At 32.2% G+C, this 72089-nt stretch overlaps 2 protein-coding genes across 2 annotated transcripts; both read left to right on the top strand.

Annotated features, from left to right (window-relative positions):
• Positions 1-27791: 27791 nt before the first annotated feature.
• On the top strand, positions 27792-31898 carry LOC107418843 (cytochrome P450 CYP736A12). Its single transcript, XM_016027527.4, has 2 exons — positions 27792-28643; positions 30959-31898. The coding sequence occupies exons 1-2, from the start codon at positions 27948-27950 to the stop codon at positions 31775-31777; spliced, it is 1515 nt and encodes a 504-aa protein (XP_015883013.2). The 5' UTR covers positions 27792-27947; the 3' UTR covers positions 31778-31898.
• A 22420-nt stretch (positions 31899-54318) lies between these two features.
• LOC107418826 (cytochrome P450 CYP736A12) lies at positions 54319-57730 on the top strand. Its single transcript, XM_016027513.4, has 2 exons — positions 54319-55170; positions 56773-57730. Exons 1-2 carry the CDS (start codon positions 54394-54396, stop codon positions 57598-57600), a joined length of 1605 nt encoding a protein of 534 aa, XP_015882999.2. The 5' UTR covers positions 54319-54393; the 3' UTR covers positions 57601-57730.
• The last annotated feature ends 14359 nt before the right edge of the window (positions 57731-72089 follow it).

Here is a 72089-nt window from a genome sequence, read left to right as displayed (position 1 = left end):
AATTTGGCTAGTAGGCTTGAACCCTGCTGTGCCCGACCCCTAATAGGGCAGACATTCCCTGCTTAAAGGAGTTATCAAGTTGGGGTCGGGATAAAACATTAAATCCTAAATCAGGATTGAGGAGTGAAATCTCTACCATGGTATTATATATATATATATATATTTAAGTTATATCTAACAAGTTAATTGAAAAAATAAAGTTATATATATATATATATATGTATATATAAATTATATATAGATATATATCTTAACGAAAAAATTATTTGCTAATGTATTATACTTTTGAAATTATTATTTTTGATTATTTTTTTATTATACTGTTAAAACTTAAATTTTTCAAAAACCACCCAAACACGATTTCTCTTCTTCTCTGCAAGCCCTAATTGCACTATGATGGCAGACCACCACTCGACACCTCTAGTCCACCTTGTCTAGATCAGTTATCAATAACCATTGACTAACATCATCATGACCAGTCAATCTGCACGTTCACCACCTCTCTCCCTGTGAGCCAACTGTTCAATCACCCCATCCATTCAAGCACAAGCTAGATCTATACATATCTTGGTCTATCCATCTCTCTCGTTGTCCTTTTGTCTCTCTCCCTCTCTCATGCTATTCTACTGAGTATTTTGTAACAATTGAAAGATTGAAAGTGTGTATTTGTTGAGATAAATTATGAATTTTGTGAATCCAAAATTTTGGATATTTGTAATCTTTTTTACTAATTTTGAATTTTTTTTTATATTTACTTTTCCTTCCCATCATTTCTCTATGTTCGTGTCACTCAATCTTCTTTTTCTTTCTTTTTCATATTATATATATATATATATATATATATATGTATATGTGATATATTTGCTTATATTCGATTTGCAGGAGTAATGTGTAAGATGAAGAAAACATGGTAGCTATATAATTTTTTCTTTTTTTTTTTAAAAAAAAATCAACGAGGATGTGGGGCAGGGAATTATGGTCTCCATCCCTAATCAAGGAATCGTTGTCCTTGGACCAACTCCTTGTAAATAAGGATTTATATGGGGTTGGGTTATGCAACTTCTTATGGGGATAGGCATGGGATTTAAAAAATCAATCCCAGCTCACCAATTGACATTCTCAGCAGTATCATACCGGTTCATTCCTAATCGTCATAATCCACCCCAGTATTCATTGATCTTACCCTTTCTTACTTTTCATTTTTTAAGGCTTATAAGTTTTATAATATGCCATTCTTAGAGCCCAATGTCCTCTCCGACCAGGTGAAAGCTTTAATACCATTTGTAACACCCTATTCTTTTGCTCTACCGATAATGTCCCCCATTTATCTACTATACTATAGATGGTATGGGTTTAGATTTCTTAAGAGGTCACCTATTTTAGGATTGTTCCCATTGAAGCATCACTATGTGAAAATTGAGATCTAGCGACACTAACTTAGCGATGCTACGAAACAAACGCGTTTGAAAAAATAAAACTGAGACGCAGAGGCTAATGAGTCCTTAAAATTTCATAAATATACGATGCATTAAAAAAAGTCAAAGTCAAATGGTCGCTAAAAACAACAATACGCGACGTTCCCTTTAAGCGTTGCTGAATATGTGGCTGAACAGAGTCACCTTCAATACTGTGCGTATATTTTTTTTAAATTGTATTGTTTAAATGCTAGACTCATGTAAAATGATTAACCAACCATTTATCTATGTTTACATAATAACAAAATTTAATTATACGAATACTAAAAAAATAGATGAAAATAGGCGATCTTTAAGCAATATAACTGAGATTTGTAACACCCCGTCCCGAAGTACACCGGAATTTTCTCAAATTTGATCAAGGGTGACCGTTGACCGTTGACTTTGACCATTAACCAAGGGATCAAAAGTTGACTTTTTGTTCTGGTTGGAATTCTAGGTTGACTGAGGTACCGTTACGAAGTACACGTTGGCACGAGTTCGTAGACTAGTAGTACGTTGAAAACGGAGCTACGGTTTGAAAGTTATGAGCAAAACAAGTTGAGATCCAAACTGTCCAAGGGGTGCCGGAGTTGACTTTTTATTTATGGAGAAATGAGCTTTGACTCATACATGGTTGTAAAGTGCTCATCGATACGAGTCCGTAGACTAGCGGCACGTCCGATTTGGACATGTGGTTTGAAAGTTATGGACCTGTAGAGTTTTTCAAACACCGTATTATTTTAATATTATTTTTGAACGTGTAACGATGTGCCACGTGTGACTTAATGAAGGTAACCATGTGTCACCATGTTTAGAAGTCACATGTCAACCATGTTTAATATCAAATTATTATTTTATTGTTATTTTATATAATAATATTATTTTTTAATATTATTTAATCATTTAATTTTATTTTCTTTCTCTTTCTTTTTCTTTTCTTTTTTTTCTTTTTTTTTTCTTTTCCCCCACGTGGGAAAAAAGGCCACGAGGGCCATTCTTCTTCTCCTTCTTTCTTCTTCTTCTTCCTTCTCCTTCTTCCTTTCCTTTCCTTTCTCCCTCTCGGCCTCACCGTGTTTTTCTTTCTCCGACCACCCATTGCCTACACGCACCGGCCAGTGCTGAGCAGAGAGAGGAGGAGAGCTCGGCCACCAATTTTCACGGTCACCGGCCGCCGGACGCGCCCCGATTGGGCCGGAGAAGCCGCCGGCCGGAAAAATTTTCTCTCTCCTCTTTTCTTGTGTTTTCCGGCCAGCCCAGTCCAAATTAAACCTCCTCTCCCCCTATTTTGGGTCCTCTGAGTCCAAATATGGCCTTCAATCTCAAAAATTCGAAGCGGTTTGCGAGATACGAAGGAATCAAAACCGGCCGAAGCTTTCCGGCCACCTCCGGTGGAATTGGGGTCGATGGAGACCGGATTTGTAATCCTCGTCGCTCAAGCTTCGATTCGGTATATTATTTGACTATTTTGGATAACGTTTGTGTTTGACCCTCCGGGTACCGGGTATTATTTATCCGATTAAAATATTAATTTATTTGACTGTATGTGAATTGTGTTCTAGGAGCACGGGTGAGTCGTGGAATTGATCCCATGGTGGATCGTGGTTTAATTGCGTGCTCCAGGTGAGTGACCCACCTCCAAATTAATTTCGGGAATTAAATTTGTGATTGTTATGTGTGGTTTGAATATTTGGAATTTAAATTCTATGTGCCAAATATTTAATTGATTTATTGTGGAATTATTGGTGAATTTATTTTGATTAAAGAAAATATGCATTATATAAATTTATGCAAATGTGAAAATTATTTTATGGTATTGAGGATTGTGAAATTCTTGTGGTTTTAACATTAATCGGGCATGATTTGATTTTCAAATATTTCAAGGAAAATATTTGTTTATGTTGGCGACTTCAATTTTTGTAAGTATGCCCATGGGATATTTTGTGATTTAATTATTATATTCTAAGAATTATTTATGCTATTGGAAAAATTGAAATATTTAAATTGGTGGATTTGGGAGTTGGTGGAGTTGAATTTTCATGGAATTTATGGCGTTGATTATAAAGAAATTGTGGAGAATTTCCGGGTTCAATTGGATGGAGTAAACCCGTTATGTTATGGAAAATTTGAGATTTTGATATAAATTAAATATGTGGATTTTATGATTTTTAGATGCACCGTGCACGTACTGGTGTTCTGTTTATATGTGATTAGCGCGCAGGTGGGTGTGAGTAGCGCGCAGGTGATATTATGAGGTTGTCCTGTGGTTGCCATCGGATGAGGGTAGGCCGCCCCTCCATGGCCGGGACACCAGTTAGCAGCGACGCAGTGGGACGCCACGCGACCGTATGCCGATTTCTTTCTATAACCTCCTGTCTGGCGGTACCTTGGGACGCTGGGTACTGTTGGCGCCATTGGTATATAGTGGGTGCATCAAGTGATTCTCAAAACTGTGATTTTAAAATAAATATTTTGAAATTGTATTGGAATTAAAAATATAATTATTACTGTTTCTGGTATTTATTTGATGTTTTGGTTTTCGGGGAATACGAATAAAGGGTTTTGTGAAAAGGTTTTAAAAGGGGAACTTTTCTAACCGAGAGAATTGTAAGGGTTTTGAGAGAAATTATTATTTCCAATTAATTATTATTTATCTACTTTATTACCGTGGTATTATATTGTATAGTAGTTAGGGTCACTCACTGAGATGATTAGCATCTCATATTTTCAAATTTCGTTCCTCTAGGTACCAGCTTGTCGGTGTTCATCCGGAGCGGATTTGATCTTCATCGCTGTCTTGGTTCGTGAAGTACCCTGTTCTTCTTTTATTGCAGTTGTAATACTTTTTTTTTTCCTCTTGTTGTATTCTATACTTAGTAGTACTTCATAAAGTTCTGTATACTGTATGGGACACTTATGTATTTATTATGCACTGGATTACTGTTATTATTTTGAAGTGCTGAAATTTATGGAATCAACTTGTAGTATCGTGGGAGGAATAAGGGGATGTTTATAGAAGTGTGTTTTCAGTGCAGGAATTTGTGGTAAGTTCATCCCTTAGGGGAGGTTCTGCCGGATTTTCCATTGGAGGGTCCGGTAGGGTTTCCTTGGGATCAGGGCTTGTCTAGTGTTCCGATGAGGAATTTTGGACGGGTCCTGACAGATTGTTGTTCAATTATTTAATTTTTCATGTACAGTTTATTTTCTATTAATTAAACATGCACATCTCTTATATTTTTTATTTCTTTTTTTAAGATAAAGTTGTAACACCCCGTACCAAAAAATATACATGATTAAACAAGTTTGACCAAGTGAACAATATATGGTTCAAGTTGACTTTTTCAATAGCCAATATTTTTGGTTTGACTAAGGCACCATTGAGTAGATCTCGTCGATACCAGTTCATAGACTGGTGGCACGCCAAATTCTGAATTACGGATAAAAAGTTATGGCTCTGAGAAGTTTTAAACATAAGTTTTAAATCAGTATCCAAGTTAGTCTCCAGTTTTTGTTTGTTAGCAACCCAAGGCTTTATATAACCCTAGGTAAGCGTGTTAAATAGGAAATAAAGCCCAAAATAGCCATTTCTTCCCCAAAACTCGAGAAATTCTCTCCTCAGATCCGTGGATCCGAACTGGATCGTTTTGACCTGTTTACCGTCGAACCAGATCACCGCCCTTTTGCCCATTTCCATCCAACCACCACTTACACGTGCCAGCCAACTAGAAAGATCACTTGAAGGCGAGCTCAGCCGTGAAATTTCAAGGCAAGAAGTGGTCGGACGCGCCCAGATCGGGCTAGCGAAGTCCACGGCAGCCGGTGAGGTGGGTTGTTGGATTTTCTCATTTTTTGGCCATTTCAAGGCAACCCATACACCTTTTCTACTATTTTTGACCCTGAGCTCATTTTTGTAGTTATTTTGTCCAGATTCCTCACCGTTTGAAAGATTCGACAATGGGAAGTTCGGCCGATGCTTCAACAGTATTTTTCGGATACCGGAGGAAACTTTGGACCAAGATGAGCATACTGATGAGTTCCTTGTTTCTTAAGCTTTCCGTCAATATAAATTTTGTGAATTTTGGAGGTCGTTTGATAATTTTTCCATTTTTGGATCAATTAGTTAATTTTTGGATAAGTTGGGGACTGTGTTTGGACAAAATTGGTCAAATTAGTTAAAATTGGAGTTGAGTTAGTAAAATTGGATATTATTAGAACCCATTAGGTGGTTCGATTTTGAAAAATTAGGCTTTGGGTGAAAATCCCCAATTTTGGGTATCGGATCCTAAGAACACGCGGTATAATTGCACTGTCTGATGTCCAATTTATGCAATTTTGTAGTACTGTAAATCATTTTGAGACATTTGGATTATACAAGTGTCTTTGGTTTAGTTGTTTGGAGCCTGAAGAATATTTTATTATATTACAGGCACTTGAGTTGAACCTGGAGGCAATCCTGTAGAGAAGCAGGCATGAGCATCTACAGTACTGTGAGTGGTTATTAGTTTTAAAAAGGTTTTAGGTATATAGTATAATATATATATATATATATATATATGTGGTTTGAGTATTTTACTTATACCTATCGTTTAATTTGAATGTTCATTCTATGGATATACGAAGATCTGCTTTTACATATATGTGTTATCATTTTATATGACTTTTGTCAATATTTTAAACGTTTGGCAATTCTAATGAGTTCATGAATGAACTTGTGGTATTTAAATATTTTAGTATTTTGGATTGAGGTTTTAAATCACTCTGGAAATTAATCGATTTGAGAAAGCATATTAAAAATTATATGATTTTAAGCATGTTCAAATATTTTATAAATTTGTAGATGCTTAAAATCGATTTGTAGTGAATATATTTCACTGTGGTATTTTCTTATTTTAGTAAGAAATCATGATTTGAAATTTTTTTGAAATATTTAGACAAGCAGTTAAGCGTGAATGTTAAATTATGATTTATGATACGGTAGGATACTGTATCGGTTATTTTAAATTGATGTATCGTATAGTACCAGAGTTTGGTTCAGTATTATATTACAGCGCGCTGGGTTTACCACGGTGCCGTGAGGTTGGTTTCATTTAACGGTTATCTATTATTACCACGGACTGTGAGGTCGTGTTTATCCGACGGTTTATTATTATTACCACGGTGCCGTGAGGTTGGTATCATCCAACAGTTTATTATCGCCAAGAATCGTGAGGTTGGGTACATCCCGACGGTTAATTATTATTTCCACGACACCGTTTATATATTGAAATTCGTGAGATGGGTGTATCTCACGGTTTGCAGATTGGTATATCGTATGGTACATTGTATATGTTTGTATATATTGTTGATTTACAAATATTGTGGTGATTTCTGCATTTTTATATTTATTTAGTGGAACTGTATTTATTGTAGTTTATGCTCAAATGTTTATATCTTGATTTGAGACATTTCATAATATTACAATGATCGTTCATTCATACTTTTGAGCATCGGTTTTTATGATATTAATTGGGGTACAAGTTTGGGTTTTGTAAAATGATTTTTAAACGGGAAACTTTTCAAACGAGTGGAATGAAAGGTCTTGAGAGAAATATTTTTCAAAAATAAATCATTATTTTTCTTTTATACTATGCCACTCACTGAAATTTCTTTATCTTACGTTTTATTGTTTTAAATTCGTTCCCCTAGGCCCAGGCAGCTAGTAGCAGTTTACCTCGTGCACAGCCTATCGTTTTGTTCCTTCCACGACAACAGCCGTATTTATCTTTTCTTTACCTATTGTTATCTTTGGGACTTATTTATTACTTATTTGTACTCATAGACTTTGTTAACACTTTTAGAATGCTCTGATTTTAAATATGGAACTCAATAGAGACCATGGTACTCATGTGTGTAGTTATGGCCGTAGTACAGTAGGTCAGTTGTGGACTTATATATATATATATATATATATATTGAGGTATTAATGTTAATGCTGGTGTTAGATTATCTACATTTTTAAGGTGAGATTCCATTCGATATTTTCTAGGGATTGTCCAATAGGATCTTACTAGGCAGGATCACCTGGGAGGTCTTGGAAGGGTTCCCGAGGCGGGTCCTGTCAAAGTAAAATAAGCGACGTAACGGATTATTTCCACATTGCCTGTTACCTTTTTTTTTTTTTTTTTTCTTTTAATGAATGTGATTTTCTTTCAATTTCAAATAACCAGTGAAAATATTTAAGAAATATAACTAAGGTGATTTTTTTTTTTTTTTTTTTGGTTAAGATTAGGGGAACAGACGACACAACTGCTTCATTCCACGTCGCTTGTTCCTTTTTTTTTTTTTTTAATCAATCTAATTTTCTTTCAACTTCAAATAACTAGTGAAAATATTTAAGCAATATAACTAAGGTGGTTTTTTGCTTTTTTATTTATTTATTTTTTTTATTAAAAGATATGGAGAATAGGTGACGCAATTGCTTCATTCTGGGTCACTTGTTCTTTTTTTTTTTTTTTAATCAATTTGATTTTCTTTCAATTTCAAATAATCAGTGAAAATATTTAAACAATATAATTGAGGTGGTTTTTTTTTTGTTTTTTGTTTTTTTTTTTTTAAGATAAAGGGAACAGGTGATGCAACTGCTTCATTCCGCATCGCTTGTCCCCCCCCCCCCCCCCCCCCCTCCCCTTTTTTTTTTTTTTTTAAATCAACCTAATTTTTTTTTAGCTTCAAATAATCAGTGAAAATATTTAAGCAATACAACAAGGTGGTTGTACAATTATTTTGTTTTAAAAAAGAATCGCCAAATAGAGGAAAAGGTGACATTTTTCAACAACTGCATCGCCTTTTTTTTTCAATTATTTTATTTACACATGTCCAAACCCATAAAAAAAAAAAATCAGATAGGGCCATAATAAGAATTGAACCCAAGATCTCTTATACTTTTAAGGAATCACCACACCATCAGGCCAAATGACTTGAATGTAATAACACAATAAAAACTAGCAAATATAGTTTTAGACAACGCATTCTTTTAACAAAGAGTCGCCAAATAGATGAAAAGGCGACCCATTTTTCAACAACTGCGTGGTCTTTTCATTTTATTTATTTATTTTTATTTAAACATGTACAAACCCATAAAACAAAAAATAAAATCAGATAGGACAATGCCAAGAATTTATCCCATAACCCAAAGCCTCTTACACTCTTAAAGAATCACCACACCACTAGACCAAATGACTTAGACATAATAATACAACAAGAACTAGCTAATATAGTTTTGGGCGACCTATTCTTTTAACAAAGAGTTGCCAAATAGATAAAAAAGCGACGCATTTTTCAACAACTGGGTTGCCTTTTCTTTTCTTTTTTTCAATTTTTTTATTAACACATGTACAAACCCATAAAAGCCATGCCAAGAATTGAACCTAAGATCTTCTACACTTTCAAGAAATCACCACACCACCAGACTAAATGACTTAGATGTAATAATACAATACAAACTAGCTAATATAGTTTTAAGTGACGCATTGTTTTAACGAAGAATCATCATATAGACGATAAGGCGATGCATTTGTTGACAACTATGTCGCCTTTTTGCCCAACCAATTTTTAACTTCTTTTGAATTGGAAAGTTGTTTTTAGTAATTTTTTTAATTTTGTAAATATGCTTCTTTTTTTTTAAATTTATAGATGAGCAATCAACAAAATTAATTATAGATTAAAAAAAACTAATAAAACATGGAATAGGCGATGCATTTTAATGGAATTGCATCGCCTGTTCCTTCAATTTTTTAAATTTTTTCTTAAGAAAAAACAATTTACTAGATTTTAAATTTTTAAAAACAAGTAAGCTATCATTGACCACAAACACATGAAAGTTAAGCTCATTTAACATGCTTATATAGGTAAATTGGTCAATAAATGCTTGTTGAATTAGAATTCTATATTCGGTACCCTATCTCAAATTAGGTTCTGAGATATTTTGTGTCTCGTCTATATACATATATGTGAATAATTGAGAAGAGCATTGACAAAACTATTTTCTATTTTTAGATCAATGGAATTTATGTTCATTGGATTGCTACATGAATATATTTGTACAATTAAAAAACTATTTAAAGATTATAAAGAAAATATAAAAAATGGAACAAGTGACGCTTTTCGACTATAATGCATCGCTTGATCCCACAAAACAGGCGATCCTTCCTAAAGAGAATGCGTCGTCTGTTCACTCAATTAAAAAAAGCAAAAATTTTAAAAGACATACAAATTTTATAAAGAAAAAAGGTGTACTTAAAAAATAGAAAAATAAACAGTAATTTTTGATATTTTGCTTTGCATTTTTAAGAAATCTTTTCCGTTTTTATTTGTAGATAAAAAATAAAAAATTAATCAAAGAAAAAAAATACGAAATTGAGAGAAAAGGCGCGTTTTCGCTATTTTTTGAAAATTTTTGTCACATTTTAAAATTTTTACGCACGCCTTTGAATCCTTTTTTTTTTTTAAAACTACATCAAGTGCACTACCTAATAGATATTAGATTTGGAAGCAATCTAAGAGAGACTTGAAGAGTGGGATATTTCGGATTTCATTTTTCATTTGCCTATGTTACAGTCGGTTAGGAAGCTGAATTTCTCTGTGTCGCTCTCATGATTCTCTGGGTTTTTTCTTTCTTTGTCTCCATCATTTAAGTGAGTTTATTTTTTCTTTGTGGTTGGGTTGGGCTTTTTTTTATATATATATATATTTTAACTGCAGGTTAGGTTCGTCGGGTTTTATTAGTCTTGCTTTTGTAGAAATTTTATTTATGATATTGCTTGACATTGTTTTGCTAAGTTCAACAAGTATTTTATGTTGAAGATCAACTTAATTTGGGATGGTCTGTTGTTTTAACTTCACCACAACATCGTACTTTTGTTGAAGAAGATGTTCTTAGAGATACTACGATGGCTCACAATTGATTTGTTATATAGTTGCTAAATATCGATGAAAATGATAATGAGGATGAATGTGAGAGTGGCTATGTTTGTAATGACTGTAAAATGATATGGATAAACAATATCTTTTAAATAAATTGGTATGTATATTTATTAACTTATGTTTTAAGTAATATTTATGATATTTAATTATTTTTTTGATCCGCTTCATTATGTGTTTTCCACTTTTAATTAGAAGAAGTGTGCCTTGCCAAATCTTAAGAACAATGATAATATTCTTTAAATTTTTATTTACTAAATTACAAATTTAATAATAATTAATATTTTATTTATTTTGCATAAGTGTTAATAACTTTTTTAATTTTTCCATATGCAGTATGAGGGTGTAATATCATCAATAAGAGGACGTTAACTTCCATCTCAATGAGTATACATTCATGGAAGTTTAATTAATATTAAATTTGTTATGAAAAAATACAATAGTTTACAAATTATGTAAAAATATGTCAATGAAATAATATTTAATTTATTTGATAATTAATTTGTTATAAAAAAATATTTATTTTAAATTTTTGTATTCTAATTATTTTGGATGAAGCTAGTTTTAGTTTTTTTTTTTTGTATTTTAATTATTTTCATATTTTTACTATTTTAATCACTTTTCACAAAATTAAAAAAAAAGTAAAATTAAAAAAAAAGGGACGACGCATTAACACATAACAGCATTGCCTAACATATTTGGAGACCTTTAATTGCCTATTTTTAGCTATGCTTTAAAATAAGTCGCTAATAGCTTTTTTAGCGACTTTCCCGAACAGCGTCGCTAAATAATGCGTCACTATAAGTGGACCATCAAATCTGACATATTGCTAAGAGTGTTACTAAAAATGAGTCGCTAAATAGAAGATTCATTAGCTACGCTGTACAAAACAGTCGCTAATATATTTCTAGCAACATTGTGATGAAGCATCGCTAAATAAAAGCATTGCTATAAGTGGATTGAAAAAATGCATTGCTAAAAGTCAATATGCGTTGCTAAAAACTCAAAGATAGATAACTCTCATACTGCGTCGCTTGTTGTGTTATAGTTTTAGCAACAGGATATTACACGACGCCGTGCAATACATTTTGTTTATTTTATAAGACACATTTATTGTATCATTTATCAATGCGTTTCTAGTAGTTCATGCTTAACTCTAGAGTTCCATCCTGAAGACAAACTGTAACACCCCGTCCCAAATCGCACCGGAATCCGTGCACGTTGACCGAGGTTGACTGTTGACCGTTGACCAAAGGGGTCAAAAGTTGACTTTTTGACTCGGTGGGAATTTTGAGTTGACTAGGGTACCGTGGCGAAGTGCACGATGCCAGGAGTTCGTAGACTGGTAGCATGTCGAAAACGGAGCTACGGTTTGGAAGTTATGGACGAAACAAGTTGCGGTCCAAACTGTCCAAGGAGTGTCGAGGTTGACTTTTTGTTTATGGGGAATTGAGCTTTGACTCATGCATGGTTGTGAAGTGCTCATCAATACGAGTTCACAGACTAGCGGCACGCTCAAAACGGACATCCGGTTAAAAAGTTATGGACGTTTGAAGTTTACCGGATATCGTATTATTTTAATATTTTTTTGGGTCGGTGAACAGTGAAATGCCACGTGTCAACTTCTGATTGGTCCACGTGGCATGAACAGTGTCACACAAGGGTTTTTATTTGTTAAAATTCCCGGGGAAGAGAGAGAAAGAGAGAGAGGAGAGAGAAAGAGAGAGAGAGAGCCACCGCCGGCCACCGGAGTTTTCCACTGTTCCGGCCGATTTACTGTACACGCGCCGGACAGAAAGCTTGCCCACCTCATTTCCGGCAAAACCTCCAAGTTTCACGGTGAACGGCCGCCGGACGCGCCCGGATCGGACGTCCGAAGTTTGGCGGCGATTTTTCCCCTCCACCGCCGGCCACCGCGAATCGGCACTGTTCCGGCCATTTTCCGGCCACACGCTCCTGACAGCCTTTATCCTCTCCTCAAGTCCGGCCTACCCACCAAAAATCACGGCCATCGGACCACCGACGCGCCGGGATCGGAGCGTTTTCCGGCGAGGGGTCGAAAATCTTCAAACGGTGATTTCTCCGCCGGCCGACCTCCGTTTTGCTCACCGTCGGTCCCGTTGGATTGCTCTCCTCACGATCTACAAATCTGCAAAATTTCACAGCAAACGGCCACCGTCGGAAAATACTGTTCCGGTGACGGTTGCCGGTGACGTGGCGGCCCGCCGGAAATTACTGTTCCGGCGAGTACCCGAAAATTCCGGCCAGCTCCAGTCCGCAGTGTTCGACCTCCTGAACCCAAATCCGACTTCCGTTTCCGCCAATTCGCGACGGTTTGGGAGAATTGCGGAGCCGAAACTCGAAAAGCTTTCCGGCGAGATTCCGACCCCGTCGGGTTCGATCACCGGAAAGTAAGACCGAATCCGTGATCCTCATCACACGAGCTTCAATTCGGTATATAATTCGTAACCCTTAGATGTCGCTTGGTGTTCGCTCCCCGGGTATCCATTTGGGAATTACCCGAATAAAATATTAATATTTTTGGTTTGTGCACTGTGGTTGTTTAGGTGCACGCGCGAGTAGTGGAGTGGATCCCGAGGAGGATCTTAGTTGATTTGCGCTCTCCAGGTGAGTGACCCACCTTCAAAAAATATTTTGGGCAATTAATTAAATTTAATTGGTATTTAATTTAGTATTTAATTACGCTCATGTGGTGTGGTTTAATTATGGTTTTAATGCGGTTTAATTTAATTTATTTGTTATGCATGAGCAAGGTATGTTTCGGTATTAATTTTACGTGATTTCAAATGTGATTTCTCGGGCATAATTGGGTTAAATATTTTGTGAAAATATTTGGTTAAATTTTATAAATTATGCCCGCGGTATTTTTATGGTTGCATTTTGTATTTCGAGAAAATTGTGGTTTGTTGTTATCGCTGTTTCGTACCGGGTGATTGGATAAAATTTGTGGGATGGTGTTTTGTGAAATTTTGGTATACTTCCCACGGTGGTTTTTGGAAAAACGGTACGGTTGGTTGTTTATGTTTATTTTTAGACGCACTCATACAGTATTGGTGTTCTGGTGTATGGTGTATGGACACGTGGTTTAGCACGCGGTTATTATATGGTTTAGCGTGCGGTTATTACTTCACCCGTGAGTTGCCATTGGACCGTGGGCAGGCAAGGTTATTGTTGCGCACAGCCGCCCCCCTCCTTGGCCGGGTGATGGTTTTTAGCAGTCGGTACTGTCGGGACGCCGAAGTGACCACTGCAGGTTTCTCTCTTTAACCTCCCGCCAGTCGGTGCTCGGGACGCTGGGTATCGGAGGGCATCACCGGTATATGGTGTGGTGCGTCAGGTGTAATTGTCGGTGTAATTGCAAATAATGGTTTAAACCCCAAAGGTGTTCAAAATTTATTTATTATAATTTATTATATTTTTATTATATATTTGGGGTATGTATTTATTTAATTGTTGTTGTTAAATTATTTAATCCCTTGGTTTTTGGGAGGTATGCACATTGAGTTTTGCGAAAAGGTTTTAAAAAGGGAACATTTCAAACGGAGCGATTGGTGAGAGTTTTGAGGGAAATCATTATTTTCCAAAGGTTATTATTATTTATTATTAATTGTTGGTATTTGTTCCACTCCTTAATTGTTATTATTTTATTATTATTATCAAAAGGTGTTCAGTAGTTCGGGTTACTCACGGAGATGATTAGCATCTCACACTCTTAAATTCCGTTCCCTTAGGTGCAAGTGGTGGTAGACGTTCTTCCGGAGCGAACCAAGTTTTCCGCTGCTGTTGTGTTTCGAGAAGTTTCTTTGTACTCTTTCATTTCAGTGTATTATATCTTTTCAGCCTTGTTGTATTTCTGTTGTTTAGCACTTCTTAAAGCTCTGTATACTATTGGAATACTTCTGTTTTATTTATGCACTGGACTGTTGTTGCTTTGAGAAGTGCTGGAATTTGTGGAATCAGTTTGTAGTTTGTGGGAGGAATAAGGGGATGTTTTTAGAAGTGTGTTTTCAGTGCAGGTAAATTGTGGTAAGTAAATCCCTTAGGGGAGGCTCTGTCGGATTTTCCTTTGGAGGGTCCGGTAGGGTTTCCCTGGGATCAGGGCTGTCTAGGGTTTCGGGGAAGGAATTCTGGACGGGTCCTGACACAAACATTCTAACAAGGTCTCAGTTGTTAAGAAATTGTCTATTTTATATGTAAACCATCATTACTCATCACATCAGTAATGTGAGATTGTACACCAGGTGGCTTTCACGAGTAAGGTAGTCTATTAATGCCTCGCACCCGCCCCACTTACTCTCGCTACACTTCTAGTTGTCACAGTATGTCCTAATGTATTGATAATTGATTTTCCCTTTTTTTTTGCCTCATATCCTTTAGGGCTCACAGATCTTATATCATTACTTAAAATTATGTAATATTAAAAAATTAAGTAAAAGATAAAAATTTCACAAATAAATAATAATAATAATAATAATAAAGAAAGTTAACATAAACATGTGCACTGCATAATCAACCAAAAAAAAGAAAAAGGAAAAAAGAAAGAAGCAATGCATTGAAAAAGAAAAATGGGCTTTTTTTTTTTTTTAAATAACAAAGCACAGACATTTGTCAAAAGAAAGAAGAAGAAGAAGAAGAAGAAGAAGCAAGAAAAGAGAAGTGCACATTGAAAAAGAACAATTTTTGTGGAAAATATTTTTGTTTTTTTTTTTAAGCATTGTGGCCAAAAAATTAAAAAGGAAAAAGGAAAGAAACACGCAGATGTGAAAGAAAGGAGGGAAAAAAGCCAAGAACAAATAAACAAACAAAAAAATAAAAAAGAGAAAAAGAAACGAAAGGTGTGAAAGCCATATCCGGCAATAACCCACCAATTTTTGTGGAAAATATTTTTCTTCTCTAAGCATTGTAGCCAAAAAAATTAAAAAGGAAAAAGAAAAGAAATATGCAGGTGTCAGGTAAACAAGCCAAAAGCAAACAAACAAACAAACGAAAAACCAAAAAACAAAAGGCGTGAAAGCCTCGTCCAGCGATAAGTCGCCTCCCTCGTGAATTTATATAATCCAATCTAATGCACTGATGACTTAATGATGGGGCCCGCAATTTTTAGCATGTCTCATGTCTTGGTAAATGTGTTAGCTCAAATCAAATACTGTATAATACAGCTAATACAATATTATACAATTTTATACGTACCGTCAAATGGTATTATACAATTTAATACATGATATCAAATGTACCCAAAGGGTTTACATTCCTCTCATACAAATTTTGGTTTTGTTTTTCCTTTTTTTTTTTTTTTTTTGAAACAAAAATTCCAAAATCTTTTTTAAATAGAACTATTATAACAATTAGTTTTTAAAATAGGAGATTAATCAACCAGGCCCTTCTACTAACCAAAATTGACACACCATCAAAAATAAAAATTGATTAGCAAGCTGAGAAGCAAGTAAAACTATCAATTGATACATAAAGTTTTGTTAACCATCCACTAAATTTTTAGTTTTTTTTTTTTTTTTTTTTTAAATAAAAACTCAAAAATCTTTTTAAAATAGAACTAACCAGCCAGGCCATTCTACTAAAACCAAGGTTGACACACGATATATAAAAAGGTTTTTTAACCTCATCCACTAAATGACAATCCACCCCTAAATAGATGTAATCATCATGAAGGAGTCACACAAGCTCACTTGAATAAGATATCAATTCCCCTCCCTAAATTCTGTTTTTGATACAAAAGTTCGAAGCTCCTTATCTGCCAATAATTCTGTTGCTAACACATATTTGATAAAATGGCTTTGCAAGAGCTCCTTTGAAAATTCTTTATCTATCCCGAATTACATAATTCCTACCCCAATAACTTCTTTTTGAATAGCCAAAGCTCAATAGTGTGGGCTGCCAAACGCACCGAAGGCACATACGACTGTGCACAGGCCCACTTGTAGTGCTTTATTCAAGGCACAATCACGATGGGGGAAGGGGTGGGTCCAGCCTGGTTAGCCAATTTATACACCGTTTTTTTTAAAGCACTTCTTCGTTTTTGTTTTTCTTTAGCTTTTTATTTTTTTGGGCATATTTTTTACTTCAAAAAATTCACTCAAATAATATTAAATTTTAATTTTCAATTTCAACATTTTTTAATTTACTAAGAATCATTTAAAATTCATTTAAAATATTAAAGATAATGTAATTATTTTTGAAAAATGAATTCTAATATTAAAAATAATGACAATTTAATTGTTATAAACAAAAATCAAATATTAATATTTTTTATTTTTTTAATATTAAAATTTGTTTATTATATAAATTTTTATAGTGTAACTTTTTTTTTTTATGAATAATAAGCCAAAAACAACTTTTTTACAAAAATTTATAGTACAATATAATCCTAAACCAAATAATGCGTAATATCAAAACAATACAATTTATTATAATACAATTCAGTTAAGTATAATGCAAATAAATTACCATCTATAGTCCTGCATACCAAATGTGTACTTTGAAATGCATGCTATATCACCTAAACAATTTACGAGACAAAATACCACAATATGGGCCCAATAGTGCGACTGTCAAACTTGCTGTTAACATGCTTTTACTTCTACTCCCTTAGACAATCTCCGATTTTCAATTCTAATATTACGTTTGGATTTATGCAAATAAAGTGGAAAGGAAATGGAAAAAATTGATTTTTATTTTATTATATCTTTTTTTCTTTATAAATTGATAAAAAAACATATAAAAAAGAAAAAAAGGCATTGAATGTTTTCTTTAATATTTTCAAATTACCCTTGTTGTTATTATTTGAAAATATTTATTACCTTTCATATAATTTTTTTCTTTCCATTTATTAATCATTCAAACAACAATTTTTAATAAATACTTTCATTTTTTTCCTCATTAAGCTTATCAATTTTTTTTTTTTTTTTTTTGCTCCTTTTAATTCAAACATAGTGTATATCTTATTTTAACTTTTGCCCCAACACGATTAAACCTTTCCCTATTTGTATTAACCTTTTTGGAATAACTAATTCATTCGATGATGGATTTTCACCAATATCAATTATGTCTAACTATCACTTCCTTTATCTTTCCCCCCTCTCTCTCTCTCTCTATATATATGTATATATACATATATCTATTTTTTTATTTTGCTCCTTTTAATTCAAACATAGTGTATATGTTCTTTCAACTTTTGCCCTAACATGATTAAACATTTCCCTATTTATATTAGCTTTTTTAGCTTAACTAATTCATCGATGATGGGTTTTCACCAAAATTAATTATGTCAAACTATCACTTCCTTTATCTTTCCTCTCTCTCTCTCTCTCTATATATATATATATATATATATCTACTTTTTTTTTCTTTTTTTTTTTTTGCTCCTTTTAATTCAAATATAGTGTATATGTTCTTTCAACTTTTGCCCTAACACGGTTAAACCTTTCCCTATTTATGGTAGTATCTGTTTGCCATAGCTTGTTTGACAAAAATCAACAAGCACTTATTGACAAAAAAAAGAAAAAAAAAATTTAATCTATTTTGGAAAAGCCTAAATTTTATATTTTTTTAAAAAAGTTCTTTTTTTAAGCTTATGTGGAAAGTTAATGATCATTTAATACAATTATTTTAGTTTATATGGAAATTCATTGAGTATTTAATACAATTTTTTTATTTACAACCAAATACTTATTAACTTTTTAATAATAGTTATTTTTCAAAAAAATCTATTATATAAAACTCTACAGACTAAAATTCTATTTTCATTAACTATACCAAACGGACCCTTAACCTTTTTAACTTAACTAATTCATCAATGATGGATTTTCACCAAAATTAATTATGTCAAACCAACACTATCACTTCCTTTATCTTTCCTCTCTCTCTCTCTCTCTCTCTCTCTCTCTCTCTCTCTCTCTCTCTCTCTCTCTCTCTCTCTCTCTCTCTCTCTCTCTCTCTCTCTCTCTCTCTCTCTCTCTCTCTCTCTCTATATATATATATATATATATATATATATATAGGAGGAAGCTACGGTGTGGTCCATTTGCATGCTGACCCACACCAAAACGGACATTTTTTAAAAGCCGACGGACCGCACTATAGCCTTTATATATATATATATATATCTATCTCTCTCTTTTTCATTCTTCTCCTATGTTTTTTCTTCTTCTTTTTTTTTTTTCCCAAAAATTACAAACTTAGTCAGATTTGCAAATGAAGGAAAATCAACATCACTGGTAACTTTGATATCATTGATGACACCTGACTATTTGCTTGATTTAAACGGATCAATAAAGACTTGGACTTTTGGTGTGTTTGGTAAGTGGTAGGTTTCTAAATCCAAAGAGATCTACTAGGTCAGATTTGGGTAGCTATTGACAAAAATATTTAGCTATGTTGACAAAAATTTTAGTTTTATGACTAATATTTCGTGCTTGAGATTGAGCTTCTCTTAAAATATATTGAGTGAAACTAAGGTACTGTTCAAGATTACTTTTGAAGCCTAAAAATTCATTATGAAATATCAAAAACTTAACTTAGGTGTTTGATAAAATTAAAAACATCTTAGTCTCCAAGAATCTATATGTGTTAAAAGCTTATTTTGAGACCTAGCAGGAAGGTAGCTTCTTAGATTCTCATTTTATAGCTTATTTTATTGACTATCACTAAAATTCCAATTTTGATCATTATTAATAAGGCTTCATCACCTCAAAAATTAACATGTTATATAAGCAAATATGAACATCCTTAAAAAATTAATTGTCCAATGGTGATGTATAAAATGAATATAAAATTGATGTGTCTAGGCATTATCAAGGTGCATGTCTCTTTTAAAGGCTATATTAAACACTTTAATTGAAAACAAAATATTTCTTAAAAAGTCAATTTAAAAAGAAAATTAATAAAATCGTAATTAATTAATTGACTTTTAAAAAGTACAGAACAATAGGCAAGAATTTTTGACTGGCTTTCGATATATTAGATATCCATGCCACCTGAACATGAACACCAACATTTATTAATTTTTGTTTCACCAACATTTTTTTTTTTTAATAGTTTTTGCGGCATTGCCACACTGCCACTCGAACCTGGACAGGGATGGAACACAAGCATGGTTTGGGCCAGGTCGGCTCCGGCCTCGGCCTCTCCATTCCAATTTTATTCTGTCCAATTTAATTTAACATAATATATATCCAGTATTGACAAACAAACAAGCTCTTGAAATACAATATTTATATGAGTATATATTAGGTAGAGTAGCCTAAAATATGTGTTTACCCCACTTATTTTTTATAATGATTTTATTTTATTATTTCTATAATAATAAATTAGGCATCAATGGAGAATTTAAATGAGCTTTAATAATACTAGATTTTTCTTTTTTAAACAAATTAAGGGCTGATAAAGCTAAGAGCATCTCCAATGATTCTCTGTTTATTTAAAAATTGTTTGCCACATTAGATAAATATATAAGATTTTAAAAAAATATTCTCCAATGGTTCTGTGCATTAGTTCTGTCACGCTGATGTGGCAATAAAAAAAATAGAAACTGTGAAGGATACTATATTCTTCTAGAAGTTCTATTAGACATGCTGAGTCAGTATTTTATTATTTTTATTGATTTTTGTTTAAAAAAAAAAACTCTTATGTAAGTTTTTGATTTTTTTTAATTAGATATAATTTTAAAATAAAAAATTACACGTTAGCATTTAGAAATTTTAAACAGAATCCATTGAAGAGAAATTGTATAAAATATTATCTATTAAATAGAAAAAATGCCAAATAAGTATAAATATTTTCCAAAATCAATACCACATAAATTCTAATAGAAAAAACTATTGGAGATGTTCTAAGAATTTGACTTTTAGAATAAATCAATATTTATGAAGATTTGAAAATGGTGGATAATTGCCATGGTTTGAATTTAACTTTGAAATTGGTTATTTGCCTCAATTCAAGGGAAAAATCATCGAATTGGTTTTACTTGGAAAAAATTTCATAGATTAATGATGGTGTAAATCATGAGATTTGATGTTTAATTAATGGATTTTCCTTATTCAACCAAGCAGTTACAAGGCTATAAACATCAAGATATTGCAACAGGAAGAAAATCTCTTTCAACTCCCAATCAGGCAACACTGTTATTCTCCTACAATGTTTCTTCTTTAATTTCTATCATATTTATTAATCTTTCTAAAAATTTTGTATTATTTTTATTTCACAAATCTATTATCTCTATTTTAGTTGATTAATTTTACCTTAAAGTCCTTTTGTTTCAAAGATATTTAAAAATCTTTAATTTGATTGTTTTCTGTAAATTAATACAATGGTCATGGTTTTTGTTATATTTATTTTGCGTAGTTTTAATTATTTTTATTCCTATATTTTCTTTCTTTCTCTAATCCAATTTATAATGACATGCAGGCTCAAAAAAAGAGAACCAAAATCTATTTGGCGTTTGAGAAAATACCAAACATTTTTTTGGCAAGTCCAATGGGCCAATCAACTAAAAAGCCATGAAGATGATTTTGACTCCAAAGCTACACAGAACTTTAAAAAAATATATACAATACCTGAAGGAATGTATCCAAGATTCGAAGAATATGCAATTAGAGTTACAACACCAACAATGTTAGATCGTCTAAGCTGCACCATCCCCAATGTTGTCAGACAGGCCACACCTACTAAATTGCTGGTTGTGTAGGTCACATTCACCCCGTACTCCAAGCCATATCAACATCTGCTGAATGCTGGCCACCAATAATACATCCACCATGATACTGGCTTCCAACGCTTTATCCATTTAGATGATAACTCATCAAGCTAATTTGTCCAAGTATTAGCCACTGAGTCCATATCTATTGAATTATTGGTCCCTGGGATTGCATTTGCCACGGGACAGACTATCCAAACTGCACCGACTAGAGTATAGGCCATTCAAGTTGCGCCCACTAAGATGAGACCAGTTGAATCATAAGACAACTGGTTCAATCTTATGCTACTCCACCTATCAAAAATCAAATTCAGACTTAGGGTAGTAACTTGTTCACGAAGGCCAGTGTCAAAAGAATTACCTCATTGGAATTTTTGTAGGAAAAAGAAAAGACTTTTGAAGCCAACATGGTCAAGAGAGTGACTAACCTGAGCCACTAAAAGGTTAAAAAAAATAATAATAAAAATAATAATCAATAAATAAATAAATATAACAAAACAATAATAATATTAAATAAAAAAAATCATAAATTTAGTTTTATATTTTTGTTTTGCAGGAAAAATATAAAGCAAGAAGGGCGATATTTACATCACTTATTTTCCATAATAATTTTATTATTATTTATTTTAATAATAATGAAATTAGACATTAATAGAGAATTTGAACAAGGTTAGGTTTTATTTTTTGAAAGAAAATTGAATAAGGCTTTTGATTTTTGGAACAAATCAATATTTATCATAATTTGAACTTGACGGATGACTATTTATGGCTATGGTTTGAATTCAAATTGGAATTGGTAAATTTGTTTCAAATCAAGGGAAAAATCATGGAATTGGCTTCAGTTAGAAAAATTTCCATAGATTAATTATTAAATAAATTATGAAATTTGATGTTTTAATTCATGAATTTTCTTTATTCAACCAAGTAGTAAAAAATCAATAAACATGAAGATGCTGCAACAAGAAAAGATCTCTCTTAATCCCAATTAGTCAACACACTATTATTCTCCTACAATTTATCGTCTTTAATCTCTGTCATGCTCCTTTATTTCTCTTAAAAGTCTGTGTTATCTTTATTTTACAAATCTATTATCCCTTTTTTAGTTGATTAAATTTATTTTAGTCCTTTAATTTCAAAATCATTCAAAAATCTTTAATTTGTTTGTTTTGATTTCTTTAGATTTATTTTGTTAAATTTTTATTATTTTTATTACTATATTTTCTTTCTTTCTCTTATCAAGTTAGATTGTATGCCTGTACACTAACAGAGACATTCAAATCTTTTTGGCGTTTGAAAATATTCAAACAATAAGAAAAAAGACATGTTAAACATATTTTTTAATACATAGATATTATTTGATTTTTGCATTTAATGTTTAATACATAGATATTATTTGATTTTTGCATTTTAAAGAATTTACATGATATATAAGAACAGTTGTTTGTAGGATTTAATTGTAACATCCCGTCCCGAAGGACATTGAAAATTTTTCAAATTTGACCGAGGTTGACCAGATTTGACTATCATTGACCGAGAAGGGGTCAAATATTGACTTTTTGGTTCCGGTAGAATTTCACATTGACTAAGATCCCGTTATGTAGTACACATTGCACGAGTTCATAGACTAGTAGCACGTCAAAAACGGAGCTACGGTTTGAAAGTTATGACCAAAACAAGTTAAGGTCCAAACTGTCCAAGGGCTGTCAGAGTTGACTTTTTGTTTATGCAAAGTTGAGCTTTGACTCATATATGGTTGTGAAGTACTCGTCGATATAAGTTCATAGACTAGCGATACGTCCGATTTGGACATGTGGTTTGAAAGTTATGGATATGCAAAGTTTTTCAAATACCGTAATATTTTTATATATTTTGACTTGAGTGAACAGTATGTGCCACGTGTTGTATTTTTAGCCAGTCCCGTGAGTGAACAGTGTCACCCACAGGTGGTTTTTATTTTGGCCAAAACACGTGAGCCGGGGGGAAGAGAGAGAAAGAGGGGGAGAGAAGCCACCACCACCGGCCACCACCGTTGATTGCCGTCTGATCACTTCTAAGCCACACGCGCCACCTAACTTGAAGTCCACTTGAAAACCGGCTGGCCAGCCAAAAATCACGGCTAACTGACCGCTGACGCGTCCAGATTGAGACTTTTTTTGGTGGCGGTGCCGATTTCTTCAAACCTATCTTTCTCCCTATTCCAGCCTCCGTTTGCCTCATCGCCAATCCCGTTGAGCCATCCATTAATAGTAATGGAACTCTGTGCAAAGTTGCCTCCCATGGTATGATAATTACCATCCTTGATCACTTATACTACCTCAAACATCTGACTGCATTTTTCAACTAAAATGGAATTATAAAAATTATAATGATCAATTATACAATTGTCAATTATAAAGTTATAAATCAATTTTATATTTTTAATATGTTTTCCAATTTTTTCTTTTTTATATTTTACTGCTCTCATAAAGAAATTCAACAGGCAAAATAATTAGTCATACACTTTCCACTTGTCATCAAACACAGTTGCATGTCCCAGGAAAAATAACAAATATCATTCTTTTCTTATTGGTTAACCATAATAAATAAATATATATGTATATATTTTAAAAATGTTTAAGACATATACAAAATATCATGTCTGCCTTATTGAGCTCACTTGTTCTTACCATAGATATACACGCTCTATTGTTTATACAAGAGTTGTTTTGCTTGTCGTCGAAGCTGTGTTGAATGTTTTCTTAGCCCAAAAAAAAAAAAAAAAAAAAAAAAAAAAGAGGGAATAAACTATGAGAAACGAGTAGTGCTTAATGTGGTCTGATACGATCTGTTCCAAAAATATTTTAGAATTCTCGGATATTAGAGCATTTTAAGAGTAGTTTATAAATTTAAGTTATATAAGTTAAACAAATGTTATAAATATAAAGGATGATGCATGAAGTAGATTACCAACTAACTATTTAAATTTAGAAGAATATATTAAAATAATAAAACATAAGAGGAAATGTAAATGTTTAACCATTGAAAATTCTTGTCTTATTAAAACCTTAAACTTCCACTCGTTGAAAAGTTCTTCATTTAAAATATTTTCAAAAAACCTATAATTTGAACCTTAAAGCCTTATTAAAATAAATCAATATTCATAGAAATAGAATAACGTAAATTGTACATTAAAAAAAGTAATGCTGTTTTAATGTTTACATAAAACCGTATATAAATATTCAATCAATACTTATCACATTGAAATGCTTTTGCATATACCAAGTTACCATTACTATAACATACCATATACTTAATACAGCCAAGTGACCTTCGTATCTCAAGGCATCACATGATTGAGGGGGAGGATTGAAAGCTTATCACGATCCTTTAGCGCCTAAAGGTGTCATGGTAGGATCTCATCATTACATTCTACAGTGTAAGATGTGAAAAATATATATCACGGTCAAAACCAAATACACTAATGCACTCCAATATGATCCACATATATATATATATATATATTCCACAACCTCAATTCCCAGTTTCCTCAAACCTTTCCAAATAAGCCAATATTCCACAATTTCATTTTCTTGCTTGCAATATTTACGAACCCTTTTCGTATCCGCCAATCTATTCAATGTGGGAGACTTGCTATTAATGTGGGTATTTTTGTTTCTAGAACAGGGTCTGCAGCTAAAATGATGATATTTGAAAATAAATTTTATTGTATTGACTGGTTGTGATATTAAAAGCTATTTAATTAGAGTGTTTACAAATGTTTACTAAATGAAAATTGAGACAGAAAATTTAAGAGCTAACTATTATAATGGAAAAATAGAATGTTCAACGCTTGATTGAAAGCTCTAGAGATTCAAGATTTTCTCGATTGTCCAAAACATAATTCTGGCCAGAAAGAAGACCCTTTTGTAGGTGACTGGGGATTTACTTGTAGGAAGTAGCTGGTTGATGGGAAACTTCATAGAACTAACTATAGTTTTGATGAAATCTTCATTATTCAAGATTTATCGACAAAATCTTTACTATTCATGAGTTTTATTTTCTAACATAATCTTCACTATTCATGAATAGCACTTTCGCGGATGAATACTAACTTTTAAACAATATATTTTTTAATAATTTTCATTGAGATCATAGGGGTCTTGGTTGTCAAGATGTGGCACTGTCATTGTCCATAAGTCAGTAAGCACAAAGAATCCTTCTGTAACTTAAGCTTTAGTCGAGTTTCGTCTTCAATTTAAGGTTTAGGGTATAAATAGTTACCATTGGTCTAGTCTGAAGGTCATTGAGCTACGTGTCTTTTCTTCATTTTTGATTAATTTGTTTTGTAAGTGGTACAGTGCATTTTGAATGCTTGGTAAACAAAAGGGCTTAGCTGCGTGTCCACAATTGTTACTGTGCTCCTACCCCTTGTCATGCGTTCGTGTCAATTCTAAACAAAAAGCTTGTCTTGCCACGTGCATAACCACCAAAAAAGCTTGTCATCTCCAAGCTTGAGTCAAAGTTGAATTTTTGCCATTTTTGTGGTTATAAGCTCTGCGAGCTAATGTTTTCTATGAATTCGACACGTTGAGGGTTGAGTTCTTTTCCCCTGACCTCAATTTAAGTAATTCGACAAGTTGAGGGTTAAGTTCTTTTTCCCTGCCTCAATTTTAGTAATTCAAGTGCTATTCCTTTAGACTTCCTACGTCATTAATCAATTAGGCCCTTGTTCCTTCCATGACTCAGAAGACTCTAAAGATAGAACAAAATGTGCAAAAAAGTCTTTAATTTTGTTAAAAATCGTTGTTTGGGAATAGTCCCCATGTGCAAATTAAACGCCAAAAGTTTATATTCCATGCATAAAATGAAAAAAATGCTATGAAAGTGTATGATAGCTGACATCTACGTTCAAGTAATTAGTTTTTTATTTTTTCTTTTGAAAATTCAAAACAGAGAACCTAGTCAAGCTTCGTTTTGAATTTGCTTCTTTATGGTTATTAAAAAAAAAAAAAGAGAAAAGAAAAAAAGATTTTCTACTTTTGTGTGTGATACACCCTGCCCCCCACCCCCGTAAAAAAAAAAAAAAAAAAAAAAGAAAAAAATGAAAACAGAAAAAAAAAAGGGGGGGGGGGGGGGGGGTGGAAAAAGGCGTGTTGTGCGTGTGGTTCAACCGTTCAAGTAACAGTTAAGCTTTGTTTTGAATTGGCTACTTTCTATTCTCCAATTAACAAATATCTTGAGGATTTCAGAAAAAAAAAAATATTTATATGTTAAGTTTAATTTCTTTCTATAGTATAAATTTCACAGGTAAATTACAATTTCTTTGTTATATAATTTTAATTTAAACTTGAAAATCTAAAAAGACACCATATTATATGTACATGTGGAAAGAAAGAAAATCAAGTAAGAAAAATTGAAATCTTCTAGAAACATTACTGTATTTAGAAAAACATCACTGTGTATAGTCTTCCAAAAGACAACAAAAAAAAAGCTGTATATAGAAAGCTATCATTTTCTTTTTTTTTTTTTTTTTTTTTTTTAATCGAAAACTTCTAACTCATGTGGACCAGAATTCATATATCAGATTATAAAATGGAACATTACATTTGGACCATATATACAAAAATATCATTTTCTTTTTCCTTTTTTTGTATCATCAAAAACTTCTAACTCATGTGGACCAGAATTCATATATCAGTATATCAATAAGATGAGTACCACATAATAGATTTATAAAATATAAAGTGGGATATTACATTTAAACCATATGAGGTTTGTATTGATTATAATTTAGTTTTTTATGCTTTGAAAACCATAATTAGTATATACGAGGTTTGTATTGATTATAATTTAGCTTTTTATGCTTTGAAAACTATAATTAGTATTTCTTAAAAATTATGAATAATATTATTTCAAAAAATATGCATGAAACAATTCAAAAAATAATAACTTTTGAAATATAAAAAGAGATTGATGATATTTTTAAAACTATATATATTAATTTATATTAAAGTGAAACCTCAAAAAGGTATATGAAATTAATCCATTACAAAAACAAAGGAAGATTTCCCCCCCCCCCCCCCCCCCCCTTATATCTTCAAAAGCTTCAAATTCATGTGGACTAGAATTCATGTATCATATATCAATAAGATGAATACTACATATTAAACCTAAGATTAATACTTGATATTGAACCTATGGATTACAAAAGGGAATATTAAATCTAATCCTTTAAAATTTACATTAATTATAATTTAATATTTTAGATTTTAAAAATTACAACTAGTATTTTAAAAAAGTGTAGATAACATTATTTTAAGTAATATAAATGAAACAACTAAAAATAATTGGGAGTTTGGGATGCAAAATGGTAGAAAAAATAATTTAGCAGGATGTATTATATCAACTTTGATAAAATTTGAAATGCATATATATCAATATGCTTTTTTAAAATTAAAAAAAATATTAAAATATATGGTTTATAAAGTTTAGCAGGATGTATTATATCAACTTTGATAAAATTTGAAATGCATATATGTGAATATGCTTTTTTTAAATTAAAGAAAGTATTAAAATGTATGGTTTATAAAATTAACCAATTACAAAAACACGCGAGAATTTTTTTTCTTTTATTTTACTTGCACGGCAAAATCTACTATGCTCCCCTCAGCACAAGTACAGCCTCTCACAGAGAGCTTCTTTCACACCCTTCGTTTTCTTTCGTTTCATTTTCCTTTCCTACTTGGTCTATAAATATTCACCCTAAATGTAGTACTCCAACCACGTAAACTCATAGTTAAACACGTTACCCAGTAGCAAAACCTACCATGTCTCCTACAATGATTGTCATCCTCTGTGCTTTCCTCGCTTCTCTCTGGTTCATTTCCTTTGTACTCACAAAGGCCGACCAAAAACACACCAAAAATGGCCGGAAACTTCCACCGGGACCCCAACCGCTACCCATCATCGGAAACCTGCATCAACTCGGAAACCTTCCACACCACAACCTTCAAAAACTGGCTCAAAAATACGGACCCATTATGTCATTACGGCTTGGCAGTGTCCCAACCATCGTTGTGTCATCCCCACAAACCGCTAATCTATTCCTTAAGACTCACGACACCAATTTCGCAAGTCGACCGAAGCTTCAAGCTTCCGACTACTTGACGTTTGGAAGAAAAGGGATTGCTTTCGCCGAATATGGTCCATATTGGCGCAACATGAGGAAGCTATGCACTTTACAGCTTCTAAGTGCATCGAAAACTGAGTCATTTTCAGGGTTGAGGAAGGAAGAGCTTGGATCGATGGTGGAGTCGGTGAAGAAGTTGGCGGTAGCCGGTGAGGTTGTCAATGTCAGTCGGAAAGTTGGTGAGCTTGTGGAGGATATAGCCACGGTGATGATATTGGGAAAGAGAAAAGATGATAGGTATGAATTGAAGGGACTTGCAGAGAAGGTTTTGAACTTGATTGGAGCTTTCAATCTTGGTGATTATGTGCCATTTCTTGGGGCCCTTGATCTTCAGGTTTGTCTTTCATTCTTATGATAGCACTTATTATCTTGGACAAACTATTTACCTTTTTTTAATTTTTTTTATTCATTTTTTATACATTATTGGTGCATCAACACTGTAAACTGTTTATCAATAGTTTAGTCAACAAAATTCTGTGGCCGTCAGTGAAATTCAAGACTTAGGTACTAACTAGAAGCCTCCACTCTTCTTCCTTTTTTGTTTTTGTTTTTTAATTTATAACACAAAGAGTGAAGATATTTATCCACATCCAAATTTTAAATCTGACTTTAGAATGTACTGTCAGTGGTATTCATTGATTGGGCAAACCTACAAGTACTTAAAAACCTATAGCCTTCCAAAGTTTAAAAGGGTGCACTAATAATTTAACCAAAAAAAAAAAAAAAGAAAGGGTGTGCTAATATAGTCTAACCCAAAAATAATTATTTTTGTCGGTGCTGTGATGCTAGTTAGACTGCCATTAATTTTTTGCTTCTTCCACACTATTTTATATAATTTATCTAAAATACCCTTCTTCACTCATTAAAAGTTTAGTAGATTATAGCTAATTAACGTTAAATTGTTTAGTACACATCCTTCAAATATCATTATCACTGTATAGATCATATTAACCGTACAATATTAAGTTGTTCAACAAACTATAACTAAATATATACTTTTTAAAAAAAATTAAATTATTTTTTAAATTAGAAAAAATATATTTAATCTATGTGAGTATAATTTACTCATAAATTTCATTAAATTGTCTTAAATATAATTATATTTGATGGAATGTTTAATCAACAAAATTTTCAAACTTAATCATATTTTGTCAATCAAACATTTTCCATCAAACATAATTATATTTAAAACAATTTAATAAAATATATGAATACATTATACTCTACTTGAATAGATTAAATATTTTTACTTTTACTATAAAAAATTTCGTTTTTTGATGTAAGAAATATATTTAATTATAGTTAGTAATAATATTCAGATTATGTCTGTTGAACAATTTAACGTCGCAAACTTTTAATAAAAAAGGTAAATTTAGAAAAACTAGATAAAATGCATTGGAAAAAACAAAGATGACAGTGTAACTAGCAGCATCCTTATTTTTTTTTAATTTTTTTCCCCCCTCAAAACGTGTAATTGGGCTAAACTTTAATGTAGTTAGTCTACTATGGCAATTCAAACAGTTACTAAATGAAATCATCTAACTGTAAATCATTAATGGAGCCAATTTTTTAAGACATGACATGTTAATTAACATGTTCTTGCTTTATATTAGAAGCTTGTTCCCAATATATCATAAATTATTTTACCATTACTTCATATGGAGTATCTTTGCATGGTGAGTATATTAGTTATCTTTTTGTTTCTATTTTTTTTTTATAATAATTATTTATTCTCAACATATATGAAGTAATTTACATATAATTTTTTATGATAATATATAATCTAGTTAACATGAAATCTTTTATACTAATTGTTATCGATTAGTGGTGCAAATTTAGGCTGCCGACAATTTTTTAAATTTAGACTAGGCTCTTTTTAGATGGGAAATAGAATTTGAGACGAGTCAGGTGAGTAATATTTCATATCTAAAGCCCATTACTCGACCTTATGAATATTACGCTGGGCTTCGAGCTAGGGCGTTTGGTTTAAAACTTAAACCCAAATTTGGAGTCCAAATTTTAATTTTTGTTTTTGTTTTTGTTTTTTATTTTTTATTTTATGGTTTTAAAATTTGATTCAAAAGTTTTTATGCTACAAGTACTAAATTTATTAATCAAATTAGATGACTGTTTTATTAAAGGCTGATATATTAATAAATGCCTTAAAATCATTAAAGGTAAATTTAATAAATAATATAAGGTCATTGGATACTAAATATTTGATTAATAAATTTGATGAATATAAAGTTACTCTAAACAAATTATTCTATCTTGTAATAAATAATAAAAAAATAAAATTTAACATATAATAAATATTTATAATATATTAAATAAAAATATAGAAAAAAAATTATATCAGATTAGCTTAGGGTGTTAGGTTTGGTTGGGCTTCAACGGTTGGACATGCAGCTCAACGTGCCGAGCTTTAGGTTGAGTTTGTACAAAAAATCTAAAACCCAAGATCAACTCAGAAAGAACTTGGGCGGGCTCAAGCTTAGGCCATGTCAGGCTTGAGCAAAACAACTTGATCATAATTTTTGCATGTTTCTAGCATAACTTTTTATAATTTGCTTCTCATATATTTTGTTGTTTGTGGAAGTTCCCTTCAGTTTATCAAACATTGAGTGTTAGCTAATTTTTTGACACTAGGGATTCAAAAGGCATACAAAGGAAGTTAGCAACTCCATCCACCAAGTGATAGAGAAGATCCTTACTGAGCATGAACAAGACAACAACAGCCAACAAAGGGACTTTGTTGACATACTACTCCCATTGATGAACCAACCTATAAATCCCCAGGACATGCCCGTTTACCCAATCGATCGAACAAATATCAAAGCGATATTACTCGACTTGATCGTGGCTGCATTTGATACCTCAGCCACCGCCATTGAGTGGACAATGTCGGAACTTATAAGGCACCCAAGGGTAATGAAACTACTTCAAGATGAGCTAGAAAGTGTTGTTGGCATGGATAAAATGGTGGAAGAAAAGGATTTGGGAAAATTGAGTTACTTAGACATGGTAGTGAAGGAGAGCTTTAGGTTGCACCCAGTTGCACCTTTACTAGTACCCCATGAGAGCATAGAGGACACTACCATTGAAGGATACTACATACCCAAGAAATCAAGAATCATAGTGAACACTTGGGCAATAGGACATGACCCAAATGTGTGGTCCAAAAATGTGGAAGAATTTTACCCAGAAAGATTCATGGATAGTAAAATAGACTTAAAAGGGCATGATTTTGAACTTCTTCCATTTGGGTCAGGTCGAAGAATGTGCCCAGGAATGCAATCGGGTTTAATTACTGTCCGATTGGTTTTGGCTCAATTGGTACATTGCTTTAACTGGGAGCTTCCTCATGGCTTGAATCCCAAAGACATTGACATGACAGAGGTGTTCGGATTGACTGTGCCAAGAGCCAATCATTTGGTTCTTAAGCCTACTTATCGATTGCTTTGCTAAACCAAGTCTTTATTACGCTTTTCATAATAAAAATAATTGTAACTTAATATCTTTCTAATTTAGACGGATTGTTTTTAAGAATAAGTTTAAAACATTGCAATTTAGATTTTCTAATTTCATATCTTTGCATTTTAGTCTAATTTGATTTTTTGCTAATGTTGGTCGACTCCATCGTGTGTCACTTATATTAAAATATAATTTGATTAATTGTTGCAATGTAGATTTTCTAATTTGATAAATTTGTATTTTAATACCATTTGATTAAGATTATGCATTAACTTTCATTTGCCAAAATTCGTATTTGACTAAAATATAATAAATTAAAATCTAAGAACCTAAATTGCAATATTTTAAATTTGAAGGTCTAAAATACAAATGTACCTAACTAAAAATTACTAAATTGCAATTAACTCTAATTAAAAAAAAAAAATGTCCTTATGCAATTTGATTTAATTATATGCATTTGGTTTTTCAAATTACCCAAAAAGCAATTAAGAGAATGTTTGACCCTGTTTTTTTTTTTTTTTTTTTTTTTAACCAAAATAAAGAACTTAGATGAATGTGTATTTAATACAAAATTAAGATTGGATTAGATTTGCTCAAGCCTAACATGGCCTAAGCTTGAGCCCGCCCAAATTCTTTTCGAGTTGAGCTTGGGCTTTAGATTTTTTGTACAAACTCAACCCAAAGCTCGGTACATTGAGCTGCATATCCAACCCTTGAAGCCCAACCAAAGCCTAAAACAGTAAGCTAACCCGATATAATTTTATAATTTTTTTATATTTTTATTTATACATTATAAATATTTATTTTATATTAAATTTTATTTATTATTATTTATTACAAGATAGAATAATTTGATTTTATATTCATCAAATTTATTAATCAAATATTTGATATCTAATGATCTTACATTATTTATTAGATTTTCCTTTGATGATTTAAAGGCATTTATTAATAAATCAACCGTTAATAAAATAGCCATTTCGTTTGATATTTGGTTAATAGTTTAGTACTTGTAGTATTGTTCATATATTAAGCTATTATTTTTTTGGTTATTATTTTATTTTATTATTATAATATATTTTGGAAAAAAACTTTTGAATCAAATTTAAGACCATAAACAAAAAATAAAAAAGCAAAAACAAAAATTAAATTTTGGAATCCAAATTTGGGTTTAAGTTTTAAACCCCTGGCTCGAAGCCCAGTTTAATATTCATATGCTCTAGTGGTGGGCTTTAGATTAGGAATATTAGTCCGATTTTTGACATGTCCTAAATTCTATTTCCCATCCAAAAAGAGCCTAGCCTAAATTTGAAAAATTGGACTCTGGCTAGATTGGACAACCTAAAGGGTTTTTTTGAAAAATATCCACCTTATAAATCGTTTATTGAGAAATAGCAAAACAAAAATTTAACAAAAAAAACTAACCAACTTTTAAGATATCCGGATTAAAATATCCATTATTACTATTTTTTTTAAAATTTTTTTTATCTTTTTTCTTTACCAAAACTCTTATTTTCTTGTTTTTCGTTTTTTTTCTATGCTTTCTCTTTCACTTTCCTTTTTGAAACACAGCAAGGGCCTTCGAATACACTAGGGCTTTCCCTTCCTTTCAAAACATACCACTCAAGCACAGCTAGGGCTTTCCCTTTCCCATTCGAAATAGACTATTCGACCCTACTTATAGTTCCTTTCCTCCGATTCGTTATTGAGGTTGAAGAAGCAACTTCTACTTTCATAAGTCCAAACTACGAAGCTGAGGACTCAGAAATCTTCATCCTTTCCCGTTGTTTATGCTGCACAGTCCAACTTCTTCAAAGATTAGTTTTGCTCCCTTTTTCTTTTACCCTTTCCTTTTCGAAACATACCATTCGACCCAACTCACAGTTCGTTTCATCCGATTCGTTATTGAGGTTGAAGAAGCAACCTTTGCTTTCACAAGTCCAAATTAGAGAGCTCAGAACCTAGAAATCTTCCTCCTTTCCCGTTGTTTATGCTGTACAGTCCAACTTCTTCAAAGGTTAATTTTGCTTCATTTTTCTTTTACATCTTTGAAATGGGTTTGACATGCCCGGTTAATGTTGTTTTTTATTTGGGTTTTTATTTTTATTTTATTTATTTTTCCATTACAATGTTGATTTTTATTTTTATTTTATTTATTTTTCCATTACAATGTTGATTATTATTATTTTTTATTTTAATTGAACGTGGATAATTTAGGCTGACTTGCAATGCATGATGCAAAAGAATGCTAGTTTTCCATTTGAGTTATGACATTTTTCTTACATTACACTGTCTTATTTAAATTAACTGCTGAGGCAAAGCATAAAATTGATGCTGTAGAAATTATTGTTGAGCTTTTGTTGTTCATGAACAACCAGGCAGTGGCTTTTTATGTCAAGAGCTAACATTTTGCTAGGTCTAATATTTAACTGATTCCATTGAGTAATTTTTTATTAGGCGTTTCATTTGGCTAGCTGTCATCAAGGTCCTTTGCTTCTGTCCTGTTCTTTCAAGAGCAAATAGTTACAATTTAGCTATAAGTTTTGGTATTTGCTAACATTGTGAATTATGTGAAATAGTTCTTCAAACGGCATGGAGGATTGGGAGGGATGGGATTGAGGCAAGAGCCAATCTGGTCCCTACTGATTTTGCATTGTTATCCATAGCCCTCTTAACAATTTATATTGGTTAAGTGTGAGGTAACTACGGTATTAAGCATTATGCCAATCATCAAGGAAGTAATTGTATAAGCTAAGGCCCACTTTATCAGGACCTATCCAAAATTTCTCACCGAAACCCTAGACAAGTCCTGATCCCAGGGAAACCCTACCGGACCCTCCAATAGAAAATCCTGTAGAACCTCCCCTAAGGGTTGGATTTACCATAAATTTCCTGCACTGAAAACACACTTCTATGTACATCCCCTTATTCCTCCAATGTTACTACAATATGATTCCACAAATTTGCAGCACTCCAAGTGAATAACAATAATCCAATGCATAATTAATAACTAAATGTCCAATACAGTATACAGAGCATTATACAAATAAATGTGGAATTAATACAATGTCAAATAAGGAAGCAATACAAGATGGAGAGGAAAAAGGAAAGAAATATTTTTTGGACTTTCGGCAATGAACTGAGACGACAGGCTTACCCCGGAAGATCAACGTCTCCCAATCTGGACCTAGGGGAACGAAATTTAAAAATATGAGATGCTAATCATCTAAGTGAGTGACTCTATCTACTGTACACTTTTAATATTAATAATACAACAATAAAATGAATTTAATTAATCAATACCAAACAATTAAATAAATAAATAAATAATAAACATTTGAAAGTAAGACTTTCTCTCAAAACCCTCACTATTCACTCCGTTGGAAATGTTCCCCTTTTAAAACATTTTCACCAAAACCCGATTGTTCGTATGCCCAAAAATCAAGGAATCGTTAATTTAATAAATAATAATTAAATAATCCAAATATAAATAAAATGTAATAAAACACAATAAATAATTTTAGAATACTTTAGGGTTTGAAATTTCTATCAGAAAATTTATACTTGACGCACCACATCATATACCAGTGATGCCCTCCGATACCCAGCGTCCCGAGCACCGACTGGCGGGGAGGTTAAAGAGAGAAACTTGCATATGGCGCTTCGGCGTCCCGACAGCGCCGCTGCTGAAACCATCATCCCGGCCACGGAGGGGGGCGGCTGATGATCAATATATAAGACTTGCCTGCCCTCGGTCCAATGGCAACTCACAAGAGACATAATAACTTGCACGCTAATCCACATATACATCCAGAACACCAATACTGTATAACTGCGTCTAAAACCAATTATTAAATTTCTTATTACCGTACCGATTTTTCAAAAATCACCGTGGGAATTATACCATTTTCCAAATTCACGATCCCACATTTTCCTTTAACATTTCCGGTACAAAACCATCGATAACAATATACAAATAATTTTTTTCGAATCACGAGGTTCAATAAATAAGATTCCACGGGCATAATTATCAAATTTGAAACCACCAAATTAAATAAATAATTTCCTTAAAATATTTAAACCAATTATGCCCAAAAAAATAATATTAAAATCCAGATACGATTTATTACTGAAAATACCTTACTCATGCGTAATAAATACAATTAAATCACAATAAAATAATAATCGGGAATTTCTTAATAACCCAAAATTCCGTTTAGCATCAATGGGTATATATGTATATAAAATAATACTTTTTTCCCAATTATATTTAAATTCCACCATATGAGCAAATTCTAGATATCAAATTAACACAACATAAATATAATTAATTGCCCAAAATAGTTTTCAAGGTGGGTCACTCATCTGGAGCACGGAATTAACCTAAGATCCTCCATGGGATCAATTCCACGCGCACACATGCTCCTAGAACAGCAATTCACACATAGTCAAGTAAAATAATATTTTATTCGGGTAAATAATATCCGATACCCGGGGAGTTAAACACAAGCGTTAACCAAAATTGACGAATAATATACCAAAACGAAGCTTATGGAATGGGGATCACATTACCGGTCTCCATTGACCCTAATTCCACCGGTGGTGGCCGGAATTTACCCGGGAAGTACCGGTCGAATTTCATCTCCTCATAACTTTCGAACCACTTCAAATTTAAACAAATGGAGGCCATATTTGAAATCAGAGGACCCACAATAGGGGGAAAGGGGTGGAAGTCCGGTCTGGGTTGGCCGGAAACGGCGAGAATCGCCGGAAAAATTCAACCCGCCGCTACCGACTTCACCGGCCCAATTTGGGCGCTTCCGGAGGTGTCTGGCCGGGAAACTTGGAGGTCGGGATCGTCGGGAACTGGGCTTCACTGGTGGCCAGCACGTGTGGCCATCCGGTGGCCGGAAACGAAGAAACGGCGAGGGCCCGAGAGGAAGAAGAAGGCTTCGGGTGGGGGCTGGGTGTTTTCTCACATGGGGGAAAAGAAAAAAAAAGAAAAAAGAAAAGAAAAAGAAAGAAAAAGAAATAAAAAGAAAATAAATTAAAAATAATTAAATAATATTAAAAATAATATTATTATATAAAATAACAATAATAAGATAATATTGTATTAAGCATGGTTGACATGTGGCATCTCATCATAGTGACACATGGTCACATTTATTAAGTCACATGTGGCACATTGTTACATGTTTAAAAATAATATTAAAATAATACAGTATTTGAAAAACTCTACAGGTTCATAACTTTCAAACCACATGTCCAAATCGAATGTGCCGCTAGTCTACAGACTCGTATCGACGAGTACTTCACAACCATGCATGAGTCAAAGCTCAACTTTGCATGAATAAAAAGTCAACTCCAGCATCCCTTGGACAGTTTGGACCTCAACTTGATTTGTTCATAACTCGTGCTACTAGTTTACGAACTCATGCCAACGTGTACTTTGTAACGGTACCTCAATCAATCTAGAATTCCATCAGAGTCAAAAAGTCAACTTTTGACCCCTTGGTCAACAGTCAATGTCAACGATCAATGGTCAACTTCGGTCAAAGTTGGAAAATTTCCATTGTACTTTGAGACGGGGTGTTACAATCTTCCCCCCTTACAAAAATTTCATCACCGAAATTTCTTACGTCGCTGAAACGTATAAAAATATTGATTGTGGATTTGTGCCGCGAGCTTCCACGTCGCTTTCTCGACTAGATTAATTCACCATGAGACTTTTGATCTGAAAAATAGTCTTATTGACCTATACGCATTCTTCATGACTTAAAATCTGCACTGGTTGCTCCTTGCATGACAGGTCTTCGATATCCTTTCGTAGCAACAATACGTGAATTACGCTGCATACCAATGTCTGCTTTCCCAAAAATACTAACTTGCATACTACAAAACCAATTCTTCCAATAACCTCGTAGAAACTAAGGTAACGAGAACTTAGCTCTCTCTGTCAACCAAAGCGTACGACTCTCTCCTACGGAGATAATCTCAAAAACTTAATCTCGGACTTTGAACTCAACATCTTTTCCATGCACGTCAGCTTAACTCATTTGTCGATTCCTGAGCGGTCTTCAACTCTCTTGGATGACCTTCACCTTATTCATAGTCATCCGTAGGTGTTTGCATCCAATTCATGTTGGTCTTCGTATGGTGCTTCTTCTCACCTACTTCACTTCAATATAGTGGGGTTCGACACTGCCTTCTATATAGAATCTCATACGAAGACACCTCGATGCTTGCTTGGTGGCTAATATCATAACGAATCCTATCAATGGAAATTGCTCAATCCAGCTCCTTTTGACATTGCATAATGCACGGTCTCAACATAACTTCCAAGTGTGAATTCTGCACTTTGCTTGTCCATTGGCCTATGGTGAAAGGCGATGCAGTCGTTAAGTTTCGCTCCAAGTGTATCTGTATACACACAACTATATAGCTCTTCTTCCGAACTTGAGCAGCTTAACTTAGCAAGTATAATAGAGACCTCATCCACTATCACTACACTACCGTCATGCCTAGTAGTGAATTTTAACTTTCCTCATGTGCAACTTTCCTTCTCATGCCCACTAATTAAGGATATTCAAACTAGGCCACGAGAACACGATCTACAAGTCTTGGTCATAGTCGAACGCTAACCATAAAGTGCTTCTGAAGCATGCATCCTTAAATCAACAACCAACTCTCGTAACTCGATCAGCAATTCAAAAGGTAAGATTAGAACATAAATCTATTTTCCTCAAATACTGGTATCACCAAGTTAAGGTTGAGATTAATTCTCTTGTCTTCGATTACCCTCCTAGTACTTACAATTATAAAACCCTTGCTCCTCATTGATTAACCAATAGTTTTAACCTCGACAAACATCAATCTTTCTTTTAACTAAATTCATCAAGGTCATGAATAAAAATTTTCAACATCCAAATGCCATTCTTGAAAACCCTAAGTTCCCCCAATTTCAAATAAATTCCATGAATCCACACCTCAAGCAATAAGGAATTTAAATCTTAATTCTAGCATCACCACCAATACTATGAACAAATCACTAGATCCTTAACCCATAAAAGTATTCCACACTTCTTAAATTCTAACTACGTCTCAAAAATCATACTCCTTATCATTGTAAATTATCACCAACAATGTCAACCACCTTGAATTGATAAAGCACCACCAATACGAACCTTAAATCTTCAAGGAAATAAGATATCAAGATCTTAGCTTCTAGAATGAAAATAACCATGCTTAAACATCTAACCATGTCTAAGGAATCATCTTCATCTCATTAACCTCAACAACAACCAAGTAGAACTTTAATCGCTATCTGGATCTTGTTTGATTCTCTAAACGCTGTCGTACCTTCTCTTTGTGAACGATAGTTTAAGCACGAAATCCATGTTTACATCTCCCCGCCCGACACGAAAATGGGCAAAGATTGAAACTACCTCAAACGTTTCTATTCCCCACTTTTACTTGTCGGTGACTTAAGTACCTTTATTCGAATCCTGCAACTTCCTTTATCGTGCCAAACCATAATGTCATCTAGTGAGCATTCCATACATCTTTGTACCCTTGGGGTGTATCGTATATATTGAATCACGGGCTTCCTTTAGGATCTCCTTTTTAAACTCAACGATGTCCTACTCTTGGACTCTCAATTGGCGATACTTAAACCTTAAGTCGCTCTTGGAAAAACCATAACATAAAACAAATAATAAAATATATTTTTCAAATATACCACCAACATAAAATATACACAATTTATCAACCCAACTTAAATTTCCAAACTTCTTCAAAAATCAAAATATAATTTATGAAATTTACTAATTAAATCAATGGAATAATAATAAAAACATGAATAAATGCATAAAATCATATCTTAAAATCCATATCATAAAATGAAATATGCACGCTCGTAATGGAGGTACGTACGATATCTTCTAATATGCTACGTGATCCATGCTTCCAGCTGTCGTCAGCATTCTGCTACCAATACAAACCAGGATGGTTGCCCATATTGGCCGTCCGATCCCCTGGACTCATAGGCAACATGATTATGGGGCTAGCTCTACATGGACCACATTGGTTTGCCGCCTCCATATGGTGTAGTATATGTAGTATAATATCAACCAATATAACATACAAATACATGTACGAACATAAACAAAAAATACTTGAATAAAATACCCTTAATTTCAAATATCACTTTGGAAAGTATTTAATTTTTAATAATCGATCGAAAAAAATATCTTGACACCTTGAGGTTGATCGACACACATTCATACTCGGCAACGGGTATCGATTATGGGTGGTCACCTTGTTAAGTCGTTGGTAGCCGATACACACCCTTAGGCAATCATCCTTCTTCTCCATGAGTGAAACAAATGCCATTCACGATGATAAGCTTGACCTAATGAAACCTTTATTCACCAAATCTTGTAGCTGAGCCTTTAAGCTCCCTAAACTTTGATGGAGTCGCATGGTATGGCGATACGAAAAATAGATCGGTATCTAAAGCCAATTCAATGGTGATTTGATATCCTTTTTACGGTCGTAATCCAAGTAACTTGTTGGGAAAACGCTTTTGAATTGCTTCCCACTATGAGCAGTTCCAACGCTCACCATCTATTTGGGCATCAACCACATGGGTTAAATACATTTGACAACCATTCTCCAATATCTCCTTGGAGATGAGGATAGAAATTAACCACAGCAAAGGCCTCCTAACTCCTCCACGAAGCACCACTTCAAGTAAGCTGAATCACTTTAACTTTACTCCTTTATGCTAGCGGTCCATAAACATAAGATGCATAACTACTCAATCCATATCTAGGGTCGCTTTAGATCCCAAAAAGATTCACAGAATTGGATCTGCCCCATTACTTGAGCTTCGATAGAGAAAAGACAATCCTCGACCATTGACTAGGCCATAGGAATTCCCCCTTAGGATAGATGATTCTAATTGACACCCTCGAAGATTAGAGTTATTCAAACTCGGGCAACGAATTTGCTTCGAGACAAAGGGAAATAACGCTTTAAGATGACTAAAACGAGAGATTAGACACGGATGGGACGCACAACAATGCACAGTCCCTTAGGAATACTAGAACCTAGAGCTCTGATACCAACTACCAGGACCTGTCCAAAATTCCTCACCGGAACCCTAGACAAGTCCTGATCCCAGGGAAACCCTACCGGACCCTCCAATGGAAAATCCAGCAGAACCTCCCCTAAGGGTTGGACTTACCACAAATTTCCTGCACTGAAAACACACTTCTATGTACATCCCCTTATTCCTCCCACGTTACTACAATATGATTCCACAAATTTGCAGCACTCCAAGTGAATAACAGTAATCCAGTGCATAATTAATAACTAAATGTCCAATACAGTATACAGAGCATTATACAAAAAAATGTGGAATTAATACAATGTCAAATAAGGAAGCAATACAAGATGGAGAGGAAAAAGGAAAGAAATACTTCTTGGACTTTCGGCAATGAACTGAGACGTCGGGCTCGCCCGGAAGATCAACGTCTCCCAATCTGGACCTAGGGGAACAAAATTTAAAAATATGAGATGCTAATCATTTCAATGAGTGACTCTATCTACTGTACACTTTTAATGTTAATAATACAACAATAAAAGGAATTTAATTAATCAATACCAAACAAATAAATAAATAAATAAATAATAAACATTTGAAAGTAAGACTTTCTCTTAAAACCCTCACTATTCACTCCGTTGGAAATGTTCCCCTTTTAAAACATTTTCACTAAAACCCGATTGTTCATATGCCCAAAAATCAAGGAATCGTTAATTTAATAAATAATAATTAAATAATCCAAATATAAATAAAATGTAATAAAACACAATAAATAATTTTAAAATACTTTAGGGTTTGAAATTTCTATCAGAAAATTTATACTTGACGCACCACACCCAGCGTCCCGAGCACCGATTGGCGGGGAGGTTAAAGAGAGAAACTTGCATACGGCGCTTCGGCGTCCCGACAGCGCCGCTGCTGAAACCGTCATCCCGGCCACGGAGGGGGGCAGTTGATGCGCAATATATAAGACTTGCCTGCCCTCGGTCCAATGGCAACTCACGGGAGACATAATAACTTGCGCGCTAATCCACATAGGCATCCAGAACACCAATACTGTATGAGTGCATCTAAAACCAATTATTAACTTTCTTATTACCGTACCAATTTTCCAAAAATCATCGTGGAAATTATACCATTTTTCAAATTTACCATCCCACATTTTCCTTTAACATTTCCGGTACAAAACCATCGATAACAATATACAAATAATTTTTCTTGTATCACGAGGTTCAACAAATAATATTCCACGGGCATAATTATCAAATTTGAAACCACCAAATTAAACAAATAATTTCCTTAAAATATTTAAACCAATTATGCCTAAAAAAATAATATTAAAATCCAGATACGATTTATTACTGAAAATGCCTTACTCATGCGTAATAAATACAATTAAATCACAATAAAATAATAGGAAATTTCTTAACAATCCAAAATTCTGTTTAGCATCAATTGGTATATATGTATATAAAATAATATTTTTTTCCCAATTATATTTAAATTCCACCACATGAGCAAATTTTAGATATCAAATTAACATAACATAAATATAATTAATTGCCCAAAATAGTTTTCAAGTTGAGTCACTCACCTGGAGAACGGAATTAACCTAAGATCCTCCATGGGATCAATTCCACGACGCACACATGCTCCCAGAACAACAATTCACACATAGTTAAATAAAACAATATTTTATTCGGATAAATAATACCTGATATCCAGGGGATTAAACACAAACGTTAACCAAAATTGACGAATAATATACCAAAACGAAGCTTATGGAATAGGGATCACATTACCGATCTCCATTGACCCCAATTCCGCCAGTGGTGGCTGGAATTTGCCCGGAAAGTACCGGCCGAATTTCATCTCCTCATAACTTTTGAACCACTTTGAATTTAAACAATTAGAGGCCATACTTGAGCTCAGAGGACCCAAAATAGGGGGAAAGGGGTGGAAGACCGGACTAGGTTGGCCGGAAACGGCGAGAATCGCCGGAAAAATTCAACCCGCCGCCGCCGACTTCACCGGCCTGATCTGGGTGCTTCCGACTGCGTCTGGCCGGGAAACTTGGAGTTCCGGGTTGCCGGGAACTGGGCTTCACTGGTGGCCGGCGTGTGTGGCCGTCCGATGGCCGAAAACGAAGAAACGGCGAGGGCCCTAGAGGAAGAAGGAAAGGAAAGGAAGAAGAAGGCTTCGGGTGGGGCTGGGTGTTTTCTCACATGGGGGAAAAGAAAAAAAAAGAAAAAAGAAAAGAAAAAGAAAGAAAAAGAAAATAAATTAAAAATAAGCAAATAATATTATTATATAAAATAACAATAATAAAATAATATGGTATTAAGCATGGTTGACATGTGGCATCTCATCATAGTGACACATGGTCACATTTATTAAGTCACACGTGGCACATTGTTACACGTTTAAAAATAATATTAAAATAATACAGTATTTGAAAAACTCTACAGGTCCATAACTTTCAAACCATATGTCCAAATCGGATGTGCCACTAGTCTATGGACTCGTATCAATGAGTACTTCACAACCATGCATGAGTCAAAGCTCAAATTTGCATGAATAAAAAGTCAACTCGGACATCCCTTGGACAGTTTGGACCTCAACTTGTTTTGCTCATAACTTTCAAACCGTAGCTCCGTTTTCAATGTGTTACTAGTCTACGAACTCGTGCCAATGTGTACTTCGTAACGGTACCTCAGTCAACATAGAATTCCATCCGAGTCAAAAAGTCAACTTTTGACCCCTTGGTTAACGGTCAAAGTCAATGGTCAAAGGTCAACTTCGGTCAAAGTTTGAAAATTTTCGTTGTACTTTGGAACGGGGTGTCACACGCTTACCTAAATGCATTCTATATTCTTTTACCTCCATATCAGATTTGAGGCTGGTTTTCAATTTAAGTAACATTTTTATGTATCCATATGTACAAGTGTTGCTTTATCTCAACAGTATATAATTAGTCAACGTCAACAAATATTTGTGTTGTTTTGATCTGTCAATTACACGGAATTTTAGAGAATTTAGTTCAAAATGAATTGGTCTAGCATAGGCTATTGTTTACTTTTCAAGATTGACAAGCACCGAGAAATAGAAGATTGGCAGTTAGTTGATATGAAATTAATGAATTGACAGTAATTTGCACTAAGCACCTTATGTTCTCATATTGATTTTAAATCAGGTAGATGGGTTCTATCTTACTGAAGTCCATTTCAGTTATATGTCTTGAGAGTATGGATTAACTATTGTCGGGGTCAGATTCCCAAATCCTCTCATTCTTTTAGTTGATACATTGTAGTGATTTCCATTGAAATTTATTCTATGCGTGGATTGTAATTTGAAAAGTTGATGGATTATTTACTGCAACTCTTCAAGATCAATGAGGAAGTAGTTATTGATGCTACCAATAAGGGGAATATGGCACGTTTGCTACCAATACTAAAGTTAGAATTATCATATATTTTTTGTTTTTTCGTTTTTTTTTTGCAAGCTCTTTTTTTAAGATTTGATGCATTAATGTTTGTGCATAAAGTATATTTTTTTTATGAGCTGCGTGATAAACAAGGGAATGGAGATGAATATGTCTTTTGTGTTTTATTTGAGATTTGATAATATAGATCTGAATGCAAAATAGCTGCTTCAGTGTGCTTAACTTGGTTGATTACTAGATGCTCTGTTGGTGGTAGAAAATGCAATTTTTTTCTTTTCTTTTGTGGTTGGTTTGTTTCAGTTATGTTTCTAGCGTTTGGTTGTCTAGTTGCTTGAGACCTAGATTTTAACTTAAGTTATATTGATGGATTTTGCCCTATGATAGATAATTATTTTTTGGCAAGTAGTACTATGACTTTTTACATTTAGTATGCTCTGTAGAATGGTTACTAGATATATTGATAGAATAGGTGTGTTACATTATTAAGCCTATCCATTGTACATGCATAAAATTAACTCATTCTAGTTTACTAAATAAATATATAAATATTTAAGTTTTGTTATTTAAGTTCTGTTACTAATATTGATTTTTTTATTTTTTTCAACATTGGAGGAGCAAGTGATGGACCAAGTAGAAAATTGAAGCACACAATTTGAGATCGTATAGTTACAAGTGAATGCTGAGAAAATTACAAAGAACAAGGATTTGAAGCTCTAACAAACACACACACACTCTCAGAGAGAGATAAAGAGATAGAGAAGCATTAGAGGTGGTTTGTCCCCATTAATGTAAGTTGCTTTTTTGAACAAAATAGAAAATATTATGTAAACTAATTGAAAGAGTGTCATATAACTATATATGGTTCCGATAAGGCTGACAACCAAAACAGGACAAATACGTATTTTAAGATAACTCTGAATGAAGGAGTTTCACATTAGATGACATAGAGTTCTTCAGGAGAAAGTATGCTTATGACGCTTACAACAAAAAACTAAGCATATGAGTTGGGTGGTTGATTTATGAACAATATATTATCATTTTTACTCTTTTTTTTTTTGTTACTTTCGTCATGTTTATAGATGCATCTTTTTATTTTTTATTTTTTATATTTTTTATATTAGCCTTTTAAATGTAAAAATAATGATGGCTTATGATATTCATTTAATGAAGATAATGAGTTTCGATGTAAGGACAACTAATTTACCTTCTAGAAAATGTGGCATGTTTATTCAAATTCCATTATGCATAAAACCCTTAGATCTAGCTTAAGTGAAGCTTTTGGAAAATTTTCTGCTTGTTGGAAAAATTTTCCTCCAAGAGGAAATATTTTCCTCCTGTTAGAAAAAATTTCTTCCCGTCGAAAAATGTTGAAAAATATTTACTCCTGTCGGAAATCAATTTCCTCCACTTAGAAAATTAATTTCCAATAGATGAGTAAATTAATATTGAGCTAAAAAATAATGAGAGTGGAGACAAAATATGTCATGAGCCTAATGGATGGAAGTCAATGGATTTATTACCTATAAAATCTTTTAGTCTCATACATTGATATAAGTATTATTGACATTTCTTTAAAATAGAGTAGGACATAATACATATATATATATATATATATATATATATATATATATATATATACATATTAAATTTAATTAACCCTATATATATTTTAATGATAATTAATATATAAGATGAAGATGGATTTAACAAATAATGTATTGACTTTCAAAATCAATAACCAATTAAAAAGAAGAAAGAAATTGCTAATCATTTCCAGATTGCCTCTTTTCATTTAGGATTAAATTTATAATAAAATTGCTAAATACGTACTATACAATTGTCATAACATAAAAAAACACTAACAGGCGGGATAGAAAATGTGATGCGAATCCGCTAGAATTCGCTCAACTGACAACCCGCTGGGGCTCAAGCTAAGAAGTTTAAGGACAATCTTGATGCATTTATCCAGGGAGTAATTCATATTCAAAAGGGCTTGTCCATACTCGAAAATCTAAGACGTATCTTGAGCATACAAATGGTGGAAGCCGGTATGGACCCGGGTAGCGGTTTTGGTGCAATTATGGAGGTTGGGAAGCATGAAATGGTTCCGACATTTCATGGATTCAATACGTATGTCTAAGAGGACATGAAATCAAGTCAAAGCAGCTTCAAATTCGTCCAAAAAGGGGTTGTACAGACAGTTAGTAAATTTGGCCTTTTTTGCTGTATTTTGTGCTAGATTTACTGTATTGTGTTGAGTTGGCTTTTTCTCTTTCCTCCAAGCAAGGGAAACATGTGGGACTCCATAATAAGCTTATTTGGCATCCTACAAAGCATATTGAAGCTGATTTGGAGCTCAAATTGGTCAAAGAATGGTCAAAATCAACTTAGTCAAAAAACTAGTATTTTAGTTTCCTAATTTGATTCTACTTTTTGTTTTAGGAAATTATCCTTACTTTTTAGCTTTTATTTATTTATTTATTGGACAAATAAGTTTAGGAAAGTTATTATTTTATTATTTTCATTGTAAATTAATTAATTCCTACTTCAAAATAAAGGAATTAATTAATCCAAATTAGATTAAGAAAGGAGTGAGAATTTCGGCCACCATAGGAAACTACTTTGCATGGCTGGTTTTCCCTTTGTTTTTAGGGTTTATTTTATGACTTTGTAGCCTATTTAAATGCTTATTTTTCAATAAGAATTAAGATTGAATTTCATACAGAAAATTGCTTGTGAGATTGAATTCTCTTTATTCTTTTGAACACCTAAAACACCATTAGTAAATGAGTATTTTAGTTTTGACTTATCAATAGGACATCTATCACCTATTGTGGCGTCTTCGATATACCAAGTTTTCTAATCACAGGTTGGTTAGGGGTTGAGGTGACCTTGGAACTTAAATATATTTAGATCCAGACTAATATAATACGGGTTTAGGAACAGGTCATCTCAGGTTCGTATCAAAATGTCTCCATGATACAAAATAATTATCAAATGATATTAAATCATAATACTAAATTAAAGCTTCCTAATTCAAAGTATATGATAATAGATTCGTACATCTTTGCCTATAATATCTAACACCACCGTATCGGTTGCATCTACATCCAATAACATCTTCACCTTGAGATGGTATGCATTACATCCTTGGCCTACCGACTCACCTACGCGTCCATCTCGGTAGAATAACAATATGACTTGACACATCATTCGGAGCATGCCACTGTTTTTCGTCTAACACAGGGTAAATGGATTTAGCATAAGCCGCACGATATGCATCCGCAATTTAGTAATGAGAACACATGCCATTAGGAGTAATTTTGCGTTCTCTAAAAGAAGTAATACAATGGTCACAAGGATATTGAATAAGGTCGAAGACTTTGCATGAGCATATTTTTTATTGGAGGTTAACTGTGCCCTTCAAACTCCTACCTTCCATAAGAAACTTATACATATTAACAACCATGTATATTCTTACTTGTTCTCTCCATCTCCAATGCCAAAAGTGTAACACCCCGTCCTGAAGTACACCGAAAATTTCTCAAATTTGACCAAGGTTGACCGGGTTTGATCGTCGTTGACCGAAAAGGGATCAAATGTTGACTTTTTGCTCCTGATGAAATTTCACATTGACCGAGGTACCATTAAAAAGTACACATTTTCATGAGTTCATAGACTAGTAACACGTTGAAAACGGAGCTACGGTTTGAAAGTTGTGAGCAAAATAAGTTGAGGTCCAAACTGTCTATGGGGTGCCGGAGTTGCTTTTTGTTCATGCAAAGTTGAGCTTTGACTTATGCATGGTTGTGAAGTACTCGTCGATACGAGTCCGTAGATTAGCGGCACGTCCAATTTAGATATGTGGTTTGAAAGTTATGGACCTGTAGAGTTTTTCAAATACAATATTATTTTAATAATATTTTTAAATATGTGAACAATGTACCACGTGTGACTTAATAAAAGGTACCATGTGTCACAATGGTGAGATGCCACATGTCAACTATGGTTAAATACCATATTATTTTATTATTATTTTATACAATAATATTATTTTATTTTATTTCCTTTTTATTTCTTTTTCTTTTTCTTTTTTTTTTCCTTTTTTTCTTTTTTCTTTTTTTCTTTTCCCTCGATCCAGCCCCCCGATCCTTCTTCTTCTTCCTTCTTCTTCTTTCTTCTCTTTTCTTTCTTCTCTTCTTCGGGTCCATCGGCCTTCACCATTTCTGGCCACCCATTGCTCAGACGTGCCGGCCATAGACATAGCCCAGCCGCCGATGAGCTTGGCTACCAAATTTGGTGGCCAATCAGGTGGCGACGCGCCCAGATCGAGCGGTGTAAGCGGCGGCAGCCGTCCCTCTCTCTCTGGCCGAATCCGCCGTGTTCTGGCACACCCAAGCTGTACCGACCACACCAACCGGCAGCCCATCATGTGAGCTTTGTCGAAGTGTGCTCTGGTCACCGGGGAAGCTATTGACGCGTCGGGAAACCGCCATGGAAGCCGGTGGCAGCAGCCCATCCGGTGACTGGATTCCCGCCGTTTTCGACCGTGTTCTCGGTCCCTTCCCCTTAATTTGGATCCTCTGAAGCTGATGATGACCTTCAATTTCTCCAATTCAAGCTCGTTCATGGTGTACCGGGGGGGGGGGGGGGGGCGGCAAGTCGGCAAAGGCTTCCGACGAAAATTCCGGCCACCACCGGCGGTTTCAAGCCAATCGAAGGTCAGAATTTTATTCTCCATATCCTTAGCTTTGCATTGATATCTTGTTTGTAAATTATGGATGTGTATTTGAGAGGTTGGTATTTTTGATTAAATTATTAAATTAAATTGTATATTTTATATATATATATATATATATATATATATATATGTGTGTGTGTGTTTTCTGTATGCATGTGTATGGGAGTATTGATAAATACATGCATTATATATATAAATATATATATATACATGTGCGGTGATGTATATAAATACATAGTGATATGTGAATATATATTGAGATGTGTGAGTGGGTGTATATATATATATATATATATGTATAAATATGTATTGTTGAAGCCTTTGATTATGCATATCAAAATGTATTTATACATATGTATCTGGACATTGCGCTTGTTAAATTGGTTGTTAAAGGTTTTATCGTGTATATATATATATATTTAAATGTGTGAAAATGTAAATATATATATATATATATATATATATGCGAATATATACATAGATATCTATGGATGACTTATAATAAACTATATTGCAATATCTTTAATGTATTTCTGTATCTTTACTTGTATGTGAAATTGTATGTGGCTTTGATGATAAATTTTGGTATAAATTGAATTGAAGGATTGAGAAGAAAGAGATAATTATATTAAATTATTGTGATCAAGAATATCCGTATATTTGATTATTTATTATTTATTATTATTGTTTATGTATTTGATAAAAGCATATGAATTGGATTATATTTTATCTAAATTTAATATTATAATGTTATGAAGTTTATAGTTTTCCTTAAGATGCACCCATACACGTACCGGTGTTCTGTACTGTAAATGTGATTATGATAAGCGCTCAAGTTGTAATGTCTCCTGTGCGTTGCCATCGGACCGAGATGACGGTTTAAGTAGCGGTGCTATTGGGACGCCGAAGCGACCATATGTAAGTTTCTCTCTTTAACCTCCTGTCAGTCGGTGCTCGGGACGCTGGGTACCTTCGGGCACTACTGGTATATAGTATGATGCATCGAGTATATTATATATATATATATATGTGTGTGTGTGTGTGTTCGTACATATATTTGTATGTTATATTATTTGATATTATACTGTATATACCGCACCATACAGAGGCGGGGAACAAATGTGGTCCATGTAAAGCTAGCCTCATAACCATGTTAACTACAAGTCTAGGGGATCGGACGACCCACATAGGCAACCATCCTAATTTGTATTGGTAGCAAAGCGTCGGCGACAGCTGGAATTATGGATCACGTAGCATGTTAAAAGGTATCGTACGTATCTCCAATGCGAGCGTGCATATTTCATTTTATGCTATGGATTTTAAAATATGATTATATGAATTTATGTTATGTTATCTATTTGTGATTTAATTTCTTACTAATATTCTTAATCGATGTTATTACATTCTTATTACTATTAATTGTATTTAACTATTTAATTAATCATTATTGTCGCTGTTATCGGGATTGTTATTATTATTATAAAAATTATTTTTTATTGTAATTCCAATCTCTATTATTATCATTATTATAGTTATAGATGTTATTATTGATTATTATTTTTATTTTTATTAACATTATTATGAGATCTTTAATTTTAATTTTGTTATTATTTTTATTATTATTACTACCATACGGTACCTTCGGATAAGTATCACAGCCTACGGGTAAGAAAGATAGCCATGGGGCAAGTATAATAGTTCTCGGACAAGTGGTAGCCTTTGAATAGGTGAGATAGTCCTCAGACAAGTTACATTAATATATGTATGGGAATATGACAGCCCTCAGGCAAGTTGCATTAATATATGTGTGGGAATATAATAGCCCTCAGGCAAGTTACATCAATACCATCATCATTAGAATGTTTGTTATAGTCTCTTTTCTTGATTGCTAATGTGATGTTGCTTTACCTTTCTTTCTATGTTACGCATTGACATATTTGTAAAACGATATTTAAAGTGTATTTGACATGTGCAACACTAAGTGGGTGGTGTGGGCGGACGAGAATCTGTGATGGTATATTTTAATTGGTTATTTACTAAATTAATTTCATTATATGCCTTTTTATATAATTTGTTATCGAAGTGCTGCCAGTTGTGGAACTTAAATTGTAGTAATGTGGGAGGAATAAGGTGGTGTATATAGAAGTGTATTTTCAGTACAGGAAAATTTTGGTAAGTCCAATCCTTAGAGGAGGTTCTGCCGAATTTTCTATTGGAGGGTCCGGTAGGATTTCTCTGGGATCAGGGCTTGTCTAGGATTCCGGTGAGGAATTTTAGACGGACTCTGATAGAAAGCCAAAGGATATATTTGCTTATTGTCATCTATGCCCGCTGCAATATACATGTGTATTTCAGTGGGATCCAACTTCTTTGCACATCATCCATATATTCATTTTAACTTTAGCAAGTATTCCATTCGATCTATTTTAATAGAATTGAAAATCTCATCCTCTAACTCTAATTTTGTGCATTTTTTGCTGATGGAAATCATTATATTTTTGCCATTTTGATACTCCCAATGACCAACATTATTTTGCACCAATGTTCCATCGTATAAAACTGCAATTATAATATCATCATCTTCCATTTTACTATAAAAATTAAATGAATAACATTAAACTAAATTAATAAATATATAAAAATCTGAATAATACTAAACAAACATATTAACTGTCTCAAAAAAACCGATTCTGTTTTTTCTTCTGCCAAATATAACATTTTTCCTACTAGCTGAAATTAGCGGAAAACTAGCAGAAACCTAAGAAATTGGTGGAAATAACATAAGCTCATCTTTTTCGTCGATTTCCTCCGCTTTTACAAGATTTCGCGATTTTTCAGTTCTATACAATTTTTCTATCATTTTCACACCATATATCACCTAAGTATCTTTAAACTCAAATATAACAACTTATAAACTAATTTATTACATACCCATGTCAAAATTTTTTTAAAAGAAAGTGAGAAAATATAAGAGATGCCAAGGAGAACAAATACAAGACATGCAAAGGAGAAAATACATATCCATATTTAAAGTTTTATCTCATTTTAGCTTCGAAGGTTAGACAATACAAGAAAAAGAAAGTGAAAGCAAATGAAATGCCAAGGGGATCGGTGTTACAAGTGAAAATGTTTTTTTTTTTTTTTTTCAAAGAAAACCGATGCTTATTTGAGAAGGGAGAAAAAGGAAAGGGTAAGAGAAACAACATTTGTAATTTTCAATGGGTATATTACACTGCACACCCTCAAAGTTTTTATTAATTACAACCGGATATCTTTAGGAAGTTGTAAAAATATAAACATGAGGGTATCCAATTGTAATTAAAAAACAATTTCGAGAGTGTACAGTGTAATATACCTAATTTTCATAGTTAAGGGCATTTTTGTCTACAGTTGTTTTTTTTTTTTTTTTTTTTGCTATTTTTTAAATTTCCATTTATGGAGTGGCTATTTTTCAAAAAAAATCGGGACCTAAATTTACACCTCTAATCTGTAACAGTTAGTATAAAAGAATCTATTGTAATTAGATTATATGTTATCATAAAAAAAATATATGTAAATTACTTCATATATGTTGAGAATTAATAATTATCATTAAAAAAAAAAAGTAGAACAATTTGTTTGTCAAAAAAAAAATTAAAATAGAGACAAAAAGATAACTAATATACTCACCAAGCAAAGATATTCCATATGAAGTAAATGGTAAAATAATTTATGATAGTAAAATAATTTATGATATATTGGGAACAAATTTCTAATGTAAAACGAGAACATATTAATTATCATGTCAATGTCTTAAAAAATTGGCTCCATTAATGATTTACAATTGAAAATTTAGTTAGATGATTTCATTTAGGAACCGTTTAAATTGCCATAGTAGACTAACTACATTAAAGTTTAGCCCAATTACACGTTTTGAGAAAAAATAAGGATGCTGCTAGTTACACTGTCATCTTTGTTTTTTCCAATGCATTTGATGTAGTTTTTCTAAAATGTCTTTTACATTAAAAGTTTACAATGTTAAATTGTAAGTGTATTTATGTTAAGCCCTAGGAGTGGTCTATAAAATTAACCCTATTTATTAATTTCAATAGGTATTATAAAATATCTATGATGAACAAATAGACTTTTGGTATTTAACAATGTTATAACTTGTTTTATTGTGGTAAATAACTATATTGTTATAACTTTGCATATATATATATATATATACAAATTTGCTAAAGTGTGTGTTTGATTCCCTTTATAATATGCACATCTTACATCAAGTAATATGATGCATGAGGAAAGTGTCAGGTGGATGCAAGGGAAGTTTTTTATGGTGGAAGTTCGGTGCATTTGTTCACAAAATTTATATATATATATATATATATATATATATATATATATAAGTCCGATAACCATCAGTATATCTTGATAGAGTTTGGTGTTGCTGCCATATTGCAGGGTGGACTTTTCTCACAACATGTTGCAAAACTTGGTATCCGCATCAAAATTTATCAAGATATTTTAATAGTAGAATTTCTAATATATATATATACATAGATATATATATAATATCTTTACGGTATAGAATCTGCAAATTTTAATTTGTAAATGTCCGCAACATGCAATATATTGCTTAAAAAATATCAAATAATATATTTTTTAATGTGTATCTGCAAGTTAAATTTACATATATCCATACCATACAAAAAACTGTACATATATATAAATAGGCAACCAATTAACATACATAATCTAGGGCAAAGTTTTGCATAAATTATATAATTGAACATTAGGTTGGCTTATATTACTTCTCTGGGTACGAAATTTTTGTCTTAAGAGGGTGGTTTGAAATTTAAACTTGTTTTATTTATTTATTTATTTTTAATTATTAACAAGGTTAGGGTGTGCCGGCCTAGTCTTTTTTTAGGCGATGTTAAAGGCGCATTCCCCCACACGATCTTAATACATTTAGGATTTATAAAAAGCCAAAAAAAAGAAAAAAGAAAAAAAAAAAAAGCCACTTTTGGATGACAAGGAAAATGAGCACCTCACCTTACCCATTGGATTAATCCTGGTATTAAAGTAAAATCAGGAAAGTAGGTTCTTTTCTTAGTTTTTGATTTTAACTTGTTTCGGAAACCATCACTAAAATAAAGTTTTATTTTTTTTCCCCCAAAAAAAAAAAAAAAAAAAAAGGCATGGTAGTAATTAAATTGACAGAATGAAAGTTTCTAGATATATATATATATATATATATATATGCCATAAAGAAAATATCTAAAAACTTTTATTTCTTTTTGGAAAAAAGAGAGCATTGAAAAACTGTGCAGCCAATGAGGCCTCTTTCAAACCAAACTCACATCCCCAACTACAAAATCATCATTACCACCATCACAGCCATAAGGTCCATATCCATGGCTTCCTTCATGATAGCCATTATTCTACTCCTCCTCCTTTCTCTCTACACCATCTTCCTCCTACTCACCGGAGGCCAAAACCACCGAAAAACCAGTCGGAAACTTCCACCCGGACCTCGACCGCTACCCATCATCGGGAACCTCCACCAACTCGGCACCCTCCCACACCGCAGCCTTCAAAAACTGGCTCAGAAACATGGACCCATCATGTCCTTAAAGCTCGGCACCATCCAATCGATCGTCTTATCATCTCCAAAAGCTGCTTCTCTGTTCCTCAAAACCCACGACACTAATTTCGCAAGCCGACCGAAACTCCAAGCCTCCGAGTACGTATCCTACGGTTCAAAAGGAATGGCTTTCTCCGAATATGGTCCTTATTGGAGGAGTGTAAGAAAGCTTTGCACTTCACAGCTTCTGAGTGGATCGAAAACCGAGTCATTTGCTAAGTTGAGAAAGGAAGTGGTTGGATGTTTGGTGGAATCGGTGAAGAAATCGGCGGTGGATGGTGAAGTTGTGGATTTGAGTGGGAAGATCAGTGAGGTAGTGGAGGATATAGCAACGACGATGATATTTGGTAAGAAAAGTAGAGATGATAGGTATAATCTGAAGGGACTTGCTCAGGAGTTGTTGAGTTTGGCTGGTGCTTTCAATCTTGCTGATTGTGTTCCATTTCTTGGAGTTCTTGATCTTCAGGTTTGTTCTTTTTATTAATTTCATGACACTTCCTTTATTTTATTTTTATTATGTTTTTAGTATGCATTAATTCAACTCAACTCAGCATCAGCAGCAATATTTTATTGTCATTTTTTTTTTTTAATGTTTTTTGGGGTTCCATGTGAGCCAGTCTGTTCCCAAATCCCATTAGAGGTTTTCGTGCTTGGGGAGAATTGAGATATATTTGACTTGTCTGCTTGTCTATTTCCCACCTTCGAATTTGGGTATGTTTTTTCTATAAAACTTACTTAGAATCAATCTAGCAAGGAGAAATTAATTGTAAAAATGGAGAAAAAATATGCGAAATCTAGCTGATGAGTGATAAATCAAAATTTTCATTTTAGGAAGAGCCACGTTTGTAATTTTTGTTGATGAAGGGAGTTGGGTGCTCCAAATTTCTGGTTATGGTGTAAAAGAGAAAAAAAATTGTTGAAAAAATTGTTTGATGCTGAAAGAGAGGAGATTTGCAGACCCGTCCATTTGTGAGAGAAAGGAAAAGAGACATAGAGAGGAGAAGACCGGTTGCGAGAGAGGAGAAAGTGCTAATGTGTTAACTGATGTGGAAAATAATCCACATGCCACAAAATGGATTGAAGTCGGTACTCGGGAGTATTAGAATTTTTTTCCTTCATGCCGAGTAAATTTTGAGCGCTCCGATGCTACTTCCAACTCAGCTTGAATTAATTGAGTTGGGAGTATTTATTTTTGGTTGTATTGTAGATTTTTTTACTTCATCCGTTAAATCAGTTGACGGTGACAGTGATTTTTTTAAAGGTGAATTTCATCTGTATATATATATATATATATAATTTTTTTTTTGGAAAAAAAAAAAAAAAGGTAATTTGTACAGATGTTTCTTTTGAAGAGGTCTGATAGATTCGTGGACTTGATCGAAACAGTTGTGGATCATAAAACTACTGGCAGACCATTGAAATCCAAATGGGTTCTTAAATAAATTAATCACGAAAGTACATATGGATCAAGGGGAGGGCATACAGTTTGACCCGTGAGGATGGGTATAGTAAAACTTAATGGATTATAGAATTCTACATTGCTCATAGAATATGCCGTACGTAGAATTCTCCATAGGACCCATAGAAGAAAAATATAAATGAAATAAAAATCCATCTTCATAAGTTTAAATTTTTGGAATAAGTAGTATTTTAATATGGTATCGGAACCAAAAAATCTAAAAGTTCTGGATTCAAAACTCAACAATTTCATCTAAAAAATTAAAATCACATATAAGGATTCAAAAAAACCCAAAAAGAGGTGGATCTACATGTGAGGAGGAATATTAGAGAAAAATATAAATGAAATGAAAATCCAATTCCCATACATTTAAGCTTTTAGGATAAATGGTATTTCAACATTAATAAAGCTAAAAATTAGTTAGAAAAAAAAAAAAAAAAACTAGGACTTAAAGGTATATTCTTAACGTTTAATCGGTAGGCCAAATCTACAAGTACGTATTATGTTGTGTATAGAAAATTTCAACTAGAAAATTTGAAATCTAAGACCTTTGTTATCTAATGTTGAACGAAACTAATATTGAGGTTTTTTGACATTTTATGGTCTCAGGGATTGAGAAAGCGCATGAAGAAAGCCAGCAACTTCGTGGACCAAGTGTTAGAGAACATAATTTCAGAGCACCAAAAAGACACAAACCCTCAACACCAAGACTTTGTTAACGTCCTACTTCCATTGATGAACCAACCATTAAATCCCCAAGACGAGCACGTATACATAATTGATCGAACAAATATCAAAGCCATTTTACTCGACTTAATGGTAGCTGCATTCGATACTTCAGCCACCACCATCGACTGGACAATCGCAGAACTTCTAAAGAATCGTAGAGTGATGAAAAAGCTTCAAGACGAGTTACAAAGTGTCATTGGCATGGACAAAATGGTAGAAGAAAATGATTTAGCGAAATTGAGCTACTTAGACATGGTAGTGAAGGAGAGCTTCAGGTTACACCCAATTGCACCATTACTAGTCCCTCGGGAGTGCATAGAAGACACAATCATTGAAGAACATTGGATACCAAAGAAATCGAGAGTGATGGTGAACGCTTGGGCAATAGGGCATGATCCGAATGTGTGGTCCGAAAATGTTGAAGAATTCTATCCAGAAAGGTTTATTGAGAGGAATATAGACCTAAAAGGGCATGATTTTGAGCTTCTTCCATTTGGTTCTGGTCGTAGAATGTGTCCTGGAATGCAATCTGGTTTGACTATTGTTCGATTGGTTTTGGCTCAGATTTTGCATTGCTTTGATTGGGAGCTTCCTAGTGGTATGCAGCCTAAAGACATCGACATGGCTGAGATTTTTGGCCTTTCTGTAGCAAGAGCCAATCACTTGTTATTGAAGCCTACGTACCGGTTAATCGGTAAAACCACATAAGGTTGTTGCCATGCATTTTTCATAGAAAAGAAAACAAAAAAATTATGAGATTTATGTTAGTTTAAGTATAATAATTACTTTCTTATGGATTTAATCTTTATTTGAAAGTTTTCATAATAAAATAAATAAAGACAAATATATTCGCATTTAGTGGTATAACATAGTTTTTGGCTCTTTATCACTATAGCTAATAAAATTTGCAAAAATATATGAATTATTTGCATATATACTATTATTAAAAAAAAAAAAAAAAGATTCATATAATGTACAGAACTCAATTGTACGGTAAAAACGTTTTTTTGAAAGTGAAAATACTAACCTCATATAATGCTTTATCTGGCCTTGCTATCATCAGGTTGGACCTGACGCTATTATCTCCAGTCCAAAAACGTGCAATAAAATATGGCCCTTAGATGAAAACGGATGGCTCAGATTACACCCTTCCTTTTCTCCTCCCAAAGCTCTCTCACGTGCCTTCCCTTCCTCTTCTCCTCTCCCTCCACCCTTCCAGCAGCCGCTCAAACTCCAGTACTCTTGGCCGACGGAAATTTAAAAAAAAAAAAAAAAAAAAAAAAACTTTCTCAAAATAAAGCGGTTATTTTGAACTACCATATCAAACCACTGTCGGTTGCCTAACTTGTTTATTTTTTTAATAGGTTAAATTATAATTTTTTAATATAAAGTAATTTATTTTAATAAATATTTCTTACCCTATTTATCTTTTATTACATAACATATTATACATGTAGATGTACTGAATTTATAAACTTTTTAGTTTTCCATATTTTTTTTCCTAAATTTTTACAATTATTTTTTAAAACAAATGACTTATACATGTACCAGCTATATATGTAATTTTGTCATTCTGAATTTCTAATATTTAACTTATTATGTTTGTTATTATTAATGATCATCACTAACAGAATTTATTATTGATATGATAATTATTAATTGGTTGTTAATATTTTTATTTTTCAACTTTTTAAAATTAAAAATCCAATATGAAAAAAGAGTAATCAATTAAATTGTTATATAGATATATAGATATCAACGATGATGGTCATTAGTGGGAGAAATTCTTGCATGAAATGGTGATGATGATGGTCATTAGTGGGAGAAATTCTTGCATGAAATGGTGATGATGATGGTCATTAGTGGGAGAAATTCTTGCATGAAATGGTGATACTAAGCTCATTTGATAGTATCAGCCCCAAGAATCCCTTCAGTGTTTTTGAGTGGCTTTGTCCAGGGAAAAGATCTTGCATGAAATGATGATAGCAAAATCACTAAAAGTTTAACGAAACCTCCCTTAAAATATGAACAACCCAAAATTTTCCTGCAAAATAAAATACACTCCAAATTTATATGAATTTATCTACAGCCGACATGCCCTTACCACAATTCAATAACAACAACCATCACTACCACCACAGTCATACCACCAATTCAATACCACACATACAAAACTATTGTCACTGTATATTGAATCTATAATTTATATAAGAGCATTTTAGAAATAGTTTATAAATTTAAGTTATACAAACAATACAAATACAACAAAGTAAATAAAGATAAAGCCATAGGGAAGCTAAATACTCTTGCTATAGGAAAAGGAACTGAACTGATAACACACGAAGTAGACTGTTTGCTAACTATTTTAACATAGAGGAATTGATTAAACCAATAAATTATGAAATAAAGATATCTTAGTGAGTAATTTAGCACCTAAGAAAATACGAATTTAATATTAGAAGTCTTTTCTCGCAAAACCTTAAAATGCAAAATTTATATTAAACAATTAAAACATCATAATCAAGCTTAAACATAAATTTGGTACTAGGATAAACAACATATAACTAACATGAGGTCTTCCTTTTCTAATCCTTGGATTGCATCAATGTCTAAAATTTAAAATTATATTTATTAATTATTAGGTCCTGATAGTATTCATAAGTAAGTTGTAGTTTATAACTAAACTCATATTTGACTACTTTTTGAATTTTAAATCCTAACCCCTTGATGAGATACAATGGTCATCAATAATGGATCTTAGTTTAATAAAATAAGTTGGACCTTGTTTGGAATTGATTGAAGCTATATATATATATATCCATCTAATAATATGAAATTGTGGATTAACTATGAATAGATCTTAAAATATATAATGTACCATAGTATATACATAGTTTTGCCATGTGGTGTACGATATCCTAGAACACCACTAGACAATAAGGAGGGGGAGAGAAACCATCTCACATCCCTTTAACATCTTAAAGGCATTCATGCAAACCTATCATCCTATGATCATGTGAAGATGGCAAAAAACCAAATCATCATCATCTTATACCAGGATTATTCATAACATGACTAAAATCTGCTTGCTAATAATAGTAGAACAGAAAAATTGGTACTATATAGTACATCTACTAAAACCGAACAATATGGCATTCATAACCAATATTTCTACAATCATACTTTTCCATTTCTAAAATAAATATTGTATTATAAATCAAAATTTAATATCAAAATATGCAAACCACATATTTAAATATTCCACCACGTGCATTTTATACACCACAAATCTTAAAATTTCTAAATCATTAATTCATGCCAAAATCATAAATATATGTATGTGTGTGCGTATAACATATATATATATATATATATATATATATATATATATTAAAAAATACACTACACTAAAATAGTGAACTAGCGACACTAATTACGTGAGGTTATAAAAAGAAGCTTCTGTGAAGAGAAAGTTGTGACGTTGAAGATAAAGCGTCAGCTAAAATATCAAAAATATACAACGCTTTCAAAAAAAGCTAAAGATAAAGCATCGCTTAATAACAAAAACAAGCAATGCTTTTTTTCCGGTGTCACTGGATTGATGATTAAAAACATTAGTTGACCCTTTTATAAACAAAGTATTGGTAAAAATAATTAATATTGGAAGATGCTTTTGTTACAAAAGCGTCGGCTATTATAATTTTATTTTGTAATTTATACATATTTTTATTTAATTTTAAAAGTGTGAAGAGAAATAACTATGCTAAAGAAGCATATAATATTTTTTTACTTTATTTATGAATACAAAGCTTAGGCAATGCTTTTGTAAGCAAAAGCGTCGGCTTTTGTAGGTAATTTTACCATTCTCATGTATTTTATATTTTATTTAAATATGTCTAAACATTGAATATATTAATTAGTAACATACAGAAAAATAATTAATCTACTCACTCAATTTAATTTATTTGATTTTAAATTTTAAATTTTTTATTTTTAATTTATTAAATTAAGATAATATAATTATTTTAAATTAAATACATAATAGGCGGTGCTTTTAAGGCCAAAAGCGTCGCCTATGTATTTTTTTTATAATTTTTCTGCAATTTCAATTATTGGTGTGTTTGTATTTTTTAACTTAAATATTACAATTTTTTTGCAATGGTAACTTAATTATTTGTTAAATTATAGAATTTGAAAATTTTAATTTTTCAATTTCAAGATATTAGATGACACTTTTATTATAAAAAGAGTCATCTATGTTCTTTATTTTATAAGTTTTGTTCAATTTAAGATTTATTCATATGTATATAAAAATATATAGATAAATTTTAGAATAAGTGGTTAGTGAATTAGTAAGGTATATAGGATACATAAATTAAAGATTTGATATATCTGTGGATATCTGGCTTGTGAAAATCTGAAGAGACATTGTGTCCAGGTAAAGCGCTACTATCACTTTGTTATTTGTTTTGCAGAATAAAATTTTTTATGTTAATTCAATGTCTGCGTTTAAGACGTTAAATATGGTGTGTGAAGATGTTAGTAATATAGTTTAACATACTAATTAAAAATATGAAGTAAAAATTGACAAAGTTTTTTTAATTATTTCAAGATTAATAGGCGACGCTTTTGGCAAGGAAAGCATCGCCTAACTGTGTTTCTTTCTTTCTTTCTTTCTTTTTTTTTTCAATATTAACTATTTTTTTGTTTGCAATTTTAACTTAATTAATTTTTTAAATATTAACTAACTTCTTTGTTAGATTAAAGAGCTTCCCATTTTTTTTTTCAATATCAAAGCATTAGACGATGCTTTTATCATCAAAAGCATAGCCTATTTACATATTTCTTTTTGGAATTTTGATTTTTTTGAAGTTTTATTAATATGCATATCATTGTGTAAATATATATATATATATATATATATGTAGATAAATTGAAAAATAAATAGTTAGTGAATTAACACAGTATATAGGATACAGAAATTAGGCGTTGAGATATCCGTGTATACTTGGTTTGTAAAAACCTGGGTAGAGTAGTGTGTCCATTTGGCATCACTGCTACTGTCACTTTGTTATTTGTTTCGCAGAACAAAAAATTTTATGTTAATTTAATAGTTGCATTTAGAAGATTAAATATAGGGTATGAAGATTTTAGAAATATAGTTTAATATACTAATTAGCAATATGAAGCAAAAATTGATAAAAAAATTTTCTTATCATTTCAAGATTAATAAGAGATGCTTTTGGAAAGGAAAGAGTCGCACGTCGCCCAATTGTGTTTCTTTTTTTTTTTTTTTTTTTTTTTTGCATTGTTAACATTTTTTTTTTGTTTGCAATTTTAACTTAATTAATATTTGCAATATTAACTAATTTGTTTGTTACGTCAAAGAGCTTCAATTTTATTTTATTTTAAATAGCAAAGCACTAGACGATGCTTTTCTCATCAAAAGCTTCATCTATTTACCCTTCTTTTTTTTTTTGGAATTTCAATTTTTTTAAAGTTTTACTAATATGCATATCATTATGTAAATATATATATATATATATATATATATATAAATCAAAAATTGAAAAAGATTTTTTTATTATTATTTGAACAATAATAGGTGACACTTTTTATGGATAAGTGTCGCCTATTTTTTTTTTTAAATCTTAATTATTGTTGTATTTGTAATTTTAACTTAATCATTGTAAATTTTTTGCAATTGCAACAAATAATTATTTGTTAAATTAACAGAACTTGATTTTTTTTTTTTTAAAATTTCATGGGATTAGCTTTTATCATCAAAAGAGTTGCCTATGTACCTTATTTAAAAATTTTTGTTTAATGTTATGTTATTCACATGTATATATATATATATATATATATTGAAGAATAAGTGATTAATGAACTAGCATGGTACATTTGATATAAAAATTAGGACTTGAAATATCTGCGCATACATGATTTGTGATAACTAAGCTGAAAATTACTTTCAATGACATATTCTATAAATTAATGATACATCAATTATTTGTCATTGTAAAAATAATTTTTTGAAATAAAAATTACTTTTAAGAGATTTTTTTCTAATAATTGTGTCATTAAAGATTTAAAATATAATTCTAAAAAACTTTTTTATGGAAAAAAATGTTAGGTGGCGCTTTTTTGAAAAAAGTGTTGTCTTTTATCTCACATTTAGCAATGCTTTGTCAAAAAAATGTTGTTTGTTCTAACTTTTAGGGATGCTTTTGAAAAAGCCTTGCTTGTTTATTTAGCGACACTTTTGGAAAAGTATGTTTGCTTAAACATTTAGTGATACTTTGGAAACACGTCGTCTATTCCATTCTAGTATTTAGCAACACTTTTTTTGAAAAAGCGTTATTTGTATATTTAGCGATGTTCTTATAAAAAAAGTGTTGTCTTTTATTTTTTGTTTTTTTTTATTTGATAGTTGCTTTTAGTTTTGTCAAATTAAGATTGTTTAATAGCCATATTAATGCAAAATAATTAATATACAACAAAATTCAAATAAATATTTTCATTACAAACTAATATTTCAAATAAATTAAATATTAACTCATATAATAATTTTATTATCTTAAAATAAATAATTTAATAGATAGTTAATACATAGTCAATAGATAGTAATAAAAATATGATAAATTTAATTATTTTGAAAATTTTAATAGATAGTTGATAAAAATATGAATAAAATATATTAAAATATTAATTAGATATATTAATTAGCAATATGAAGCAAAATAATTGATCTATTCATTGAATTTATTTGTGTTTCAATTTTAATTAATTATTTTTTAAATTAACAAAAATTTGAAAAAATTAATTATTTTATAATTTAGAAGCATTAGGTGACACTTTTATTTAAAACATCTCCTATTGTCTTAATTTTTAGAATTTTAATTAATTTTATGTTTTATTCATGTTTATATAAATATTAAATATATTAATTACCAATATGAAGCAAAATAATTAATCTATTCATTTAATTTATTTGGGATTCAATTTGAAATTGATTATGTTTTAAATTATTAAAAGTTTGACAAAATTAATTTTTTTATAATTTAAAAGGATTAGATGATTTTAACATAAAAAGTATCATCTATTGTCTTAATTTTTGATATTTTAATTAATTTTATATTTTTATCCATATGTCTATAAATATTAATAGGTAATTAATAAAAATATGACAAATTTAATTATTTTGAAAATGTTTGGGCGACGCTTTTCATGATAAAAGCGTCACCTATTTGTTTGAATATTTTTCTTTTAATGTTTTTACCCATTAAATGTACCATTTAGAAAATGAATCAAATATACTAGAATATTATAAATAAATAGTAATATACACGAAAATGAATAAAATATTAAGCAAATGAATTTTTCTTTCAAATTTTAAAATTATTTGTATTTACCTTCAATTTTTTCAGCTCTCACCGTTTGATATTTTAAAGTTATCATTAATATTCAAAAAAAAATATTGGGTGTGTTTTTCAATCCCCATCTTTTCACCAAGTATAAGCCCTAAAAATCTAGGCTTTGTTGTGCTATAGGAAGAGTTAAACAGTCGGGTTAGTTGTGTTTTATGCGTTTCTTCTTCTTTTTCCTTTGTCACCATCGGCAAGCATATATTCACTGGTCTTTCTTCTATTTTGAAAGGCGAGCGTGCTGGGTTCATTGGTGGTTTTCCTATTTTTGGCCATTTTTTTTCCTTGTTAGGTTGCTGTTATTGCTGGATTTCTTGGTGGTTTTGTTGCTTGGTTGCTGTGGTATATGGGTTGCAGGTGGAAAAAACTTAGGTTAGTGGAAAAAACTTAGGTTGTGGGTTTTTCTCCAAATTTAAGTGGTGGGTTTTCTTAATCTTGCTTGGGTTGATATTTTATTTGCGATTTTGCTTGGGCTTGAGGTTTTTATCGTGATTTTGCTTGGTATTGGGATTTTGTTCTTGATTTTACATCAAATTAGGGTTTTCATTTTTTATGTTGGTTGCTCTTTTTGCAGTGAATTGGGTTAGCATAACGACCAAAGTTTGCTCCATTGGGTGACCGGCTTGGCCTTAAGTTGTGTTTGGATTTGGTTACTAGGATTGTGTTGGATTTTGCATCGTTGGAAAATGTATGCTTAATTTTATTTGTTTGTTGATAATATGAAATTGAATTATTATATGAGTTTGAATTTCATATTTAAAGTGAGCATTATTAGTTGTTAATTTACATGTTATTTTACACATGTATTTCTTATCTAATATCACATTTAAATTAATGTTTTCAAATTTAGACTCTTAAGTAGCCTGTGAATACGAAATGTGGTTATTATATCACGATGATAATGAGGGATATCATTAGGAGAAATGTACCTCGGCAAAACTTACGAACAATGATAATTTTAACATTCTCATATATTACTTTATAACAATTAATATTTATTTATTTTGTATATGTGTAATAATTTTTTAACATAATTTTTTCAAGTGCAGTATGAGGTTGTATCTTGATCACAAGATGATGTTAACCAGTTTAGAGCTGAATGTGTATCAATTATGATCTCAAACCTTTCATTTCAATGAGTATGATAGTTTAATTGCTTTTGTTTATACATAACTATATAAAATAGTTGAAGAAATTGTAAAAATAGTACATGAGTTAATATTTAATTTATTTGAAATATTATTTTGTTATGCAAATATTTATTTTAATTTTGTTGTTTTTTAATTATTTTGCATAAAGCTTAGCTATTAAACAGTTCAAATTTGACAAAATTAAAACACCATTAAAAAAAAAAAAAGGAGAAAAACCTACTCTTTTCTTAAAAAGCATCGGCTATTACATCAATTTTTATTAAAGCATTTTTGAAAAACACACTAAAAATTGATGCGGTAGCTAGCGCCATTTTAGAAAAAGCGTAAGCTTTTCTTAGTTTTTTATGATGCTTTTTAAAAAAGGTATCGGCTATTACAATACATTTAGAGTCGGGTTTTTTAAAAACTTAGATAGATTTTGCATAGTTACAATACAAACACTTTTTTGAAAACTTAGATACAGTACAAATGTTTTTTTAAAAACTTAGATAGATTTTGCAAGTGCACAAGTCGTTCAAGTAACAAAGTGACAAGTAAAGCATCGTTTGCATAAGGATTGTTTAGACTTGCATAGTTAGGCCAATTACCATAATAATCATGACTTTATTTGGGTAACTAAACATATAGAAATTAAACTAAATACTGTATACTAATCTAATATACTAATTACTAACCGAATATAATGGAAACAATTAGAAAGAATATACAAACACTAATCATTTGGATAGATTTTTAAGTGTTGTTGCATATTGAGATTGATTTACAATTTGTTTAAGACAAAGTTTTGGAGAGGTTCATGGAAATCAAATACATGTTCCCACTAAAGAGCAAGTTGCTGACATGGTCACCAAGCATTTAGGAAGCATAAGTTTCTTTACCTACGTTCCAAACTAATACTGATAGTGTGAGTTAAAGAACTAGATCTACAAGGTTTCACGTTAAAGGATGCTTTTGTTGTTTGACCAAACTATGTTTGTTTGAATGGACAAACTCAATTAAAAGGGTGTGTTAGTGTCTGTTATAATTGTATAAAGTTGACTACCATGTGAGATTTTTGTTTGGTATAGTTGGATTCTGTTTTACATAGTAACAAGACATGTTGTAATGTCAATTGTAATGAAAGTGGAGACTCAGTCTATGTTAAGTTTCAATATAAAAGATGAAGTAAAATCTTGTGTTTTGTCTAACAAAAATGAGGCAGAGTATTCTATAACTCTCAAATAGATATTTTCCTTCGTCTTCTTTCATATTTTCTTTTCTTTTCTTCGAAACACCTTCTATTCTAAGTCTTATCATTGAAGAAGGGAGAAATTGGTTCTATGGTGGAGTGGGTGAAGAAAATGGCATCAGATGGTAAAGTAGTGGATATAAATGGGAAGGTCGATGAGGTTGTGGTATAAATGTTCAAAGAATTGGAAAATAATGCTTAATTGTACTAATGGGTAAAAGCAGTATTTAAATACATGTACAAGAGATAAACTACAAGCCTAACCGTTAGCTATATACACTGCAGATGATGAAGATAACATTATTACAGATAGATACAATAACAAGTATGAGAATACATTAATTATTATGCTCCATCAAGATTCAGGGTCTATCAAGAACACTAATATTGGAGCATAAAGATTGAAGTTGGTGTCTGCTTGGGGCTTTGTGAATGCATCAACAAGCTGGTCACCACAAGATATATGAGAAACTCGGACAGGACCATCAATAATTCTATCTTGGACAAAGTGAAAGTATATTCGAACATGCTTCATTTTAGAATGAACTTTTAGATTGACACACATACGTAGCTCCTAAATTATAGCAGTAGACAATGAGAATGATAGAAGAAGAAATGCATAATTCTTTGAGTTGAACAACAACCAGCACAGTTAAGAAGTGGTGTGCACCATTGCTCTGTATTCTGCTTCGGTGGATGACCTGGAAATGGACTCTTGTTTTCGTGAAGAACAAGATATTGTGTTGCTGCCTAAAAAAATTTATATACTCGGTATTAGAAGTGCAATCATCTTTGTTTCTGGCTCAATTGGCATCAAAGAAAGCATGTAGAGTAAGAGGTGAATAACGTATGAGAGATAGGCCATGAGAAAAGAGTACCTTTTAAATACTGTAACATGCATTTGACATTGACAGTAGCCCTATGTATGTCTATTGGATGATGTATAAACTGTGATAATCTATTTACCCGAAAGGCAATATCTGGTATTGTAAAGGAGAGATGTTGAAGGCTTCCAACTGTATGACGGTATTCAATGGCGGAAGCTAAATGCGAACCATCAAAGAGAAGAATAGAAGAGTTGGATGACATCGAGGTGTCCACTAGTTTTGCATCCGCCAAAGCTATTTTATCCAATATGTCCATGCTATATTTACAGTGTAATAGAAATAAGCCAGTTGATGTTAAAATGACTTCAACACCAAGAAAGTAACTTAACGCACCAAAATCTTTTACTGAAAAATAATTGGACAGAGACTTGACAAAATTATTGAGGAATTACGTACTACTGTCGTGAGAACTATGTCATCAATGTAAACTAACAAGTAGAGAATGATTCTTCATTGGATAAAAATAAAGAGTGAAGAGTCCAAATGTGAGTTGGTGAATCCATAAGAGAGAAGAAACATCCTAAGTTCATTAAACCATGCCCTCAGAGCTTGTTTGAGCCCCTAGATTTCCTTAACTTGTAGATATAAGATGGTTTGTTGCTGTTTGCAAAACCAATCGATTGAGACATAACAACCTTTTCTCTTAGAGTACCATGAAGGAAAGCGTTATTTATATCCATTTGTCTTAGTGGCCAGTTGTGTGAGAAAGCTAAGCAGATAACAGTTCTTATCATTGCTGGTTAACTATAGAATTGAAGGTGAAGTCAATACCTTGTTTCTGATGGAATCCTTTAGTGATGAGATGAGCTTTGTACTTATTTATTGACCCATTTGGATTTCTCTTAACTAGAAAAACCAACTTTACATTCGATAATATTCTGAGAAGATGAGGGTGTAATTAGCTTCCATGTTTCATTACGAATCAATGCATTAAATTCATTCATCATTACTTGCAGCCGTTCAATAGTAGTGGTGTAAGGTTCATCTATGGAACCTGAGGAGTTCTTTGAGACAAAAAAGAAAGTCAGAGAGAACTTTGGGTTTAAAAATATTGTTTAAGGTGTGACGCATGGTATGAGTATGAATGGGAGACATATTTAGGATTGTTTGAGGATGAAGGCTTGGAATAGAAGAAACTAGATCTCGTATGGGTAGAGAGTCATCTCTAATCACTCTAAAAGGTATAGCAGCAATGATGATATTGGGGAGGAATCTAAAAAGACTTATTGATTAGGTTTTGAGCTTCATTAGTGCTTTCAATCTTGCTAATTATTTGCCTTATTTTGGAGCTTTTGATCTTCAGGTTTGTTCTTTTATCTGTCATTCAAATTTTGCTAATCATATTTTGTTAAAAGTGTGTTTCTTTATTTTTATTTTTTTTTCTATCTTTTTGTTGGGTTTTTTTTGCTAATTATACAAATTTTTCTTACAAAATTTTTGACTTATAAGCTACCAAATAAAACTTTATTTTAAATAGCTGCAATACATATGTTAATTCTTACTAAATTATACTTATCTTTGATGCCTAAAATTTTGTATAGGTAATTTTACTCAGTGTGTATTCATATATAGATTTGGACTAGTGCTAAAAATTAGTAAGAATACATTTTCTTAAAACTTGAGTGGCTAAAGTTTTCCAGCCCAATTGTAATGTATTATTATCATTATTATTATTTTTTTTTGTTTTTTGTTTTTTTTTTAATCAAAAACCCAGTTGTAATGTTAATAAAAAATATATATAATGTTAATTTCTTTGGTCAAATAAATGTAACTTTCATTAAGAAGAATCAAAATAAATCAAACCATTAAGATCAGTTGATAAAAGATTTTCACTTTAAGCAGCTTTAGCAACCTATTGAGCAGCTTGATTTTGTTCTCAGGGTACATGATTAACCTCCTAATTATCCATCTTGTTCAAATAAACATAAACATATTCCATTAAAATAGATAAATTCCAAAGAAAACTTCTAAATTTTAAAGAAAATACATTCAAAAGCTCTTTCGAATCACCTTAAAAAGTAACACATTCCTCATTCCCACCACCACTGTCCAAGCACATGCATACATAAACATTCAAATTTAATGTTTGAATCACAAGGTACAACTTTATTATATGCTGAATCAAATCACAAGGTACAACTTTATTATATGCTGAATCAAATCACAAGGTACAACTTTATTATATGCTGAATCAAATTACCACAAGAATCTCTAGTGGCTAATCCCAAACTAGCTTCCTTCCCTCTACCTACAAAAGAAGCATTGAAATTAACTTTAATTTTACCATTGGCAGGAAAGCTTAATTGTTGATTACATGTAGCAACCTGTACCAAATTCTCTTCATTCAGCAACCTAGATACTTCCTCCTCACCTTAATTTTGAAACTCTACCCACAATGTATGTGCCAATGAGACCACATGCATAGAATCAATGGATACACACTCAGAGGCTCAGAACAAGCTTATTCATGCTCTTCCAAATTTCCCAGCATATAAACGCAATCAAGAGTAGCATAGAAAATTTACTCAAGGTTAGGGACTGGAGAAAGTATTCATATATGGGATTATAAATGGATAAAAAATAATGTGTACATCACAAGTTTCAAGGGTTCAAAGAAAGAAATGGTGGTAGACCTTATCAATCAAGACTCTAAATAATGGTAGAAACTGAAATTAGATACCATTTCCCACCTCATATTGTTAAAAATGAATTATGCAAATTCCAATAAAACAAGTATGAAAAACTTGACAAGATCATTTCGCCATGGACTAGAAGTGGAATATTCACAGTTAAAATTTGCTAGTATCATTTATTGCATAATCAAATTTCAAGATCCCCCAAATTAACATCATTATCTTCAAATTCAAACTTGTGGTGGAAGTATATTTGGATCATGAAAGCCCACCTTAAAGTAAAGACTTTTATATGGTGTTTTTTTAACAATTCTTTGGCGGTTAAATCTAATTTAAAAGTGAGGAATATAGTATCAAATGATTTATGCCATCCGTTTTATAAAAATGAGGAAACAATTCTACATATGATGACTCGATGTCCTTGGACTAACGCTGTTTGGTTTGGTTGCAGATTCAATTAGATATTTGAACTAATGACATGGTAGATCATTTCTCCTGGTTTAAAAATATGCGTTCTTGAGTTTGAAGCTCAATATCTCAAGATTACAACCTTATTGCTTTGATTGCTTATTTGTGTTGGAAAAATGGAAAGAATGCAATAAATTCATATATGAAGGAAAATCTCCGAGCCTCCAAAATGCAACATATTCTGGGAAAGAGTTCTTAAACTTAAATGAAGTGGCACAACTTAATAATTGAAATAGGGAAGATCAAAAAGCTCAATCTATCAATCATTGGCTTCCTCCCCAATGGGACAGTATCAAGATTAATTTTGACGGAGCGTATATTTTGAATTCTGACTTAACTGCTATTTGCATTATTGCACAAAACCTATAAGTACTTTTTGCAGACATGTTGTAACTCCATGTTAAACACCATGCCTTCACTGATGGACTTGTCACTGTTTGCCGATATTGTCTCCAATTTAGCCACCGCACTCATTATGGGGTTTTTTATTCATAGTTTTTTAAAATGTCATCCATCATAAAATTGCTCTTGCCTAAGTAATTAAAACAGCTCGATGTTATGAGAGTAATTATTATTACATTTGAATCCTCCCCTAATCTACACCCAAGCAATGTGAGATTGGATATTAAGTAACCTACCAATGCTTTCACTCACGCACACTGGTCATAGAGCTTCCAAAAGTTCACCTATCCTAGAATTACTCTCGTCTGAGCATACTTAACTTCGGAGTATCAATTCACCCCCCTTCTATACCCAGCATCCATGCGGGCAAACTTCTGGTAGGATACTTGAGCATTGCTAGAGCTTTCTAGAAGATCACCCATCATAGCATTGCTCTCACTTGAGCACGCATAACTTTGAAATTCTTTCGAAACCTAAAGCCAACCGCTCTGAAAAGGCCTTGACGTTATGAGAGTGACTATTATTACATTTGAATTATATCATGATTTACACTGGGACAATATGGGATTAGACACAAGATAGCCTACTAGTGCACTGCACCCGCCCACACTAATCATCACAATACGCTACCTTGGGGCCAATATCCTCATTAGCACACTTTCGATAGGGTATGGGATTTGATACCTTTTGTAACACCCAACCTCCATTTACGAACTTATCACTCTTTGTTGATATTGTTCCAAATTTAGCCACCGCACTTGGTATAGAATTTTTTGTTCTGAGCTTTTTAGGAGGTCACCTATTTTAGGATTACTCTTGTCTGAGCACGCTTAACTTTGAAGTACTTTTGAACTCTGAAACTAATCACTCTAAAAGGACCTCAATGTTATGATAGTGATTATTATTACATTTGAACTATCCCCTTATCTATACTAGAATAATTTTAGAATTGGATACCAAATAGCTAGTAGGTGTTTTGTATCCGCCCACATTGATTGTCA

This window comes from Ziziphus jujuba, chromosome 2 (genome assembly GCF_031755915.1).
Source record: "Ziziphus jujuba cultivar Dongzao chromosome 2, ASM3175591v1".
NCBI lineage: Eukaryota > Viridiplantae > Streptophyta > Magnoliopsida > Rosales > Rhamnaceae > Ziziphus > Ziziphus jujuba.
The sequence above is the reverse complement of the archived record's forward strand: the minus strand, read 5'-3'. Positions and strand labels throughout refer to the sequence as shown.

Coding starts and splice junctions, on each gene's coding strand:
- LOC107418843 (XM_016027527.4), top strand. CDS start 27,948: ATGTCTCCTACAATGATTGTCATCCTCTGTGCTTTCCTCGCTTCTCTC. Junction 28,644..30,958: donor TTGGGGCCCTTGATCTTCAG/GTTTGTCTTTCA, acceptor TTTTGACACTAG/GGATTCAAAAGGCATACAAA.
- LOC107418826 (XM_016027513.4), top strand. CDS start 54,394: ATGAGGCCTCTTTCAAACCAAACTCACATCCCCAACTACAAAATCATC. Junction 55,171..56,772: donor TTGGAGTTCTTGATCTTCAG/GTTTGTTCTTTT, acceptor TTATGGTCTCAG/GGATTGAGAAAGCGCATGAA.